The sequence below is a fragment of the Andrographis paniculata genome, unplaced genomic scaffold, assembly GCF_009805555.1.
Source record: "Andrographis paniculata isolate CXL003 unplaced genomic scaffold, ASM980555v1 Contig32END, whole genome shotgun sequence".
Lineage (NCBI taxonomy): Eukaryota > Viridiplantae > Streptophyta > Magnoliopsida > Lamiales > Acanthaceae > Andrographis > Andrographis paniculata.
The window spans coordinates 5,908,357-5,967,357 of NW_026137565.1; the positions used below are offsets into that span (position 1 = coordinate 5,908,357).

A 59,001-nucleotide genomic window follows, 5' to 3' on the forward strand; every position below is an offset into this window, starting at 1 on the left:
TTCTTCAACAATAGGAATAACAATATGTTTTTATAGATAAATTTCACTTTAAAATCTGCTAAACAATAAGTTGAGATTAATTCGATGTAAAAATAATGATTTTATTCCAAAGGCTGATGAATTGAAATTGAATTTATTCAAATCAATTAGTATACACTTTATACAATACAAATAATATTTTTTATTTTTTTATTTTTTTTTTTATTTTTGTTATATTTATGCCGTTTTGTTAAGAATTGCATTAAATTAAAAGATGAATACGATTAAAATTCGAAGACTGCTAGTGCTACCATAAAAGCCACAATTTTAAATTTTTTTTTTTTAAAGCTGCATTCATTTGTGTAGAAAAATTTTTGTGGTCCACTTATTATTATTATTTTATTTATTTTCATTAGCATTAAAATCGTGACAAATTTTACATTGGTAGCCAACTTTATACTAAAATTTGACCAGTGGCATTTGTGGATGCATATGTTTTAAGACAAATAAATTTTAGTTTGGCAGATTACATTTAATGTAACAATAATCGAACTTTGTAGGTCCGTTGGATTATAAATAAATAAATTTGAATGCTATGATTTGAAATCCTTAGTAACTAAAATTCATCATGGTTATAGAAAAATATTCGAAATGAAAGGGTATGAAAAGATTTGAAATTTGGATGTTGTTTGTATATGGTTTGAATTTTAGTTATTACATTATTTTGATGTAATATTTGATCAAATAAAATAATGTATAACTAAATTAAACTAAAGAGTTTCAAGGAATTATTTTAAATACCTTTAACTCAAGTCCCTCAAAAGCTTGTGTTTATTTATCTGATTTGTTTTTTTGTTTTACTATTTCAATTTTTTTTTTCTCTAAAAATATTAAATTAAATACTTATTTTTTATTTATTATATTACACTTAAATTAAATTTTATATTCAAAATATCACATCAATACATATTTATATCACATCAAATTATTATTTCAATTCAAAAATTTACTATTTAAAACCAAAACCAAAATCTCACTAGTAAAGACATCTAAGATTGTGGGCTGCTTCAAGGTTTTTATTATTCAATCATTCTTTATTATTTTTTTTTTCAAAAACATCAAATGTGCTTTTGGCAATTAGTTATTTGTTATTAGTTGATAGTGGATTCTATCAGTATTAGTTACTAAAATATTTGATAAAATAATTATTTAATATCCTATATATATATAAGAACATTTTATTTTGATTTTTTTGAAATTTAATGTTTGATTTAAGTTTATTTTTATGATATACTCCCTCCGTCTCATAAATATAGTTTTAACGGGGTTGGACACGAGATTTAAAGAATATTGATATTATATTGGTAATGGGTAAAAAGTATAGATAAAAGACTTTTTTGCCATTGTGAGTGTATTGGCAATTATGTAATAAAAATGAAAAAGTAGGGGTAGTTTTATGGTGTTATGATTATTTATGAAACTAAGACTATTATTTTGGGACGAACAAAAATGATAAACAAGACTATTGTATTGGGACGAATGGAGTATTTTATAAGATGTAATAATATATATATATATATTTTTATCAGAAATTGTGAGAGCTGAATAATATGGTTTGTATTTTAAACACAAACCAAGCACAACAAATTTTATTTTGAATCTTTATATATATTGTTTAATATTGATTAATTATTAATTTACTATATTTATAATTGGAAATAATTATATTTTAGTTTATATATTTTTAATATAAAAATTATATGATAACTAAAATATAGATTAAAAGTATAAGTATATTTTGCTTAACTTTTAATAAAATTATATGTTTACATATAAAATAGTTTATATAAAAGAATTAAAAATTTTGATTGTTGTGTTTCTATATATAAGTGTGTTTCTTAATTTTAGGGATTCTTCCGTGTTTATTTACATATATTTTTAAGGAAAAACCTCTCATATAATTAAAGAGTGCATTTCATGCATTTATTATGAAGATTACACAATTACGCACACATAAAATCATTTTTATTAGAATCCATATTGAGTTTTAATTAACTTTATGAAGTATTAACGCCCTTGGTCAAATAAATAAATTAATTAAATTAAAAGGCATGAAAATTTATATTATATTTCCATAACCATAATTGGTTTTAAATGTCCTCCTTAATTACATAAATTAATGCTATAAGATACAGCAATATCATTAATGATTAAACACATTTAACTCATTGCAATATATACAGCATAAATTTTAAGCAAATACCTAAACAATGGTATTTCGAAATCTATTTCTTACTATATATATATATATATAATAATAATAATATCAAAACATGCAATTTTCTTTACTATTCAAATAGTAATTTTATTTATTTATTTATTTTTTTATATTGCAACTTTTTTATTTCAAAACAAATTAAAATATAATATAAAGTCAAGAGTCAAAATGAAATAACTAATTTTTGACAATTAATGCTTAGGCTTTATCTTCCTCACACTTATTCAACCCAAATTTAATACAGTTGACTAACCAACCAGCCTACGTAATTAATAATTAATTACGTTCTAAATATGATAAAATCTGGCACTATTATATTCAGACCATTTCCATAAAATACACAAAACAATACATCATTTTTATTTTTATTAGTTTAAGAGAAATAAAAATAAAAATCTTCCAAAAATGCGATATTAATATTAATGACGAAAGCTCAAGGGGCGATTAACGAGTGATTGCATCGTTAATAATAAAAATAATAATTATAATAATAATAATAAAGTGATTAGAAGGAAGGAGCATTAATGAGAGAAATGTGAGGAAGGAAGGCAAAAGGTCGCGTGGGCATTAACTGACAGCTGTCCTTTAGTGGTGCAATTAATGCAATTGATAGAATCTTAATACATCCAACTCATCATCAATCCCTTCCAAGATTTCCATTCATTAATTGCAATATTACCAAATAAATGAAAATAAATCGGGCTTTAAATTCTTCATTATGCTCATTTAAACTGCTTTACCATTTTCATACTCAAAATTTTCCTCTGACCCTCACTATAAATTCCTCCACCCATATTCCCCTCCTCTGCTGTCCCCCTTTTATTTTCTCTCCGTAACTCTTCTTTCATAATTTCATTTTCTGGTTTGGAATTCTTCGCCGGGGATGGCTGCCGACGTTAGCTCATTGATCAGATTGATGAACGGTGGGGATGCGAAGGAGTCGGCGAAACCGACGGCTCCGATTACCCGGGATTTGTTGGGTGGGAGTTGCGGCCATGACGCTCAGGAGTTGGACCTCGATTTGCAGGTGCCCTGCGGCTGGGAGAAACGCCTCGATTTGAAGGTAGAATTGAGTTTTTGCAGTTCTGTTGTTGATGATTTGTTGACAACGTTTCGATGGTGGATTCCGGAGCGACGATAATTAATTTCTGGCTCTGATTTTATTTGGGGATTTTTTTATGGTCTTCATAAACCCTAATTTCAAAATTAGCTTCATAGATATGTTGTTATGAACCCTAATTTCTACCCAACGCCTGTGACTTTAGATCTTAACCGTTATTTCATTCATTCATTCATTCGTGTGTGGTATTCCCGATTGATTGCAGTCAGGGAAAGTTTATCTACAGAGATGCAATTCATCAAACTCATCATCCACTTCAGAACAGAGGCCACAGAGCAAAAACTCCACAGCCATTAAGCTCCAGGACCTCAATTTCCCTCCCATGGCGAAGCAGCAGCAGCAGCCTCTCACTCTCTTAGAACATCCCAGCCTAGACTTAAAACTGGATTCCCTATCCACTGCTGCATCGCCATCATCCTCGAATTACCAGAGCGTATGCACCCTCGATAAAGTCAAGTCTGCGCTCGCCAGGGCGGAGAAGGAGACTGGCAGGAAGCGCTCGAACTCAAGATCGCTGTCGATTTCCTGCTCGTCGCCTCGCTCAAATTCATCATCCTCGATCAAGGATAGCGAGATTGATCGTCATCTAGATGAGAATTCATTGGCCCCTGTCGCTGCCGGATGCCCCAGCTGCTTACTCTATGTTCTGATCCCAAAAAACGAGCCCCGATGCCCTCGTTGCAACCGCGACATCCCGTTGCCGGCGGCGGCGCCGCCGGAAAAGAAGCCTCGAATTGATCTAAACATATCCATTTGAATGGTTGGGGGTGGAGCCATCTTTAAGCCTCGCCATGTATTTTTTGTAAAGATAGGAAACAAGCTTTTCATATATGGTATAAAAAAAAATATATTGGTATATATATAATGATCTATATAAATATAAATATAAAGACAATTTAGATATAGTTGGATGTTCATTTTGGACCATTATCCCATCTCAGTAGCTGAAGCTAATATTGAAATGAATATTCGTATTTTCTTGAATAATTTTTAATTTTGGTTCTTGTATTTTCAATGTGGTGCTGAATGTTTGATTTTGAGGAAGTGAAATTTAAATGTGATCATTTGGAAAAATAGAACAAAATAAAATAATGGGGAAACAAAGGCAACAGGGACGTGTCACAAAAATAAATTTCATTTCATTCGTGCACCTAACAAATAGTAAATGTGACTTATTTCGTCCTGCCATCTTTGAATATGCATACCTACTTTAGGAGTGAGTTACACAACAAAGTTGTCTGCAGATTTTTATTTGAGTTATTGCATTCTGGAATAGTATAATTTGTTTTTATTTAAATATTATATTAAATATTATTGAATTTATTTTAATTACTATTTCAACCATTAAACTCACTTCCTAGATAATTGACCATTTGTTATTATATGCTACATTATTCCATACTATAAAATCTTGAATTGATACAATCATTTAACAACCTCCATATAATATTTTTCCACGTGACATTAAAGTCAAATTGCGTGCTATATCAATCATCATTGATTTCAATAAAATATTATATTAAAAAAAAAAACAAAATATATATATATATATACACACATGATAAATTATATACTATTATATACTCCGTCCGTCCCACATACTATGTCCATATTGCCGTTTCTGTTCGTCCCACATCCCATGTCATTTTTCTTTTATGGAAAATAATTACACACTTTAATTTTGTTTTAAATTTTTAAATTTATTTCTTTTTTATTTTAATTAAAAGAGTTAATTATCTTAATTTTAATTTATAATTAATTTATATTATAGAATAATTATTTTCACTAATACATTCTTAATTATTTACTAATTATATTTATTCTAAATTCACGTGTCTACAAGAACCCAAACATATGACGTGGGACGGAAGGATTACTATATTGAAACATTTGTAACTTTTTCATGGAATTATGGTCGAAATTAAATAAATAAGTGCTGACTCTGATGTTTATCCTTCTCGACACGAAAGACATTAAATGAGGAAGTTAGAAAGAAATTAAAAGCATTCAAATATCAATTTAAGTACCAATAATTTCAACTGAAAATAAATGCAATAATGGGAGCATTAACTAATAAGTAGTAATATTTTTTATACTCTTACACACTACCGATAATGTGAGAAAATATCTTTTTATTAATTATGATACTTTATTAAAATTTACAAATATTTATTTTGTTGATTGATAGTAAAAATTTTCTACAAGTATTTTATTGGATAAAAGAGCATCATACGTCTATTGAGATAAATGAACAATATATTTTAATTAAGCAATTTATTTGAAATTATTTAAATTATCCATGCATACAATAAATTTGAAAATTTGATAAAATGGCTGCATAAATTAAAAACATTCAGATAAACTAAATAAAACTACTTGTTAATTCAAAAGATAAAATCATCAAGACTGTGTTAAGTACAAATAAATAGAAAATGACAAAATATTTTTATTAATTTTATTTGTAGAGCAAATTATACAAATTTAATGATATTTTTAATATTAAAGCAAAAGACAAAAGATGTCCTTACGAGAAGGATGTATAATTTAAATTTAATTTTAATTTTTTATTATTTAAGACTTGAACCCCACGAACAAACACAACCTAATTTTCTTATATATTACCCTTTAATTTCACATGTTTAAATTCTCCTAGTGGAAAATACATTATTTAAAAAGTAAAAACAGAAAATGGTCTCTATAATAATAAATACATGTGAAATAACGTTTACCGGCTACCCAAATGCAATATTGAATTTTCAAATCTCATACTTCTCTATGACGTGTATATATATATATATATATTATAAACTTTATATAATATACCTTTAATGCAAAACTAGTGGATGTCTTCTATTAGCATATGAATTTGGAGTTATCTACGTGAACTTTAAATACATAATTTAATAAAATTAGTTACTAATGTCATTAGTAATATAATAATAGTAATTAAACTCTGTAAAAACAAAAAAAATAATAATTTTTATCAATATATTATTAATTATTTACTAATTATATTTCAATGATATTTATTTATCCATATATTATTGCACTACCAATAAATTTATAAGGGTAAAATAATCCATCAATAGATAATAACACAAACTAATATATAAATATTATTTATTTATTCCGTTATAGTTTGAAGTTGTATGTTTATATAATTGGAGCATATCTTATCATTTAGACCAATAATTTATTATTTTGTGATAGATATTATAAAATAATTCAAGTCTATTTTGTTTTTATCTTTTAATTGAATATTAATTAAATGTAACGATTTCAAATAAACAAGAAATACTGAATATAAAAGTAAATAATATATACATCAAAAAATAAAAATTAAAAACAAGTCTATTAACAACCAACGTTTCCATTGTAGTTAGATTAACTTAACGACAAGTTTTGAATAAATATATATTATAATTTAAATATGAAAAATGACAATTTAAAAATAACACAGTTTTTAAAAAATGGAAAAATATATTTTATTCCCAAATATGCCATAAAGTTAGATAACTTGCGTAAGGAGGGGGAAAGTTGAAAATGACAATGATACTAAAATAGAGTTTAGCAAAAGTTGAAGGGTTTCTTAGAAATGAGTGTATGCATGAGAGGAAGAGAAGCCTCATTGATGAGCTCCGAAAGTTGTATTTATATTTTGCATTTCTTTAATTATCTATATATTCTTCAATTTTTTTACTTATAAATTAAAATTAGTTTTTTTTTTTTAAAAAAAAAATCAGATATATTTAAAAAGACAGTATAACATTGCCAAAAGAAAATTTAAAAAAAATAATAATGAGAAAGTGAAATATATATATATATATATATTGGGTGTAAATAAATGCAAGTGTGGAGAATCCATAAATTGAAAACAGTATCTACCTAAACTTCTTAAATGGATTAATATTTATAGTTTCTTCAAGATGATAATAATGGTAGCATTTACTATACCTATTCATTTCTCTACCTAACTTGTATTAAATTCCACATAAATATTATATAGCTACTCATATAAATGAATCGATGTTATCATTATAGAAAAAGAAAATAAAAGAATTTCAAATAATATTATTCGACAATTATGTGTTTAAATTATATTGCGTGAACAAAAAAAAAAAAAAAAGAAAATCAAAGAAATGCTTATCAGCTTGATTTATATATGGGTTGATTTTCGTTTGTAGATAAAATAAATAAATAACACGTGTTCTTACATTTAAATTTTTAGGCGAGACAATCGTTTATATCTTCTAATATGATATTAGAGTTTTACTCAATAAACTTGTATAGTATATGAGAGTATGAGATGACAAGTCGCAACTTGATAAAAACTTTAAAATAAAATTTAAAATTAAGCATTGAAGGAGATGTGCATCATTGAACTAAATCCATTAAATGAGGTATGTATGCAAAATAATTAAATGATGGGTTTGTTAGTTGCCAATTTTTCTATTTATTTACAATTATTTTAGTTGCATCACACAACTATTAAAAGAACACTCATTAATGACCCAACTTATTAACCATCATCACACATATATATATATATATATTAATTCATGGGTTGCTTTCATTTATCTTTATTTTATATTTGTAGCAATGATAATTTTTTAAGTAATGAAATTGAAAGTAATAATCTGTATGAAAAATGAGAATTGAATATAAGGGTTTTGTTGGTTTTAACTTTATTTTTACTTTTCTTTATCATAGAATCTCATCGTTATTTATAAAAACTTAACAATTTTTCATACAAAACATCGTGAGTAATCGTTATTTTATCTAAAAACAAAATATAAACACAAGCCAAACAAACCCATGTTGCAAAAATAAAAAAAGAATGATATACAAAAAATTGAGATTGAAACACTAATGTATAGCTATGATTTGCTTACATGGGTTTCAATCATTTTCTTGAATTATTTTTTATTTTTTATTTTATAAACAATAGAGTAGGTGAATGATTTTGACATGCATACATTTACAAGTCCTGATACGTATATAATATATATATATATATACACACATCAAATGGCGTTATTGAATTATTTATGTGTCGATAGAAGATATAATTATGTATATGTTGAATTTATAGTTAGGGTTTCAAAATTAGTGTTTGGATGTTAAGTGGTGGTGACAACTTTGTTTGGATATGATGAAATTAGATTAACGTTAAAGAGTTAGTTGGGTAATCAATTAATTGATCCAATTAAATTTATTAATTTGTGACAGTAAAATTTGGAAATAATGTCCTAACAATAATGGGTTTTTGCTTAAATAAATCAGAATGTCGATGTTACCATGGTTTGAATTAAAGGCATCAATTTTGGGTAAAATTGAACCGCAAGGTATTCTTCTAAACATTAAAATTTAAGTCACGTGTGTATATATATATATATATATATTGTGTTGGGATTGGGTCAACTCAACACTAATATGATATTGTCCGCTTTGGGCGGAAGTCCGCACGGATTTGTTTTTGGATATCCTCCAAAAAAAAACCTCATACTAGTGGAGTTTGGACTTATAAGGTGTGTAATTTTCTTCGCAACGTCCAATGTGATATTGGGTTTGCACCCCAACATATTGTATATGTTTTTTTAGTTATTTTTTTTATTAATATTTTATAATGTGGAAACTCGCAACCGCAGCTATTCTTTTGTCGAAGGAATTGACATATAGTCGTTAAAATTACGTGATAAATAGTTCAATAAAACATGTGGTTGTACTTTTTTGTTCTAAAGAAAAGCTCTCTCTTTCTCTTCTTCTTCTTTTTCTTTTTTTTTTAATTTTTTTTTTCAATTCCATTAAATTATTGTCATCAACATTACAATTTTGATCGAAAACTAACTTTGGATGTGTTTGTTTGTGTATTTTATTCTTTTGGACTTTTTTTATTAAAAATATATTTTGATATAAAAGAAATAATTTACGTGTGAAAATGCAATAACAGAGACATATTTTATCATATGCATCATGGCTTTTAACTATTGGTATTATAATTTTATTGAATGAAATATTAAAATAATAAAAACAATAATATTGGGCCCATTCGTAATGAAGGATAACGTAGCTGGGCAATCTTTAAAAGCCAATTCTATCGGCCCATTTAAATTTAATTGGATCATGATTCATTATTCACGAGCCCAAAATTTTAAAAGCCTAAATATCTGTCCTTCACCTCAACCTGTAATAGTAATATTTAAAAATAAAGAAAACAATTTTTCTTTTTCCTTTTTTTTTTACAACATATATAAAGTGTAGCTGTCGTCGTTATTGTTCTCATTCATTGAATTTGTATCGCATCAATGGGTGATGAATTTCGACATTAATTTGTGCATTAATTCTCCAAATTAATTAATTAATAATAAAAATAATCACGAGGCCAAGATCTCCCCAACTGATTATAGCTGCTCCTCGTCAGATAAATACAAGTATTATAAATAAATAAATAAATATATATATATACATATACTTCTTTTTGATCATAATAATATTGCAATCATTTGGAAGATCACAACGAAAAGAAATCACCCATTAATATGCTCAACAGCTTGCACACACTTAACTTATTTTAGTTTCTTACATGTGACGCACACACTGACACACATATATGTATATATATAATTATTATTGATATTATTAAGTTTAGGGTAAATTTCACAAATTCATCAGTGATTTTATGAAATTGCATCAAATTTCTCGTACTTTTAAAATTGCGTTAAATTCTATTATAGTTTCATAAATTCTATATCTAATTCCTTCGGCGGTTCTTATTTAACGGTATTTGACCTAACTACGCCTAAATTGCGAATAAATTTTAAAATTTCAATTTCTAAATCTCTAAAATTACATATATATTTATTTTTCTTATATTTAGCCCCCCCAAAAAGTAAAAAATAAACTCTTAAAACCTGAGAAAAATAACTACTTTTGAATATATTTACAATTTTTGAAACTAAATATAAAGAAAATGAATATATTTATAATTTTAGGGGTTTAGAAATTAAGATTCTAAAATTTATCTGCAGTTTGAGAGCATTTAAGTCAAATATCGTTAAATAAGGAGCGTCGAGGGGGTTAGACGCAGAGTTATGAAACCATAGGGGAGTTTTATGCAATTTTAGAAGTATAAGAAATTTGGCGCAATTTCATGAAACCACATGTAAATTTTGTGCAATTTAACCTTAAGTTTATATATATATATATGCATATATATACATACATGCATAGCAAGGTTGCGTGGGAAAGAAGGTGAAATTAACATGCAGTCACATGACACCCCATTAATCCAATACTTTCTAATTAAAGTAAAGACCAGACCATTTACATTGCTTAAGCAAGTCTATTTATATATGTCAGTGGCTACATATAATACAAGCACAATACATGAACAAAAACACACATATTATAGTTTCAACAACATACAATATTACTGCAATAGTACATTATATATGTTAATATAATACAAATAAAACACATAAACTAACAACACATGCTATAGTTTCATACATCACACATAACAATTGATTTTAGCACATGACATATCAGTATACAACACATTTATTATTATTAAAAAACAGATCATACTGTTATTATAAACAATATATGTTGTGAATAATACTATTCACAAAAAGGTTAACTCTTTGCAATCTTTTATACAATAATTTTTGTTCGTACATATTCTTTTACTATTTCCAATCAAAGCGGACTTAATTGTCCCATATAAAATATCATATCGTATCGAAATATATAAAAGACAAAAAGAGAACACGAAGTCGTCCATTGGCGGATAATGTGAAAGCATGTGTGAATCGAGGAAACAAGAAGAGAGGTGTCGGGTCCGGTCCGGTCCGGTCCGGTCTAGGTTCGTTGTTAATAATTAATGAAGGAAGCTATTAGCTATAGCCATGTGCGTGGCTGCACCCTTCTTTCTCGGATCTAATTAATGAATGTCATTTCCTACTTAATTAATTAATTAATTAATTATCTTGACTTGTTCAAAAGTAGTGTCAGTCATCATTGGATGTATTGTTTATTCTTTTGCAATAATGACCAGCGATGGATGGACTTGCATGTGATGATTGATACCCGTTTTTAAAAAAAAATAAAATAATTCATGCAGGCGAATCGAGAGCCGACACGTGGCGTTATTATTATTATTTTTTAACTTATTTATTTATCTATTTTGTTGCTGTTTAATTAGCGGCTCATTAATTGGCAACCGTTGAAGAGCATAAACTTAGGAGAAGTCGTCAAACGGTTTAGTTTAGAGCAACGGTTATTAAAATATTATTAATATATAAATAAAATAAAATAAAAAGCTTGGCTTCAGCCCTAAGAACTAATCTAATTTCTTAATTCGATCTTCAATGATGAGTTGCGTGATTGTGTCAGATGAATAAATCATATAAACTGACCTCTAATTATTTAATTATATTTGCTCGGTGATATTTATAGTAAGTATTTTATATTGGTGTTTATAAATTGTACGTGAAAATGATTATATATTTTTATTCTATTTTGATAATTATATGCTGAAGGCAAGCCTCATTGCAATCATTGGCACAGTCAAGAAACAAATTATAACAATATATTTGAAAATAATTTATTTTTATAAATAATTCTAAGAACAAACTCTAAATAAATAGAAGCTTAATATACAGTGATATCCTTCTATTTATTTAGCAGGGAAAGAAATGAATTTGCATATGTATCCATAATCCATGCGGGGGGAAATCATCATTATATATAATTTTTTCCCAAATATGGAAAATAAAAGGAAATTACAGAATACCATACAATGTCGTACACATTGATTAATTATTAGTGATTAGAGGAGCAGATTTCCATTGAATAGAATGTAGTCGTTGTCAACTGCAAAAGCAATATCAATCGGAAAGTGACTTTATAAATATATATATATATATATATAATATTATATATGAATCACCAGTCAAATAAAAATATAAAATTGGCTAATTTTATTAAACTGGTTGTTTTTAGATCATATATAACACTTAATTCACTCAAGGGTGTGTTTGTTCGAGGGTTTGGATTTTAAGTTGGGATATGAATAGTAAAAATTTTGAATTTGAATAGTTATATGATGTGATATAAATAGATATTGACGTGATGTTTTGAATGTAAAATTGATTTTTAGTATGATATAAAAAATGAAAAATAAGTGTTTGATTTGATATTTTTGGGGGAAAAAAATATGATGAATAGTGAAAATCCAAACAAATTCTTCAAACAAACACACCATAACTTACTTTATCGAAATCGGTTTGTAAGCCATAGTGATAAACTATAAAACCTGGAGACGAGAAGGAGACTGTGATTTGAACTTATTACTTCAAAATCACAAATTTTCTCTTATGTGACAGGTCATCTTTTACTAGCAAAATTCTTTTAATACTGATTTTTATTTATTTATGTGCAATTCTGCCTTCCGTACGGATTCTTTTCAGTGATGAAAATGACTTTTTCAGGTACCGTTTTTCCAAGGGGCACAAGTAATCAATACATGGAAATTTCCTTCAATTCTGCAGCAAAATCAGCACAGAGATATGTTCAACAATTAGAAAAAAGATTATGTTACTTCCGATGCTGACCAGATACACAGAAAATTAATAATACGATTGCTGTCACTCACTTTCCAGATGATTTCTACCCATTATAATTTTCAAAGCTAACAAAGTCTTGCTTGCAAGTCCTGATGGTAAAACTAGGCCAATATTTTAATCACCGATGGCAATAGTTAAAGTTTCACAGAGACTATTATTTGGATCTAGAAGCAGAATGATTGTTGGAAGAGTTAAAAGCAGTAATTAAAGATTGTAGATATTATTTACCATACAAAGATGGGGGAACCTTGCAGTTACTTTGGCCAAAAATGGCTCCCCTCAATCATGCTTTGTATTATAAAGAATGAGGAAAATTTGGGAATATGCACAAGATATGCGTACCTGGAAGAGATATTTTTGTGACGGAACAGAGTTCGGTGAAAAGACAATTTCGCCCCTACATCATACCCCTGGGAAACGAATCCAAGGCTCCTCCGGCATCGCGGAATTTGTGTTGGCTGAGCTGTCTGTTGGTCTCCATGACTGTTGGCTTTCCGTTGCTCATCCGGATAATACCAATTCCGTGAGCTCCTTTTTTGGCGGAGGATGAACTACCTGACAGACTTACAGATTGCAGATATGGAATAACTTCATCAACAATTTCAATAATTCAAATCGTGTTTCGTGCTGAGAAGGAGATTGACATCAACATATTGGAGAAGAATTAGGGATGCAAATCGATGCGTGTGACGAACAGAGTAAGGAGAAATGGATCTGGACTGGAGAGTAAGAGTAGATTTAAAATACTGTAATCCTTAATTTCCGATCTCTGCAAATTCTACATCACCGTCGTCATCAGGCAAAAAACGCCTTCATCAGAACTCTACGCTTTTATACTTCTCTACTTTGTGCATCACAACGTATTTACAGCAGAGAAGCTAAAATAGTAGAAATGAAAACGAAAATTTTCCAAAAAAAAGGAAAAATTATACCAAAGAGCTAAACGCCATCATGTTTGTATTCCTCGCCCTAAATAATTATATATATTCTCGTCTTCGCCTGTTACAACTCATCGGATAAAGTGCTGAGTATTTCCTGCAGGTCTCGCGCCTCGCCGCCGACTCGCAGCGCCTCGAGCACGCGTTCGAAGAGGAAAACGTGGCAGGGGATCCGCAACACTCCTTTTTGCTCGTATCCGTACTCCTGCGCCGATTTATTGAGCAGCGTCACGAATATAGGATGATTCAACAACTCCGCGCTCACGACGAACCGCTCCATCTCCTCTCCAACGTACACTGGTAGATGACCTTCAGGAACTCCTCCGTCTCTCTTCCGATACGATTCCGCGCACCGCCCCGTCCTCCTCGTCTCGGATCTCAACAAGCAATACTGTGAAGAATCCGCAACTTTGGAAAATTTCCTCATCAATTTCTTCATTGCGTCGTTAAAATATCGAAATCGAAATCAAACTCAAAATGGAAATGCGAGAACTGATTCGGTTGTAGTGAGAGAATACAGAAAGGAAGACTTGAAGTTGGGCGAAACGAAAGGACCGATGCGTGGTATTTATACTGGTGGCAAAGGGCAACTGACCGGTACACAAGGGCGTACTTGACAGGTACAACCATACTCTAGTGTTGGACTATATTAAATACTATTTCTCTAATTATTCAGAAAGTGATTCAAATACAACTAAAAAAAAAAAAAAAAAACTTATATTTATTATTACTATTTTATTTTATTTGCGATTTTTTCCTCTATTAAAATAAATTAAATGAATACTTTAATTATTTAATAGATATATTTATTTATTACATAATGAAGTGTCTTTATACATCGGATAAGAATACATATATATCTTTTCCGCTCCTTTTTCCTTTTTTCAGGACACTATGGTGTTACTTTAATCAAAGCAGAAATATTCAATATAATAAATAAATATATATATATATTTATAATATCCAAATCAGAACAAATGCATATGTACATATAAATATATTTCTATAAAACGACAGCGTCTCTTCTAATTACGTGTTACTTTGCTATTGTACATTTGTGACTAACTTTTTTATATATCTTTCCAGCCATTGTCATTTCATAAAGACCCAAACCATATATAAGGTTAACTAATATAATGTTAAGAAGCCATTGTCGAGTCAAGATCACTGGTTCGGTTTTAAATTTAATTTTGTTTAATTGAAATCATATAAAAAAAATAAATAAAAATACACATTGAATATAAAAATAAAGGTCTAAAATAAAAATACCAACCTGGCCACGAACCGCATGATATATTTAGGTGTATTTTATATACGGAAAAAATGTGAACTGAGTTCAAAATTTTCTTAAATTAATAATATAATTAAATAGGTGAATATTCTGACAGTTAGGACTTAGGTCCATAGATTCTTTAATTTGTAGTATAATATTTTCTGCATACTATAAGTTCTAGACTTCAATAAAATAGCTGGATGGGTGTGTACTGTACTGTAGGTGTATTTATAGGCGTATATGACACCGACGCCAATTCAGTGCATCTTTTCGTACATTATAGGTATTTTGTACGTCATTATTACAACAGTGCACCGTGTAATAGCCAATAATATTAGTCTTGAATGAGGTTATAATAATAATTCTGGGGCGTACGGTGTAGAACATTCAAAAAATTGAATATATATATATATAATTGAATATTGGTATTAATTTTATAATAATGGATTCGAATCGTTTGCATACTTAGAAAATTTTTGTTCCCACCAATCAAATTTAAACACATTAATTTAACAGTGATAATTAATTTCTAATTATGAAGGTTGTACTCAATCGGTGCATTCCAATGTGATCATTTCAGATTATTTCAAGGACATATCTAGAAACAAAAAATTAAATATATAATTAAAAAATCTGCATATATATATATAAGGTCTAGCAAGAATATAGATAAAGACAGCTGGACAAAAAATAATTAAAACAAATGGTAATTTCGTGGCTCTAACATTATGTGAGAAGCAAAATATCTGAAGCTACAATTATAACAATTAAATTGATAGGTTCAGGAGTACTCAAAATTCAATCTGCCTATATATATATATATATATATATATATATAATATGCATGCATACATCCACCCCTATTCGACAGTTCATTTCCACCGGTTTATAATTTAAAAATTTAAATTATGTGTGTTTACTAGGTGATTTTTTTTTTTTTTTTACTTTTTAATTGTCTTTTAAAAATAATGAATTAGATATAATATTTATGGTAAAAAATAATGCTTCATTAGTAATTCGAATTTATACTCATTTTTTTAGATTGTCATAAAAAAATACATGTTTTTCTTTTAATAAAAACAATTTTATTTATTTATGGAGTATCTTTAGAGGAAAAATAATGACAAAAATATATATATATACTCACATTAAAATATATGTAACTAGAAGTTTGAGCATACATTTAAATTACATAGCATAGCATGAATTATCACACTTTCCAAATTTCAACACGTGTTGAGCTATTATTATTATTATTATTATTATTATTATTTTGGCCACCAAAATGCATGGTCAAGAGGAAGAAAATAGTATATTAAATAGTAAAACATCAACATTAGATATCAAAATTGATTAGTAGGCGTTGTATTTCAAATATCCCGTGTGGATATTTTGGAAAATCGTTGTTTACATGTATCGAATTAAATCGAATATTACGAAAGATTATTTGCTTGGATTGTTCAATCATAATTTTAACGGATTTCGGACTTAATTACTCAAGTGTCAATCAAACTTTACTAATAACTTTGATCTACCACTGTGACACTATCTGTGAATACCCTTTTTATTTTTAGCAATGGACAAAGTTGCTTGCTTTCCTTTTTTAGTATTTGTAGGTTGCAGGAAGACTGTCATAGTAACCGTGTTGCAAACTGAAATTGTGGGTTTGACTTTATCTTTTTGTCTAATCCATTAAATGTCCACAAGAGATAATTTGATATTTGAAGGATGGTCAAACTCATGCAGGAACATTGAAGAACACTTTATCCATTTCTATGCCAAGAGAAATTAATAAGAAAGGTGTTCTTACCAAGAAAACATTGGTTATAAAATAAAAAAGGATAAACTGTGTAGTGTGAGTTGGTGGGCAAAATTTTAGAGAGAAGATTATTGAGAGAAGCTCTCACCACTCATCCAATTCAACTCTTCAACATTTTGAATGTGTGTTCTACACTGATATCAACTGGAGAGATCGAAGGTGTTCGGAATTAATGGAGTTCCAACCGGAGGGAATGATCAAGCTCTGGACTTCTTTGCTGTGTGGTCGTTGTTAGTACGAGGTTGTAGCAATGAGAATCTTATGAGGTATTTTCCTGGGTTAGCCATGACTAGCATTATAGTAAATTGAGTTATGATTGTTTGTGTCCTTAATCAACACTGGTTAGTGAAATTCCTCATGGATTGGTGTCCTCGGATGTAGATTTGTTGGTAATCAAACCGGGTCAACAAACACCTTGCCTTATTGTTGTTTTATGTTCTGCATATTTTTCATTGTTAAAATGTTGTTATAACTGTGAACCGTCCACACTTAGGAAGTTAACCCTTTAAAGTGTTTGAATGTGTTTTGTTCGATAAATCATTTCTCCAACACAAAAAAATAAATATCTTGTCCGTCAGGGATGGTTTGGTGGTGTGGGGTTAGATTTGTGACCGTGAAGTCATGGATTTAAATCCCCGTCGGGTCTGGGTTCGGCCACGCAGTTGTGGCTATCGCTTTTAGCCAAGTCCATAGAAATTTGTGTTTAATTTTTTTTTTTCAAAAAATCTCATTGTAAATAGAGTTAGACGTAAATTATAAACAATATATATAAATATACATTTTATTTTTTTCGAGGTGGAAATTGAGTTTGTTATTTTCCTAACACACACAAAGTAAACACCGAAGCTACTTAGGTATTTGATATTTTCACTTAAATTTGTTATTAATGTGTTTCACATTTTAAATGTAGTAAACAAGCTTCTTTACTTTGTGCGGCTGTGCTTTCAATACTTCTTTCGTTTATGATGGTGTTTTTTTTTTCTTCATTAAAATAAACTACTATAACTTTAACATCTAAATTTTCGGATCAGTTTTTATGTTAATAGACTCAAATCGGCTTGTTGTTAATTTGATTAATAGAAATGTATACCATATGTTTACAATTTATGTTTTGACAATATATGACATAATTCTACGTAGCACAGTATATTATTATTTGAACAAATAAACATATTTATATAGTAAATACCCTTACAGTCTCATAAATTTTATACAAAATATCATATTTTAGTACCTAATTTTTTAATTTCAAAACATCATATTAAATGTTTTTTTTATTTTTTTTTACCTCGACAACAACATGTTGATATTTACAGGTAAAAACATGGCACCCATTTTTTTATAAATAAAGGGGATGGGTTATATTTGACTTTATACAATGAATCACTCACTGATATATATTTTCATGTAAGAAAACGAAATAAATAAATAAATAAAAATAACTACCGAATCTTAAAAGATACAATGTAACCGGGAGTTAGGCAAATAACATGGCTAAATAGTTAATGTACAATTAATTCACGTTATAGAATAGGTTATTTTTTCATGGCTAAAAAGTATGTACCAATACTTGCCTTATTTATTTATATATTATACAAATAAATAAAATGTAATTAACGGACCTACTTTACTTTCCTTGTACCTTTTTAGCAAAATACGTTTTACAACATATATTACCAGATATCACCACCAGCAGTGCCTGGCGGTGACGCTGTCCACGTGACAGACACCACTAACAGACAAATTTTTCTTCAGACACATAATAATAATAATAATACTTATGATGGTTAAAATGGACTAATTCCGTCACGTGCTACTTCACGTACTAACTGAACCCCTACAATGCACGGCTAAAACGCGAAATAAAATTAATTAAATGAGGAGATTCAATTAATTTGGTTGCTAATCCAGATTAAGCCAAAAAATTAGAGGCCTAGAATTAAGTAGGTGTAATTACAAAAAGGATTGGAGAGTGATTACAACCAGACATCCCACGATAAAATGCGACTTTCCTGGGACAAGTGCGACTATCAATGTTACTGTACGGCATTGTGTGGGAAAGTACCGCACCGTAACGAATTTCAGGCACATTAATTACAATGTTAAGTTGTACAGCCCGACACAAACGCTGACGTGGCAACTTTGCTTGCCTTGTTTGATCTTTCGGACAATTCTAACCGAATTGTTTGCGTTCCTGTCCACGTATACATATACACATATTTTTTATTTCCAGAACATATTTTCATTTAGGATTTTTTAAAATTTTTTTTAATTTTTAATAATATATGTGGTTAAGGATATGAATGAATTTTAATTTACAAAAGCAATGTTACGTATACGTACGTACGGGCTACGACACGGGTGGTAATTATTAACGGTAAGTGTTTCATTATGTACGGTGGACACGTGGCACGCGTTTAGTGGTGGGATTAAATATAGCGTAGGGTAGGCCCCGGTGGATGTTCTTTGAAAATTGAATGACCGCCAGTGCCGTGTCGTTTCCGTATCCGCCGTACGGTTGGATCGTACACTGATGCCACCGCCCCCCTTCCCCACCACTTAAATATTTTATTTTATTTTATTATTATTTTTTTTAAAAAAAAATATTTGGTCAAAGAAAATATTAAATTCAGTGACAAATTAAAAATAACTGGATGGGTTTTCTTACATTGTATTTTCCAATTCGAAAAAGTTGTGGTAGATTGGAAAAATGACATGGAACGTCCTTGTAGTAGTAAATAGTGCATGGTGGGCCTTCTGTTATTGCACAATATAATATGATATATATATATATATTTGTGTATGTATACGTAATGGTGTGAGTAAAAGATGGTCGGAAAGGAAAAAGGGATTTAAATTCGTTGGTTAAAGAGTGTCTAAATTGTGTGGTGTTTGCTTTAATTTGTATTGTGCAGACGTGCAAGATTTTGTTACGTGCGACATATCATACATCCATTGTTGTCTTTTCAATCAATCTTTGATTGAATATGGGTACATTTGTCGATTAGATATTAATCTTGATTCAAAAACGTGTATATGTATGTGTGTTTTTAATTTAATTCTGGGTTGGGATTTTGGGATTCATTTGGACAAATGCAAATCAAACGAGTCGTCGCATCATTGTAATAAATTGCATGGAGGAAAAGTTGGTGACCCTGAATTTATATTGAAGGTCCCGGGATGTCAACGCCAAGTATTTCCACGCGAATAATTACACGGGTGTGGATTATCCTGGTGCCGGGGTCCTGGAGTGGAGTAGGAAGTAGTATATATTGGTGCTTTAATTGGGCCTTCTTGCAGAGTCTAGTCATGTACCAATTTAGGCCCCCGCAATTAATAAACCTGTTGCTATCTTTGTTTCTTTTACCCTCTTTCTTTCGGGTGCTTTGACCAAAAGTTTTTTATTTTTTATTTTTATAAGTACAATAATAAAAATAAATAGTTGATGTACGGATACATTTGGTCGAGAATTTAGATTTTAAGTTGTGATTTAAATAGTAAATTTTTAATTAAAATAATAATATGATGTAATATAAATAATCATTAATACAATATTTTAAATATAAAATTAATTTTTATTATAATATAAAAAATAAATATTCTGAGTTTATGTTTCTGTAAAAAAAAATGATGAATAATGAAAATTCGGGAAAATCTCATAAAAAACACACCCTATATATGATTTGTAAAAAAATTGGATAAACACACACTAAAAAAAAAAACACTATTATTCTTCTAATACATTCCCTCAATCCAGTTACAAAGTATACATATTTTTTATTTGGAGTGTCCAATTACAAAGTAATCATTTCATTAAATATCTTTTTTTTTTTTTTTCACAAATAATCTTACTTTATATTACATCATTATTTTTATACAAAAAGTATCGATAAAAATATCATTACACTACTTTTACCTGCCTACTATAATTAAAATAGTATTGTATCTTAACTCCGCGCTAAAAATAAATATATACTTATTGTTTGGACGGAGGGAATACAAAAATTAAATATTCATACTGTCGTTTTTATTATTCAACTTTACTATTCCTAATAAATATATCTTAATTTTTCATTCAATATAGCATCAAATATTATTTTAATTTTAATTTTTATTATTTTCAAAAATTCAATGTTATCAAAATCTTAATATAACATGGCCTAAAATAATTTATATCAAATAAAATATTAGTATTTAAATTCAAAATTTTATGTAATATTCCCAAAAAAAATCCAAACCTGTATCATAACCCTAAATTAAGAAACACCACCTAATATTTTGAAGGAACTTAAATATTTTTTGTTTTTCATTCTTAAAATATATATTAAATAAAAAATATCGTATTACTTGTCTTGAATTAAAACACAGGGTTTCAACAGTACCCAATTAATCCATGCAAATGTAATATAGAATATGATATGTATTTTAATTTTAGCCATTTTATTTCACTGTTCGTAACGTGGGAATTACAGTATTGTTGCTTTAGAAATTCCACAAATAAAGCCAAGATTTATAGGCTTTTATTTTGTTCATATGTTGAAAATCACACTACATTTAAATTTAATCACTATTATATATATATATATATTTCAATCATTGAATTAGGCATAGTTTCAGGAACAATCAAGGACTTATATGACAGTATCAAATGTGTATACATGTCAATGTTTTTGTTTTTTTGTTTTTTTTTGTAGTCATATGATTCAATTCATAATATCCATTAAACATTGCTTGAACAATAAATATGATTTCCATATATGTATCTTGAATAGTTTGTTCAAAAAATTGAAATTGTAAAATTATGCATATGATAAAATTAATTAATTTTAGTATATAATCTTGACTAGAATTAAGGTCCAAATCCAGCCCTTTTTAAAAGGGTTGGGTGAGGTTAGGCAAATGATTGACTCGTGACTTGTTTCTTTCTTGTTCACTTAATGTGCCCAATGCTTTCTGGTTTCTTTACTTGAGTTTTTAAGTTTATATTTTACTCTAATTTATTAAACTTTGAAAAAAATTTAGTAAACAATGTATTTAAATACATTTATTTAAAAATATATTATGTTTAATATTTAAATAAATATATATATATATTAGTCTTGTCGAGGTGTCATGTCTAACAAAATTCATTTTCAAATGTCACAATCATAATGGTAGGGGAAATATTCGGCTGATATTTTTAGAAGCTTGTAGAATAGTTGATATGTCCCATTGGGGAGATCTATTTGTACATGAAAGATATTACAATAAATCTATGGACATATTTATATCTAAACTAAAAATGATAATATTTGTTTTTTTTTTATTGATTAAGTGAATTATTTTATTTTATTTTTATTTTTTAAGTAAAAATAATAATTTTGCTCTTAGTGATGGAGTAAATATATATATATATATATATATATAATTCAACTTCAAGTACTATTTAAATGATGGTGATGATGATTGTTATTATTACGAAGATAAACATGTACAATAGTGGAGTGTGTGTTATTGACTTAAAAAGAAATTCAATTTGAATATGTATGTATATATATATGGTGGGTTCGAAATGATCGATATGTATATATATATATATATATATATTTTGAGTGGTGGTCCTATTCACTTGATATGATATTCTCTATGTTGTGTGCCTGAATTTAAAAATGTGATTGAGATGTTAAAATGGGATGTAGTCTGTCTTATTCAAGATGGACTTCATAAAAAAATAAAATAAAATAAAAAAAAAAAAAGAAAAAAGATGGACTTCATAAAGTGGCTAATCGAATCAAATCGAATTTTACCGACATTTTTTCATTTGAGTATATTATGCAAGACTTGTTTGACTTTTCTAGCTAAAGATTATTGTATTCGACTCAAAAATTTACTCAGTATAAATAATTGTAAAACTCATGTCATAAAAAAATGGACTTCGAATCCTATAAAGTTATTTATTTTATTATGTACGTTTTGTGCCTCACAACATGCATACGCATAAGAACTGTCAAAATAGTTTGACGGAGCGGATTAATTCACAACTCACTATTATTATTAGCGAGTCAACTCGCAGCGAGGCGGGCTAAGATTTAAATAGTTCAATCCAATCAATCAGCAGGTGGCGAACCAAGTGGGCCAACCCACGGAGCTTTTAAAAAATATTAAAAATATTATTTTTATATAATTAATATAAAAATAATTATATTTTAGAATTTAAATAATAAATATTTAATGATAAATATCTCACATAAATTGATTCAAAATTTTAAATATCATTTGATTATTATCTTTTTTTTAAAGATTTTGTTAATAAAAAATATTTAAACAATCAATATGTATTATTTTTATAAATCTTTCAAGAAATTTTAGAAAATAAAAAGTAAACAACGATGAAAAATAAATAAAAGAATAAATAAAAAAATTAAAATAAAGAAAATAACATCACCAAAACAGTTATAAAATAGAGTGACATAGCACACAATATACATATATATTAGTTCACAATATACATATATATTAGTTAATTAGTTTAACAAAACAGGAAAGTTTTAATAAATTAATTATTTTGATTTAAATTAATATAAAATATATTTAGAAACTATCCTAAAATATAATATTTTATCAATTTTATATGTAGATATCTATTTATTTTTTATTAAAATTTATAATATTAGTATCAAAGAGTTATAATGACTTTTGTTGTAAGAGTTTTATATAGTTATATAGTAAGTACAATTACTAAAAATAAAATAAATATATTAATTTCAGATCCACTAAAATAATGAAATAGATAAATTTATTTAAAATATTAAAAATATACTAATATCATTATAATTATATTTATTTAGCTTGCGAGCTAACCCATTTTCAATTCGGTATGCATTTTAACATCCCTAAAACATTAAAACCCAATCACTTTAAAAGTGGAGCCGGGTGGACCAACCCATTTACTCAATCCATTTTGACAATTGTAATACACATACAATTTTAAAATAAACTATGTTATTATTATTATTATTACTCCCTCCGTCCCAAACACCGTACAATATTTGTGTTTGGTATGAAAATTTAGGTGGGGAAGATTAAGTATAGTAATTTGAGATAATTTGGATATTGAGTGATGTGATTGAAGAGAGAAATGATTATTTGTTTTTTGTATTTGAGTGATGTGATGGGATAAAGTGAAGTATATATTAATATATGTATAAAAATATTATTAATTATTTATAAATTTAGAAATGTTGCTTTGGGACAAACAAAAAAAAAAAATATTGCATGATGTTTGAGACGGACGGAGTATTATCTAATAACAGTTCTCTAGTTGATTAGAGATATCTGTTTGGGCCTTTGAACTATATCTGTTTAAATATATTGGGCTTTATTGGGCCAGTCCATTTATAAATGCTAATCTTTGTACAGTCCTGGGTTGCTGTCCGGGGAAAAAGCCTATGCCTACTGTTCTACAGATGCATATTTGTACATTATTTTTTTAACAAAAAGTGATGTGTTGAAAATTTTCATTGCCCTTACTGTTGTGGATAAAAACTCTGTAAAACCCTTCTGGTTTATCAATGGCGGAAGGATCAATACACTGAGTTAGAAGATACTGACTTGGGGCAGTTTTCCCAAGCAATTGTCGTTCTAAAAGCTATGGACACGGCAACTGTGCAATGCCGACTGACCTCACTCCATTCTCCCTCGGAAAGCGTATTTGCTCTTCGAGGAACAACAATTATCGTTTCTTTGTCCTACCGGAGGTACAGGCCCAAGCTCAAACTTTCCCGTCAGAAGAGGTTTATAATTTCAGCTTCTTCCTCCTCCTCGTCTTCTTCAAGTGGACCGGAGGGTTTATCTTGGGCGTGGCTTTCGCAGTCCTTTCGTCGCGGCTCTCAGCGGTTTCTGGAGAAATTGGGGCCGTCAGTGGAGAAAGAAACCGGGGTTGATATGGATAATGTTAGGGTTAGGATGGATGAGTTTTCGAGCTGGGCTCGAGATTCGGGCAGGAAGGCGCAGGAATCAGTGGAGCGAGTTAGATATGAGCTTCTGCCGCAGTTTGCCAATTGGAATAAATGGGAACTCTGGAAGGTATGAATTTTGCCGGGAACCGACATGATTGCCTTATGTTGCATCTAGAGCTTAATTCGCCGTCCCAGAATATACATAAATTTGTTTATATGTTTTGCAAATTTGCTTGCAGGATGTGAGGAATTGGGACTCCAAAAGATTAGGCGTTTTGGTGCTGTACATTTTTGTTTCGATTTTATCTTGTCAAAGTATATATAAAGCAGTCCGAGCTCCTATTATTGATCGTGAAAGGAGAGAATTGGCTGAGGCATACATGGATGCATTAATACCTGAGCCTACACCAATCAACGTGAGAAAGTAAGTATGATTCCCATTCGACTATTGATTGTTATTTGTTAATAATATCATATAATTCTGGAGGAAATGGTAGAGACTAGTAAAGCCATAGAGCCTTAATTCGACTGTTATGACAATTTTATGCTTTTTTGGTTAGCCTCAGATTATACAGAGTGTATGTATATATATATGTATATATATCTTCGTCGGCTCTTTTAAAAAGATATTGTGCTGATACCTTCTTCTCAAAATCTGCCCTCCATAATTTTTTAGATATAAACAAGGTATGTGGAGGAAGACGACTCCCAAAGGTCTGAAACTCAAAAGGTTTGTTGAGGGGCCAGATGGAACACTTATTCATGATAGTTCTTTTGTCGGAGAAAATGCATGGGAAGATGATGCTGATAAGACCCAAAATAGTGTAAAAGAAATGATAGAGCAAAACACACAATTGAAGAGTGAGGAGAAAAAGGTTCTCCAGAATGATTTGGGTCTATCAGGTTTGTATCTGTGCTATTGTTTTTTGCGGCACTGCTTATAATAAGGAATGATTGTTCTTGCTCTCTGCCTTAGCTTTTGGAGAATATTGTCACAGTAATTATGAAATGTTTGGCCAGCCACTCTTACTCCTACTATAAAATATATTCTTATTTCGATCTGCACAGTAAATTATCTTCCTGAAGCACAACACTTAAAACCCTTTCTTACAACAGATTTGCAATTATGTATTAATAAGATACAAATGTGCACATTTAGCATCTACTACTTCCTCTTTATAGTTGCTGATGGTTCCTACTTGGCTGCAAAAAAAACATAAGCATAAACATAAAGATCTCTTATAAAGCTCTCCACATATATATCTTTTGGATGTAACTCAAATCATCTTCAAGTAATTGAATTTTGTATTCAAAATGTAATAACTTGTAGTGAATTTTTTAATTAGTTGAAGAATTTCTGCAATGAAAACATGTCAACTGAGAATTACATACTTTAACAGAGTCCGAAGAGAACTTTGAAGTTTGATAATTGAAATGGTATAGAGCATAATTTTCAGCTTGATTCATACACTGATGCAACTACTAGTGAAAGGGCTAATGATGATCCCAAGCTGAGTGATTGAACCATAATTTGGTGGCGTGTTTTCAAGATGTTTCTCAAAGCCATATTTATTTCTAATGCATAAAACATCTAACAACTATATAAATTTACATATTTTGGAGGCACAAAAGAAGAATTTCGCACCTGTTAGCTGCACTTTCTTAGGCAGTTTTGGCGGGGATCTGGAGGCTGCAGAAAAGATCTTCACTTATTGATCTTGGTGTTTTTCATGTCTTTTTAATCTTGTTTCTTTGGCAGCTGATAATCAGAATACTGGAGGAACATGGCGTGAGAGACTTGCAGCATGGAAAGAAATTCTTCAAGAGGAGAAGTTAGCTGCAGAACTCAGCTCATTGAATTCCAAGTACGCTGTGGAATTTGACATGAAAGAAGTTGAGAATAGTCTTCGCAAGGATGTAGTAGAGAAGGCCAAAAATGCACAAGGAGTTAAGGGATTGTGGATCTCCAAAAGATGGTGGCGTTACCGGCCCAAACTTCCCTATACATATTTCCTTCAAAAACTTGATTCTTCTGAGGTATCTATCATTATTGAGTCCGTTCTTGCTTCCTATATGATTATTCATTACAATGAGTGTATATTTGTATGAATGTATGTGTGCTAGAATGATGATTGATAAAATTTAGGTCCTGGCTGGATTCACACTGCATGGACACATGGAATCTCCAGCACGGTTATGTTAAAGAAGCATTTATCTTTGATAATGTATTTGTATGATCTTATTGGGATCTACATAGATTCAGTAGTTGGGTCTATGATACATGGGTGTTCTGCAGTTGAAGCTTATCTTATTACTTTGATGATTTAGTCTTGCATTAGATAAATTGGTATCAGAGGCTCAAATAGGTTATTGTCAGTTAATTAGAATCTGAATGTTGTATGTAAATGTAATAAAATTATTACATAAATATTACAGATTTTCTCTATGTGCTATTTAAATAATATGCATATATTCATTTTCAGGTTGATGCAGTTGTTTTTACAGAGGATCTCAAGAGATTGTATGTTACCATGAAAGAAGGATTCCCTCTAGAATATATCGTGAGTCAAATGTCGTATTTGTGTTTTAACATTGGTTTTTCTTCTATATCTTGCCTCTTGCTTACTTAGTTTGTTACTTCTAGGTTGATATCCCCCTTGATCCTTATCTTTTTGAGGCCATATCGGTATCTGGAGTGGAAGTAGATCTTCTTCAGAAGCGTCAAATCCATTACTTTCTCAAAGTTGCATTTGCACTGTTGCCTGGGTTACTAATCTTATGGTTGATTAGGGAATCTGTGATGCTTCTTCATATAACAACCAACCGTTTACTTTATAAGAAATATAAACAGGTTTTGGACATGGCATATACCGAAAACTTCATTCTGGTATGTTTTCTTTTGTCCGTATTTAATTGATATCATTTTATCCAATTTGAGTAATATTTAATTCAGTGTTCATTTCACTCAGCCAGTTGGTGATGTTGGTGAAACAAAATCTATGTATAAAGATGTAGTATTAGGAGGAGATGTCTGGGATCTTCTGGATGAACTGATGATATATATGGGAAATCCCATGCGGTATTATGAAAAGGAGGTGAAGTTTGTCCGAGTAAGTTTATACTATCTTGACACTGAGTTGGGGATATTTATTCAAAGCATACTTTAAAATGGGAGTTACATAATATATTTAATCATGCAGGGTGTGCTTTTGTCTGGACCACCTGGAACAGGGAAGACACTCTTTGCCAGGACACTAGCAAAAGAAAGTGGTTTGCCTTTTGTTTTTGCTTCTGGCGCAGAGTTCACAGATAGTGAGAAAAGTGGGGCTGCAAGAATTAATGAGTTATTCTCAATTGCGAGGAGAAATGTAAGCTTAACATACTACCTATCTTCCTTCCATGCTTTATTGTGTGAGTTCAGTTATAAATTAAAAAGACTGAGAACCAGTTAGGATGAAAATTTAATGAAATGCTTGGTTAGTGAAAATCTTGGTGGCTAAATTTGATGTTGTTAACCTCTTGGATAGTTATGTAGGATGATTTGTTTCTTTGTTAATGAGAGAAATGATGACTGACAAGCTAGATAAGTCCCTCTCTGAAAATCCTAAAGAAATATCATAAATGGTTATTCTGAAATGAAATCCTGAAACACTAATATCAGAGTGATTTGTGGAATCTGCATTCAGTTGCTGAAGTACATCTTACTGTGTCTTCAATTGATTTACCAATGAATCCATCGAAGATGAGAGAATCACTGGGCACATATTAATGATAATATTGTGATTTAATGATCTTTGGTGGTATTTGAATCTACTTAAAACCTCACTCATAGTTTTGTAGATTTTAACATCACCCAACAGCAGCAAGCCATTTATTTGTACTACTGGAGAAGATCGAGTTCTTGCACGAGTACCCAGAAGCATCCACCTTTTGTTTGGATGCAGTGTTTGAACTTCTACATTTAGAGATCTGACTAATTAACACCCTTACCGAGCATAAGATACCTTAATAAAAATTTTTCCGTGTTTAACTGTCTGTTCATGTACATAAATGTCCAACATTTAATCTGTGGATTCTAGTGGAATTGTTTGTTACCTATATATTTTTGCTCTTCATATATATATATATATGTTTCAAATTTACTTCTTAGTATCCTCATATTTATGAGACCACTTAATCATTATAATACACGTAACCATACAAATGCTCCATAATCAAACAGCCAATGATAATAAAAATGCTTAAATAAGCAACCTTCTCCCCACTTTTTCCTTCAGAAAAAACAACCAAACATAAGCATAATATTTGTGAGCATTCACAAGCACTGAAGCACATGTTATGATGTAAATTATGGTATCTGCAAGAAGAAACGCATCACATATCTCTTCCTTCTGTAGGCTCCTGCTTTTGTCTTTGTGGATGAGATAGATGCAATTGCAGGAAGACATGCCAGAAAGGATCCACGAAGAAGAGCAACATTTGAAGCACTAATTGCTCAGCTGGATGGAGAGTACGTAAGATGTGAATGTATTCTTTATAGGACTTGAAAAGTTTCAAACCATTGCTTGAGGTGTAAATATGCCATATCTGACACAGGGCTAGTCCTTATAATTTTGTCTACAGAAGAATGAACTTTGATGCTTTGCACGATTCTAGGAAATTATTTTTTTTACTGAATGAAATATTCATGAGAACTATATGTTGAATGGTTTAATAGTTAGATGCTTATGCATTCTTTAATCTAGCGTTGCTCAACAGCTAAGACAAAAATGCAGTGTACTGATTTTGGTGGTGAAAACATAGGCGCTGAGAAAAAAAAGAGATAAAATGACTGAAGAACATTCTACTATTAGCTGTGCTATTTTTTCTAAGTTAGGAATTTTGGCTTGAATGATGCAACTCTTATGTTTTGGCAACAAATTATAATGGATTATCAATCGCACTGTTTGGACACTCGAATTGCAGTAACTGGCATTTGGCCTAGTTTACCTTGGAAAACACTAGAATTGAAAGGTTCAAATATATGCAACTAGATTTATGAAAATAAACCCTTGAAGTAAATTATATTTTATTCCAAAAAAAGAGGAACAGCTATTATGAAAATATATATAAATAATATGCACTTTTTGAGTAGTTAGTTTCTGTCACCCTACTGAATCTTCCAAGTAAATGCCTGGTTTTCTTTTTTGCAGTAAAGAAAGAACTGGTGTAGATAGATTCTCGCTGAGGCAAGCTGTTATTTTCATATGTGCTACTAATAGACCAGATGAATTGGACCTAGAATTTGTTCGCCCAGGACGTATTGATCGCCGTGTATATATTGGGTTACCTGATGCAGAGCAACGAACACAAATTTTTGGTGTTCATAGTGCTGGGAAGGAGCTAGCTGAGGATGTTAATTTCCAAGAGGTTGGGTTCGTTTTTTTATTCTCTCGTATGTTGTAGTCTTTTCTTGTTTTATTGACTTTGGTTTTCTGGACACACTTAAAATGATTTCTCTTCTTGCTACTTAGTTATAGTTCGCATGACACCGACAACTGGTCCTCACGTTTAGGTTGAAGGAGATGTCCTGGCGCATAAGTTAAGAATATGTTTGCTTAGTTTTGTTCTTTTTTTATTTCCATCTCCACAGGTAGTCTTCCGAACTGTTGGGTATTCTGGGGCAGATATCAGAAATTTAGTCAACGAAGCTGGAATAATGTCTGTAAGTTCTCTGTGCTTTGTTCAAGATAATTTATATTGATACCACTTTCTTGTGGGGGATTATGTAGTAGGGTATGGTTCTTTAAGTTTGTAAATGGTCTTGAAGAACTGAGATGCTGAAGTACTACCGTCTATTTTTTGAAAACCATAAATACTGGAGACATTGAACACTGGATAATAGGTGGTATTGACTCTGCGGGTGACATTATCTTGGAAAGTTGTTTATAAGGAGAGCTTTGTTTTGATATTTATGAAAGTTGCATGGGTAACATCATTTTACATGGAAATATTTGAACATAATTTCTAATTCAAAATAAATTGAATTATGTGTAGTATTATGCTTTTTTTGTCGACCATGCCTCTCATGTCCAATTTGCTCAATGATTTTCACTATATTTTTTGATTTGTAAGGCCTTCGCTGTGAGTATCTTCATAGTTATTGATACCTAAAAACAGGTCAGGAAAGGGCATTCAAAGATCTACCAACAAGATATCGTTGATGTATTGGACAAGCAGTTGCTTGAAGGAATGGGTGTGCTTCTTACCGAGGAAGAGCAGCAGAAAATTGAACAAAGTGTATGACATCTGTGACAAGTCATTTGTAAGAATTACCTACTTAAAGTATAACTTACTATCGTCGTTCTATAGATATCCTTGGAAAAGAAAAGGCTTCTGGCGGTGCATGAAGCAGGTCACATAGTGCTGGCTCATTTGTTCCCTCGATTTGATTGGCATGCATTTTCTCAGCTGTTGCCTGGTGGAAAGGTATGGCTTATTGTGAATTAATTTTATTTGGATGTTGAGTGAAATCCATTGGTTATGTGCTTGAGCAGGAAACTGCTGTTTCTGTCTTTTACCCTCGAGAGGACATGGTAGATCAAGGTTATACAACCTTTGGGTACTTGCAAATGCAAATGGTGGTTGCTCATGGAGGGCGATGCGCTGAACGTATTGTATTTGGAGATGACATTACCGATGGAGGAAGTGATGACCTTGAAAAGATTACTAAGGTAAAGATGAGGGAATTCTTATCTTGCCTCAAATATGGATGTTTACTCTGTATTGAAAGTTTAACCCAAGCAATGAACAATGCATTATTATCCAGACACTGCCCCCTCTGATCACTTATCCTACACCTCTTTCAGATTGCTCGAGAAATGGTAATAAGTCCTCAAAATCCAAGGTTGGGGCTCACTGCCTTGACCAAAAGAATTGGTCTGGCTGATCGCCCTGATAATCCAGATGGTGAACTAATAAGATACAGGGTACAGGGCACTTGATTTCAATAGAACTAGCTTTATAAGGTGCTGCTGACTGCTGTTTTGTTTTAATTGCTAATATTTAAGCAACTCATTTTGCTTCTTTGTTGTGATATTAGTGGGACGATCCCCAAGTGATTCCAGAAAACATGACACTTGAAGTTTCTGAGCTTTTCACCCGGGAGCTTACAAGGGTAACTTTTATCTGCTTTTATTATTCTAGTTTTTTTGCTCTATTTTCAGACAGGTTCATTCATCTTAACCGTTCGTGGGAGGGTGTACTCTATGACATTATTGCCTTACAAATCCTTTACTTAATCAAACTCTTTCCATTTATGCATTGTAGCCTCCGTTCTCTTTCAATTTACCAGCATCCACGAACCAGTGAGGATTATTATTCATGATTTAGTGGTATAAACCAATATGTCAATTTACATCAGAGGATAGGCCAGGTAGTATTGGGATTGCATGAAAAAGATGGAGCCAAGATAATAATATTAGAAATTAGAACTGCAGACAGAGGTGTACAGTTCTGGCTCGATCCAACATTAAACAAGAGAATAGGCTCATCATCTTATTTAATATTCTATCTGATATCAGGTTCTTAGGTTTATTGTATTTATTTACAAAGTTGATTTTGTCTTGAGACAGTACATTGAGGAGACTGAGGAGCTTGCCATGAAGGGACTGATGGACAACAGACATATATTAGACATGATTGCCGAAGAACTATTACAACATTCAAGGATTACGGGATTGGTAAAGAATATATATATATATATATATGCCTTTTTGCTAATGCCATGAAAGCTGACTAAATTAATTTAGAACGGTTTCACCATGCGGAAAATGTGTTGGTTTCCGCATAATGTTTTTGAGAGAAATAGTAACTGAGAGTGCCATCCCTTTTCTTAGAGCTCGCTTCCTTTTTTGTTGTGGAACAACAATACCTTGTTTTCAGCTTTAGGGAAATTACAAAAAAACACCCTCCTTGAGGTTTAAACTTAACCAATAACAGGACTGTCCCTTTTGCTTTAAAATTGTGTGGTTACATTACCTTCCGTTTGTTGTTCTTGAGTGTAGAATAATAATTGCCTGACAGTGAGTTCATTTCAAGAAACAGCTTGATGCTGTTTATTATTTGTTCTCAAACAACTTTTTGAGTAAGTGTAAACAAATCTTTTTGATGCTTCTTTTGTCCAGGAAGTGGAAGACAAAATGAGAGGATTATCACCAATTATGTTTGAAGATTTTGTGAAACCTTTCCAGATTAACATGGATGAGGTAAGCACTCTCGATCTACTTGCTGTCTAGTTGAACTATGCTGATGATGTTTCGGCTTCCCCAATAGCAGCTGCTAGATACAACATGCATATGAAATTTCTTGAACTGCGATGTTTTTGGCCCCCTCCCCTCTTTGTACCTGTGTTGTTCTGTTCTATAATTGGTCTGGCATCTAATTCCTAGTTCTTCTTGCCGAACAGGAGGGACCGTTGCCTCACAATGATCGAGTGCGATTTAAGCCATTGGATATCTATCCTGCACCACTACATAGGTAGATGATAGAATGGATCCTGCAATGGAGCTTGGAGCTTTAGATCACCCGGATGAATGCCAACTAAAATCAATCGACTATTTCAGTAGACGTCAAGAATGATTATCAATCGATCCATCCATGGGCAGCAATGCATCATGGATTCCTTATATCAGCATCTTGGCGGCTTAATTCAACACTACGTGGTGGTGGTGGGGATGGATATATGTCTTCCTCAACTTCATGTCCAACTCTATGCATTCATTGTTTATTACTCCATTAGTTAAGTTGTGGTCTCTTCTTATCACCATATATAGTGTTCAGTCATGTAGTAATATGTTTTTAATACTTAAGCTAATATTATATATGTATACATATTTACTATAAAAAAATTAGACAATACATGAAAGTACAATATACAATATAGACATAAATATATGGGAGAAATCAACATGGTTTTGGTTAGTGACGGAAATATAATATATGAATATAAATATAAATTGATTTAGTCGTTAATGTATGAAGTTTTGACGTGCGAGGGTGTTTTTTTTTTTTTGATCGAAAAAAAAAAGTTGTTTTGGTTAGAAAATGTTTTGGGGATTGGGTTTTTAAGATGTGTTTTGTTATAAGAATTTTAATAATTATATTGGATATAATAGTTAATTTGTAATAGGATAAATACAAATAATATATAATATATATTATTAATAATAAAAATATTATTTCCGCCTCGCTCTCCCTCCCGTCACCCCGCGGCCCCGCCCCACGATTTCTTTCTTTTCCTCTTCTCCTTCCCCGCTTCTATGTTGCGCCGTCGCCTATCTCCCAAACACGAAGTCTGCCGCCGCCCGCTGGAACATCTGGTAAGTTTTATTTCGAAGCTTCTTCCGCCGGTGGACGTTTCCGCCGCCGAACGGAGTGGAGGCTGTTTTGTTATGAAGAGTGTTGAAACATTATTTTAAATATTGATAGTTTTAATTATAATTACAGAGATTTTTTTTTTTTTTTTTACGCATATAATTATCACAATACATTATTATTATTATTATTATTATTATACAGAACTGAGTTTAATTAGTAGAAGTTTATTGTTGCTAGGGTTTATGTGTTTGAATTGAATTGAGTTGAGGATTCTCAGTCCGAGGTCGACTGATAATCATGGCGGAACCAATCCAAGTCGACGCAAGCTTCCCGTTATTTTCCAGGAAAAAGAAGAAAAAGGAATCCGCCCAAGTAATCACCGCCGATCAGAAACCTCCATTCTCGGAACATGCTGCCGCCGCCGCCTCAAAAGTACTCGAAAAGGAACTCAACCCCAATCCAACACCAGCCCACGTGACGTTCGCCGACCTCGGCCTTGCCGAGTGGTGCGTCAATACCTGCAAGGAGCTCGGGATGAAGAGGCCAACTCCCGTCCAGCACCACTGCATCCCCAAAATCCTTGCCGGACAGGACGTGATGGGTCTGGCTGAGACTGGAAGTGGCAAGACGGCGGCTTTTGCGCTTCCTATTCTCCACCGTCTCGCGGAAAATCCATTCGGTGTGTTCGCACTTGTTGTCACTCCGACTCGGGAACTGGCTTACCAGTTGGCCGAACAGTTTCGGGCCCTCGGCTCGGGCTTAGGATTGCGGTGCTCCGTGATTGTGGGTGGTATGGATATGATCAATCAGGCGCAGAGTTTGATGCAGAGGCCGCATGTGGTAATTGCGACTCCTGGAAGGATTAAGGTTCTTATTGAGGAGAATCCTGATATTCCTGCTGTTTTCTCCAATACCAAGGTTGGTTGTTTATTTTCTGAATTTTTCTTCATAGTTTCTGCTTCTGTAATTTCATGCCATTGATTGTGTATAACGTTGGAATTCTTGTGGTTTGTATCATATTTTATCTGAATAATATATTTTTGTTTCTTGGCTTTCTAATCATATGTTGTGAATCAATTTTAGGAGAAGACAGTGCTGATATTTTAATTGGGGATTAATCAGTTTTTACTGACATTGATCTTTTTTAGATTAAAAATGAAGGATATAGCTTTAGCTTCAAATTTATTCAGGTGGGAGAATTTGTTGTTTTCTATAGTGGTTCTGAGCTTCCATTCAGTGTTTCTATTACTTGTTCATATGCTTTTGCTCCTTTTTTTTTTTTTTAAATAATCTGACGAAGAGTCTTGCTGCAGTTTTTAGTCTTGGATGAAGCGGACAGAGTGTTGGGTGTTAACTTTGAAGCAGAATTAAGAGTTATTTTCCAGTGCTTGCCAAAGAATAGACAAACATTACTATTTTCTGCAACGATGACTAGCAATTTACAAGCATTGCTTGAACTTTCTGCAAATAAGGCATATTTCTATGCTGCATACGAAGGGTGTAAAACTGTGGAATCTCTGAGGCAGCAGTATGTCTTTGTACCCAAGTATGTGAAGGATGTGTATTTATTACACATATTAAACAAAAGGGAAACAATGGGAGTTCGATCTACAATTATTTTTGTTTCAACCTGCAGGTATAAATATATGTATATATTTTTGCTGTAAGAAGTGTGATAGCATCAATTGATTCATAACTTGTATCAAGTTTCTTATTTCTTGGAAATTAAAAAAATTGAGTGCTACTTTCAACTACTTGAATGCAAAGTGGATGTGTTATCTTCACTCTCTTGATTCTGAAATAGTATTTTTTTCGATGGGCACAGGGGATGTGAGCTTCTGAGTTTGTTGCTTGAACAGCTTGATTTAAATGTTGCCTCGTTGCACTCATACAAATCCCGGTCTTTGAGGCTTTCTGCGGTACATAAGTTCAAGTCCGGACAGGTCCCTGTTTTAATAGCAACTGATGTTGCCAATCGTGGTCTAGATATACCAACTGTGGATCTAGTAATAAATTATGACATCCCTAGGTAATTGGTGGTTACTGTGTGTGTTTTTTCAAGAAAGTAGATGCTGTTACTATATTCCAAAATACTCCAGAACTTGCTATTTATTATAGGTATCCGGAGGACTATATTCATCGTGTTGGACGAACTGCAAGAGCTGGAAGAGGAGGTCTTGCTGTTAGCCTTATTACCCAGGTACAATTTAAATTTCATTGAATTTTATTCCAATCGTGCTGGTAATTATAACTGGTTATGAAAAGATATCGACTCTATTATGAGGATACTGATGAGGTTATCTCGGAAAATTATTTGAAAGTTTCTTAAATATCTTATTGCCTTTTTTCCTTGTGGGGATGTACCTTAATCTGTGATCAATTCCAGTTGTTCTTGAATAAGTAAATGGAACATTGTTGATTTTTTAATCTAGGCTGATTCTTGGAGATATTTAGCCTTACCCTTGCATTAAAGTTGCTGTAAATAACACAATTCTTTCACAATTTATATCTAGTCGGATTGTGATAAATTTTGGCAAGGAATTCATTTGAATAAATTGGTTAGAGAATTTCAGGGTGATTGAGATTATGTTACTAGCAATTTGTGAATTGTGTTCTGTTCTTTTTGCATCATTCCTGGTATCAAATTTAGTGATCTGTCTAAACATTTTCCCTTGTTTTAATTGATGTGCTGATCCCCATATGCAGAATGACATTGAGCTTGTACACAAAATAGAAGCTGTTGTTGGAAAACAAATGGATAAGTTTGAGTGCAAGGAAAAGGAAGTTCTTGATGAGAACATCACACGGGTAAGAGTTGTTTGTTTGTTTCTATCTGATGGAAGCTTCAGGTTGTTCTCTTCAGGTTATGGTTCTTGAATAGAGCAGCTATATGAATTTTTATCAAAACTAAGAATGCCATTTGTGTTTTACGATAGATGGCTCCTTATTGTGTTGTCAGGTCACTAAGGCTAGACGTGTAGCAACTATGAGGATGGCTGATGATGGGTTTGAGGAGAAAGCCAAAGCAAGAAAAGCTCAGAAATTGAAGACGTTAGAAGAAAAAGGGCTATTGAAGAAGAAGAACAAGAACAAGAGTAAGAAACGGAAGAGAGAAAAATCTGCACAAGAATTTAAAAACTGAAGTGTGTTCTTCTAAAAGGAGACGAGACGAGACGAGAGGCTCACACTTTTGGGGATTATGATTTGTTGGTAGCATATATATATATATATATTATATATAATTTATTATTTTCCTTTTAGATGTTTTTTTTCACTCTTTTTGCATTGGGATGGGCAGCTATGGAGCTTGAAAAGCTTCTTGGAGAAAATTAAATGTATTCAAAATTGTCTTTGATGTATTTTGAACAGAACAGAGAATTTTTACACATACGAATAGATTACTTTATAGTCTCATCTTGCCTCATCTAATTTTGTCTTTAAATATCATATTTTCTATTTATTTTTAAGGATCTATTTGGTGTAGAGAATTCGATTTAGAAAAATATGAATAAATAAAAAAATTTAATTTGTTCAAATATGAGAATTCATAATTGAAAAATAAAGGAAGAGGAAGACGTGAACACGCAGTTACAATTACAAACACGAATAAAAAGAAAAGAGACAAATTAAAAAAAAAGTTAGAAACGTGTCGAAATGCATGAAGAAGGTTTGACAGGTGTCGCAACCACAGCCTGGACAAGCAGTATATACACAGACGCTAGCTCTTCAGACCACTGCATCGTCGTCGTTGTCATCAATGGAGAGGATCAATCGGTTGGGCAATGCAGCAGCGACAAGTGCCTGCCTTGTTTTCATGCTCCTGCTCTTACTGCCGCCGTTTCGTAAGTTGCTGCTTCTACTAATTCATTAATCAAATTAAATGATGGATTAACATATATGTGCACTGCAGTAGTACTGTGGGGAGATGATGGGATGTTAATGGTGGAAGGGAGGGACTGCGAATCAAAGAGCCATCGTTTCCATGGGCGATGTATGAGCAACAACAACTGCAAATTGGTGTGCCACAACGAGGGTTTCACCGGCGGCAAGTGCCATGGCATGCGCGGCCGTTGCTTCTGTACAAAACCCTGTTGATTAGTCGCCGGCGCCGGAGCTGACCAGCTGTAATATCATATATATATATATATATTATATTGTCATGTTTGTGCTCAAGCCTCGAGGATCTGTTGCTGATTATCAAAAATCTAAATTGTTGGTAGTGTTTGATTCATCAATGATGGAACAAATTATACTATCAATCGAAAATTATATTAATGAAAGTTAAAATAGATATACAAATGGAATCAGCCCTCGGTCACAGTGATATTTTTATGCACAAAGGATTCTCATTTGAGTTTGGGGATGAGCTTCAAGAATGGTCCCTCTTTTTTAAGAAAATAAAAATTTAATAGTAAATAAAGTTTCATATTAATAATTATTTAATTATATTTTAAATATCAAAATTAATTTTTTATTCGTTAAATAAGAATAAATATTTTAATTTAATAATTTTGATTGATAAAAAAAATAAAATATCATTAAATTCAAATGACTTCTAAGGAAACACGCTTTATGAAAGAAAAAATAATTGCAGAGCACCAAATTAAATCGAGATTGTCTGACAAATTTGAAAAACCTGCTGATAATTGCAAGGCAATCAAGTTTGAATATTTGATATTTTTGTTTTTTTTTTTAAAATTTTAATTTGAATTTGATATTAAAATAATATATAATAAAATATTATATAAGATTTTTTTTTTTTCTTTTAAAAGAAAAACGTAAAATTTTAACAGAAGAAAACAAACAACATACAAGTAAACACCACCCCACCAGCTATTGAGACCAATGACATCGGGCCAACATTTTTAGTCTACAGATTTTCAAAGATTTTTAGGTTTTTGAAATTTTAAAAATAATAGTATTTCATATAATATTCTATACTAATAAAATATATTTATTTTTTATAAAGTGCTTTTAAAAATTGAGTAGTTGTCATATTTTTCTTTCGTGTGACATGTCAAAAATTTAAAAATATTGAAAATCAGGCCTTAATCTATTCACATTCACATACACTAATCTTGCCTAATTCATAAGACAAAGTAATATATTTACAGGCACTATCCAGGCCATTCATTATATATTTATGATAGGTATATAATTTTCTTTTTAATATAAAATTTATTTAATATTTTATCCGTTCTTATTTTAAGTACACATTTTCTATTTTTATCTATAATAATTAATATTTTTATTTTAGATAAAATTTATTAAATTAAATAAGTTTAACAAATATAAATTTAATTTAATTAAATACTTAACATATCATTTAGGATAGATTCAAATTTCTTTTATTTATATTCTTTTCCTAAAAGGATAAATAATTTTTATCTGCATATTTCAAATTTTATATCTTTTATAAAATTATTTATTTTGATTATAAATAGATAAACGTATTTTTTTTTATTTTTATTATAGATTTTTATTCATATTCATATAATTTTTTAAATATTTAAATATATATTTTATTTTTTTAATATTATATATTAAATTTATTTTAAAATTACTAATACTATTAATTATATAAAAAATAAAAAATAATATCATAAAAATAACTCACTATTATTTATTTTAAAATTACTAATACTATTAATTAAATAAAAAATAAAAAAATAATATCATAATTCATTATTATTAACTAATTAAATATATCTAACAAAACAAATCTTTACATGTAATTTAAACAAAATAAAAAAAAATCAACACCACCAAGATAATTTTTAACAGCAATATATTTATAATTACTATACTCTTTTCTATCAACTCAAAATATTATTATTATATTTTTATTTATTTCATTCAAAAATATTATTTTATATTTCATTCAAAAGTAATTTTATATTAATATTAAAATATGATTAATTTTTAATTAAATTACAAATATATCATTAAAATAAAATTACTTTATACGAATAGAAATATCAAAATCTATATGTATGAACCCCGCGTGGGCGCTCCCTTGGAACAGAAAGGGCGCTGTCCACCAATAAACTCCTGCACAGAACTCCGTGCACATGTAGGCAGCAAAAAGACAATGATTCTTTTCGTTGTGCACGGAGCCGTTGCCCAGCCGGATATCACGAACGAGGATGTGCACGCGGGCACCGACGAACCCCGATATTTCGAGAAGTCAAATGAACATTATCGTTTAGAGGAAGGAGAAGTTGTAACAAGGTTTCTGTAGGTGAACCTGCCGAAGGATCATTATCGATGTCTGCCCCGGCAGACAACAACGAACTCGTGACCCAATGTACAAATGCTGCTCAGGCGCTCCATCGCGACGAACCCGCGTCATCGCGAGAAGTCGAATAAGCCTTGTCGTTTAGAGAAAGCAGAATTCGTAAAAGGAATTCTATAGATGAACATGTGAAAGGATCATTGTCGATTTCTGCCCCGGCAGACAACAGCGAACTCGTGACCCGACGTACGAATGCCGCTCAGGCCGTCCATCGTGACAGAGTGGGCGTCACGAGTCCCAAAAAACTCCTGCACGGATTTTTGTGCCCTTCTAGGCAGCAAAAATGGGATTCCCTGCGATCCACGTCACGGCTAGGAATTGCGAACGACGACCCCGTGAGCCGCTCACGGAGCCGTCGCCCAGACGAATTTTGCAAACGGGGTTTCGCGCACTGGCGCCGACGAACCCGCGTCATCGCGAGAAATCGAATAAGCCTTATCGTTTAGAGAAAACAGAATTCATAAAAGGAATTCTACAGGTGAACATGCGAAAGGATCATTGTCGATTTCTGCTCCGGCAGACAACAGCGAACTCGTGACCCGACGTACGAATGCCGCTCAGGCCGTCCATTGTGACAGACTGGGCGTCACGAGTCCCAAAAAACTCCAGCACGGATTTTTGTGCCCTTCTAGGCAGTAAAAATGGGATTCCCTGCGATCCACGTCACGGCTAGGAATTGCGAACGACGACCCCGTGAGCCGCTCACGGAGCCGTCGCCCAGACGAATTTTGCGAATGGGGGTTCGCGCACGGGCGCCGATGAACCCGCGTCATCGCGAGAAGACGAATAAGCCTTATCATTTAGAGAAAGGAGAATTCGTAAAAGGAATTCTATAGGTGAACCTGCGAAAGGATCATTTTCGATATATGCCCCGGAAGACAACAACGAACTCGTGACCCGACGTACGAATGCCGCTCAGGCCGTCCATCGTGACAGTGTGGGCGTCACGAGTCCCAAAAAACTCCTGCACGGATTTTTGTGCCCTTCTAGGCAGCAAAAATGGGATTCCCTGCGATCCACGTCACGGCTAAGAATTGCGAACGACGACCCCGTGAGCCGCTCACGAAGCCGTCGCCCAGACGAATTTTGCGAATGGGGTTTCGCGCACTGGCGCCGACGAACCCGCGTCATCGCGAGAAATCGAATAAGCCTTATCGTTTAGAGAAAACAGAATTCATAAAAGGAATTCTACAGGTGAACATGCGAAAGGATCATTGTCGATTTCTGCTCCGGCAGACAACAACGACCTCGTGACCCGACGTACGAATGCCGCTCAGGCCGTCCATTGTGACAGACTGGGCGTCACGAGTCCCAAAAAACTCCAGCACGGATTTTTGTGCCCTTCTAGGCAGTAAAAATGGGATTCCCTGCGATCCACGTCACGGCTAGGAATTGCGAATGACGACCCCGTGAGCCGCTCACGGAGTCGTCGCCCAGACGAATTTTGCGAACGGGGGTTCGCGCACGGGCGCCGACGAACCCGCGTCATTGCGGGAAGTCGAATAAGCCTTATCGTTTAGAGAAAGGTGAATCCGTAAAATGAATTCTATAGGTGAACCTGCGAAAGGATCATTGTCGATATCTGCCCCGGCAGACAACTGCAAAGTCCTGACCCGACGTACGAATGCCGCTCAGGCCGTCCATCGTCACAGAGTGGGCGCCACGAGTCCAGAAAAACTCCTGCACGGATTTTCATGCACTTGTAGGCAGCAAAAATGGGATTCCCTTCAATCCACGTCGCAGCGCGGAATCGCGAACGACGACCTCGTCAGCCGCTCACGGAGCCGTCGCCAAGACGAATTTTGCGAATGGGGGTTCGCGAATGGGCACCGACGGACCCACGTCATTGCGGGAAGTCGAATAAGCCTTATTGTTTCGAGAAAGGAGAATTCGTAAAATGAATTCTATAGGTGAACCTGCGAATGGATCATTGTCAATATCTGCCCCGGCAGACAACAGCGAAGTCCTGACCCGACGTACGAATGCCGCTCAGGACGTCCATCATGATAGAGTGGGCGCCACGAGTCCCAAAATACTCATGCAAAGATTTCTTTGCATATGCAGGCAGCAAAAATGGGATTCTCTGCAATCTACGTCCCAGCCAGGAATAGCGAACGACGACCCCGTCAGCCGCTCACGGAGCCGTCGTCCAGACGAATTTTGCAAACGGGGATTCGCGCACGGGCGCCGATGAACCCGCGTCATCACGGGAAGTCGAATAAGCCTTACTGTTTAGAAAAAGGAGAATTTGTAAAATGAATTCTATAGGTGAACCTGCGAAAGGATCATTGTCGATATCTGCCCCGGAAGACAACAGCGAAGTCCTGAACTGAGGTACGAATGCCGCACAAGCCGTCCATCGTGACAGAGGGGGCGCCACGAGTCCCAAAAAACTCCTGCACGGATTTCTTTGCACATGTAGGCAGAAAAAATGGGATTCCCTGCAATCCACGTCGCGGCCAGGAATCGCGAACGACGACCCGACCCCGTCAGCTGCTCACGGAGACGTCGCCCAGACGAATTTTGCGAAAGGGGGTTCGCGCACGGGCGCCGAAGAACCTGCATCATCGCGGGAAGTCAAATAAGCCTTATCGTTTAGAGAAAGGAGAATTTGTAATATGAATTCTATAGGTGAACGTGCGAATGGATCATTGTCGATATCTGCCCCGGCAGACAACTGCGAAGTCCTGACCCGACGTACGAATGCCGCTCAGGCCGTCCATCGTGACAGAGTGGGGGCCACGAGTCCAGAAAAACTCCTGCATGGATTTTCGTGCACTTGTAGGCAGCAAAAATGGGATTCCCTGCGATCCACGTCGTGGCCAGGAATCGCGAACGACGATCCCGTCAGCCGTTCATGGAGCCGTTGCTCAGACAAATTTTGCAAACAAGATTTCGCGCACGGGCGCCGACGAACCCGCATCATCTTGGAAAGTCGAATAAGCCTTATCGTTTGGAGAAAGAAGAATTCGTAAAATGAATTCTATAGGTGAACGTGCGAATGGATCATTGTCGATATCTACCCCGGCAGACGACAGCGAAGTCCTGACCCGACGTATGAATGCCGCTCAGGCCGTCCATCGTGACAGAGTGGGCGCCACGAGTCCCAAAAAACTCATGAACGGATTTCCTTGCACATGTAGGCAACAAAAATGGGATTTCCTGCAATCCACGTCGCAGCCAGGAATCGCGAACGACGGTCCCGTCAGCCGCTCACGGATCCGTCGCCAAGACGAATTTTGCCAACGGTGGTTCGCACACGGGCGCCGACGGACCCACGTCATCGCGAGAAGTCGAAGAAGCCTTATCATTTAGAGAAAGGAGAGTTCGTAAAATGAATTCTATAGGTGAACCTGCGAAAGAATCATTGTCGATCTCTGCCCGGCAGACAACAGCGAACTCCTGACCCGACATACGAATGCCACTCAGGCCGTCGATCAAGACTGAGTGGGCGCCACGCGTCCCAAAAAACTTCTACACGGATTTCTTTGCATATGTAGGCAACAAAAAAAGGGATTCCCTGCGATCCAGGTCGCGGCCAGAAATCGCGAACGACGACCCCGTAAGCCACTCACGGAGCCGTCGCCCAGACGAATTTTGCATACGGGGGTTCGCGCACGGGCGCCGACGGACCCGCGTCACCGCGAGAAGTCGAATAAGCCTTATCGTTTAGAGAAAGGAGAATTCGTAAAATGAATTCTATAGGTGAACCAGCGAAAGGATCATTGTCGATATCTGCCCCGGCAGACAACAGCGAACTCCTAACCCGACGTACGAAAGCCGCTCAGGCCGTCCATCGTGACAGAGTGGGCGCCAGGAGTCCCAAAATACTCCTACACGGATTTTTGTGCACTTCTAGGCAACAAAAATGGGATTCCCTGCAATACACGTCGCAGCCAGGAATCACGAACGACGACCCAAGTCAGCCGCCTACGGAGCCGTCGCACAGAAGAATTTCGCGAACGAAATTTCACGCACGGGCGCTGACGAACCATTGTCATCGCGGGAAGTCGAATAAGCCATATTGTTTAGAGAAAGGAGATTTCGTAAAATGAATTCTATAGGTAAACCTGCGAAAGGATCATTGTCGATATCTGCCCCGGCAGACAACATCGAACTCCTGACCCGACGTACGAATACCGCTCAGGCCGTCGATCGACACGTAGTGGGCGCCATGCGTCCCAAAAAACTTCTGCACGGATTTTTGTGCACTTGTAGGCAACAAAAATTGGATTCCCTGCGATCCACATCGCAGCCAGGAATCGCGAACGACGACCCCGTCAGACGCTCACGGAGCCGTCGCACAGACGAATTATGCGAACGAGGGTTCGCGTACGGGCGCCGACGAACCCGCGTCATCGCGGGAAGTCGAATAAGCCTTATCAATTAGAGAAAGGAGAATTCGTAAAACGAATTCTATAGGTGAACCTGCGAAAGGATCATTGTCGATATCTGCCCCGGCAGACAACAACGAACTCCTGAACCGACGTACGAATGCCGCTCAGGCCGTCCATCGTGACAAAGTAGGCGCTACGAGTCCCAAAAAACTCATGCACGGATTTTTGTGCACTTGTAGGCAACAAAAATGGGATTCCCTCGATCCACGTCGCAGCCAGGAATCGCGAACGACGACCCCGTCAGCCGCTCACGGAGCCTTCGCCCAGACGAATTTTGCGAATGGGGGTTCTCGCACGGGCGCCGACGAACCTGCGTCATCGCCCGAATAAGCCTTATCGTTTGGAGAAAGGAGAATTCATAAAATGAATTCTATAGGTGAACGTGCGAATGGATCATTGTCGATATCTACCCCGGCAGACAACAGCGAAGTTCTGACCCGACGTATGAATGCCGCTCAGGCCGTCCATCTTGACAGAGTGGGCGCGTCCCAAAAAACTCATGAACGGATTTCCTTGCACATGTAGGCAGCAAAAATGGGATTCCCTGCAATCCACGTCGCAGCCAGGATCGCGAACGACGACCCCGTCAGCCGCTCACGGATCCGTCGCCAAGACAAATTTTGCCAACGGGGGTTCGCACACGGGCGCCGACGGACCCACGTCATCGCGAGAAGTCGAAGAAGCCTTATCATTTAGAGAAAGGAGAATTCGTAAAATGAATTTTATAGGTTAACCTGCGAAAGGATAGTTTTCGATATCTGCTCCGGCAGAAAACAGCGAAGTTCTGACCCGACGTATGAATGTCGCTCAGGCCGTCCATTCTGACAGAGTGGGCGCCACGAGTCCCAGAAAACTCATGCACGGATTTCCTTGCACATGTAGGCAGCAAAAATGGGATTTGCTGCAATCCACGTCGCGGCCAGGAATCGCGAACGACGACCCCGTCACCCGCTCACGGAGCCGTCGCCAAGACGAATTTTTCGAACAGGGGTTCGCACACGAGCACCGACGGACCCGCGTCATCGCGAGAAGTCGAATAAGATTTATCATCACCTGCGAAAGGATCATTGTCGATATCTGCCCCAGTAGACAACAGCGAACTCCTTACCCGACGAACGAAAGCCGCTCAGGCCGTCCATCGTGAAAGAGTGGGTGCCACGAGTCTACAAAAACCCCTGCACGGATTTTCGAGCACTTGTAGGCAGCAAAAATGGGATTCTCTGCGATCCACGTCGCGGCCAGAAATCGCGAACGACGACCCGACCCCGTCAGCAGCTCACGGAGCCATCGCCCAGACGAATTCTATAGGTGAACCTGCGAAAGGAGAAAGGAGAGTTCGTAAAATGAATTCTATAGGAGAGTTCGCCCAGACGAATCCTTATCGTTTAGAGAAAGGAGAGTTCGTAAAATGAATTCTATAGGTGAACCTGCGAAAGAATCATTGTCGATATCTGCCCCGGCAGACAATAGCGAACTCCTGACCCGACGTACGAAACCCGCTCAGGCCGTCGATCGAGACTGAGTGGGCGCTATGCGTCCCAAAAAACTTCTGCACGGATTTCTTAGGACATGTAGGCAGCAAAAATGGGATTCCCTGCGATCCACGTCGTGGCCAGGAATCGCGAACGACGACCTCGTCAGCCGCTTACGGAGCCGTCGCCCAAACGAATTTTGCGAATGGGGGTTCGTGCACGGGCGCCGACGAATCCGCGTCATTGCGGGAAGTCGAATAAGCCTTATCGTTTAGAGAAAGGAGAATTTGTAAAATAAATTCTATAGGTGAACCTGCGAAAGAATCATTGTCGGTACCTGCCCTGCCAGACAACAGCGAACTCCTGACCCGACGTACGAATGCCGCTCAGGCCGTCCATCGTGACAGAGTGGGCGCCACGAGTCCCGAAAAACTCCTGCACGGATTTTTGTGCACTTGTAGGCAGCAAAAATGGGATTCCCTGCGATCCACGTCACGGCCAGGAATCGCGAATGACGACCCCGTCAGCCGCTCACGGAGCCGTCGCCCCGATGAATTTTGCGAACAGGGGTTCGCACACGGGTGCCGATGAACCCGCGTCATCGTGGGAAGTCGAATAAGCCTTATCGTTTAGAGAAAGGAGAATTCGTAAAATGAATTCTATAGGTGAACCTGCGAAAGGATCATTGTCGATATCTGCCCCGACAGACAACAGCGAATTCCTGACCCAATACGTATCTCGAAAAGGATGGAGTGAAGCGTTTGTGTATGATTTTTGCGTTCCTTAATGGCTAGATTTTCATGGATGAAATGAGCGGGATGACGATGGCGTGATAGCGAAAAATATATGTATAATTACGGGGGAGCTCAGAGAAATGTGCTTGATCGCATTTGCTTGCATAAGCCGATTCTCGACTCGGTTGGTACTCGACCTTAGGGGATTTACAACGAGGCTTCAGAGACACCCGGCAGAACATTATAAGCAAGAACTCACTGTCACTAGAAATTTCTGTGACACAATAGACCACCGCCTATGCCCCATGAATTATTCTTACAACCGTTCTGCTAGTGGCTCTACCCCTTTGATACATCTCTTTAATCGGGATCGAATTCAGAAAAACAACTAAGCAGGTCGACAAGGCTCCCACGTACTTAGCTACGTTGAACTACCCGAAATCTGTTTGTGATATGAAACAACGCTGAAATAGTTGATTTTTCTGTCGCCCTTCCGCACCTTGTCGAAATCCAACTTGAACAATTCAAATCGAACATGGAATTTTTGGGTGAAGGTAAGGTGGAGAAATATGATAGGAATTTTACTAGCTAAAATAATATGCAGTAATTAAAAAAGGGAGGAGAAAATCAGTTTACTTGCTCGCGACACAAAACCAAAAATCTCGTATTATTAAACTAGATAAGAATATGGGAGAAAATAAATGGAGAAAATGGAGTGTATGAAATGCATATTATTGTGTGTATATAGGTGTAATTAGAGGGGATATCTATAGGAAGAAAAACTTCTAGAAGCTTCGCGATTACAACCGCCTATAAATAATTACTTCTAAAAATAACTACTAACTATCGCTAAAAATAATTATAAATAACTACTTCTAAAAATAGCAACTAATATAACTACTAATAACTTACTAAAAACTACCTATTTTCTAGAAGGTTCTAGAATAAATATTACACAAAAATAGCAAAAAATTAGCTAAGTGATGATGCAGAAAATAAATATAGGAGCTGGGAGAGTGCAGGAATAAATGTAAGGTAACTGGAATAAATGCAGGAGCTGAGGGAGGTTGGGCGGATTTAATGCAGGTGGCTAGAGTAAATGCACCGCTGACCCAGCGGCAATAAATGCAGCTGCCGCTTGTTTTCCGTATAGCCGCCATCGTTCACTTTCATAAAGAGATTTCCGCTCCGCTCACATTTCCGTGCAACAGCCGCTCACGGAGTCCGCACCAGCCGCCATCGCTTTCCGCATTCATAAATGCAGTCGCCGCTTGCCTTCCGCGCTCGCGCACTCCTATGCAGCCACTGCGCACTTTTCGCCCCAGCCGTCGCTTGCCTTCCGCGCTCGCGCACTCCTATGCAGCCGCCGCTCACTTTTTCGCGCCAGCCGCCGTTTGTCTTCCACGCTTGCGCACTCCTATGCAACCGCCGTGCACTTTCTGCACTCGCTCACATTGTGCAGCTGCCGCTCTCTTTCCGCGCTAGCTTGCTTTCCGCACGGCTGCCGCCTGAATTTCGTGCAGCAGTTGACTTTGACTTTTCTGCGTTGACTCTTGACTTTTATTGACTTTCGCGCCGGTGACTGTTTTTTCGCTCCTGAAGCCATTTTTTCGCTTTTTAAAGTCAGTTTTGAACTCACGAACTAGTTTTCAAGCATTATTTCACATGTATAATAAATACCTTATAAATATTTATTTAAATAAATAATAAATAAAATTGATTTAACCAAAATTAAATATTTAAATAGCACATAAATAATGCTTAGAAATATAATTCAAAAAATACATCAATTAATTTAAATTATACACCAAAATAATTATAAATTACACCTAAAAACTAATAAATTAATATTATACACACAAGATGAGATAAATACAATTATTAGAGTAAACTAACATAAATATTACCAAAATTCGACATAAATAAATAATTAATTAAATAAATATAAGTTATAAAATATGAAAAAAATCTAGAGTTATTAACGACTCTATCCGCCGCGGACAGAGCCGTCGTCCAGCCGTATATCACGAACGATGATTACACACGGGAACCAACAAACCGGCGTCATCGCGAGAAGTCCAATGAGCCTTATCGTTTAGAGTAAGAAGAACTCGTATTCTGTAGGTGAACCTGCGAAATGATCATTTTCGATGTCTGCCCCAGCAGACAACAGCGAACTTGTGACCCGTCGTACGAATGTCGCTTAAGCGCTCCATCGAGACAGAGTAGGCGCCACGCGTACCAACAAACACTTGCACGGAACTCTTGCACATGTAGGCAGCAAAAACGGATTCCCTGCGATGCACGCCGTGGCTAGGAATTGCGAACATCTACCCTGTCCACCGCGCACGGAGCCGTCGTCCAGTCGTATATTGCGAACGAGGTAAAATTGTCCATAACTTCCCAGTGGTTTCAAAATTCAGTATAAAAACTCTCTATAGTTTAAAAAATGCATGACACCTCCTTATACTTTAAAAAATGTTGCATAAAATTCCACTATCATAAAATCTCCCTCGTGTGATGAGAAGATGATTTTCTATCTATATGTTTTGCATGTTGGAGATTTCATGCAATATTTTTTAAAGTATAAAGGAAATATTTTTTAAAGTATAAAGGAGCGTCATGCAATTTTTTAAAAGTAAAATAAGAATTTATACTTAGTTTCGAAAGCATAGAGAAGTTTCTTACCATATTTTTTAAAATATAAGGAAGCATTATGCAATTTTTATAATAAATGACTGATTTACATTGAGTTTCGAAATTGTTTAAACAATTTTACCAAAATAATATAAATATAATACATGATGCATATGCATATGCTATTTTATTTTATTTTTATCTTTTTAAATAAAAATAATTATTGTTATTTTATATAAAAATAAGTACTTGATTCTTATATATCTTTTTCTCAATAAAAATTTTGTCAACACTTACCCGATCATTGCAACATTTTGTGTATCGATTAATTTTTGCACAAAAGACAACTAATTCATTTGCAATTTTTTTTTTTTTTAACACTTTCTCTAGCTCACTCTTGGTCACGTTGTCGCTTTGAATGAATTTCCACAGAAATTCTGTCTAATGAATATTCTTGATATTTCTAGAAATACTTTACTACTGACTCACGTCTTTAATATATACGTACACATGGTATATTCTTAATTGCAATGCAAATTAAGCGAGAGGTGGTTCGTTGTGGGCAGATAATGTTTCCCCTTTTCGTGAGATTCTCTGATATAATGGAACGACGTGTCGCAATGCATGGAATAGATTTGCCAGGTGTCACAAAAAGCTGTTAGCTGTCCCCGACACCATCGTCACTGCACTGTTGCCCTGCCCCTCCACAGTATATATGTGTGTATATATACGTAGTACGCTCTACAGACGGGACGACGACTGCATCATCATCGTCATCAATGGAGAAGTTCAATCGGTTGTGCAATGCTAGCTGCTGCCTCGTTCTCGTGCTCCTGCTCTTGCCCACCTCTTGTAAGTTGCTGCTGCTTGTATACTACTATTATTCAGGAATCCATGATCATGAGGATTAATATATATATATATTAATTGATGGATCTGATCTGATCTGATGTTGAATTAATTGGTGCAGATGATGTTGGAATGATATTAATGGTGGAGGGGAGGGACTGTGAGTCACAGAGCCATCTTTTCCGGGGGCGATGCGTCAGCGACACCAACTGCGAATTGGTGTGCCACAACGAGGGTTTCCCCGGCGGCAAGTGCAATGGCATGCGCGGCCGTTGTTTCTGCACTAAACCCTGCTAGCTACCGGCGAATTCAATATTCATGAGCTCCATCATCAGCACTAGTACTTGAGATTATCGATTTCTTGTTGCCAGTGTTGTTTGAATTATATTTCAATAATGGAACAAATTATGAATTGTGTTTGGCGATTATATTCATAAATTATTTCTATCTCCTTCTGTATATTCTTAATTAATTGTACATGTGTTTAGAATCTCATGAAACCTTTTTCGTAGTTGTAGATATTTATCTCAAACTACAAAAAGTTGCGTTGTTTAATGTTATTCAATTAATAATTTGCCATCAATTTTACGGCTGAAGGCCGGCAGAAAAGATAAATTGAAATGCAGCCATTTCTATGTCAAATCAAATGCAAGAAGATAAAAACGGGTAAAGCAAATATATAAATGTAATTTTAATTCACATAAATTTACTTAAACGTGCACTTAACTATCCTTAATGATCAATTAACCCTTATTGGCAACCCTTCAACAATTTGCAATAAATTAACATGAAATACTCCAGTTAATAGCTAAGTGACATTTTCGGCCGTACATAATCTAACTAGAATTGAAATTGGGCCGAAAGGATACAGCTTGATTATCTATTAGATTTGGTTAGCTTGAGGGTTGGGCTTGGGCCTAATGCCAGCACATCAACCTGTATCGAGATATGGCCCAGATCAATACTGCGATCCACTTACTTGGGTGGAGCTGATCTAGGGTTCTTCATGATGACTCGCTTCTATCTGCTTAAAAATTGTTGAAGATAACTCTGGATTCTCATTGACTTGCTTTTTGCAGAAAATTGATTAATTATTTCTATCTCCCAACCATATCTTCAGTAGAGAATTTATTGAAGAACAAATGGTTACTACTATTTATCATCCAGTATTTGGCTAAGGTTGGTCAGATTTGATTTGATTATCCACAAGCTGCTGCTGCTAAGACAGTGTCTACTTTTATTAATTAATTGAATTCACCAAAACCATCTCTATCCCAAATTGGAAAATTTGCTTTTTTATCCCTACAGTAATCGCAGGGCTCTATAAAAGGGACTGAAACAAACGTTGTAAGATATGCAATAACGAAAAAAAAAAAAAAGATCACATAGAGAAAGATATCTGATCGATCAATTTGTTGAGATGGGTAAAGTGTTGGTGGGAGTGGTTCTTCTTCTTCTGCATCTTCTAATCACTCGTAAGCTTCGATCCAGTTCCTCCATCTTTTAATTAATTCATAATTTTCATATATAATATATATAGGCACACTAATTAATTAATTAACAGCATGATTTAATAATTTGGTGTGCGCAGAGAATATGGTTTTATGGCAGGCTGAAGCAACACTTTACAAATCGCCGAACTGTGGTAGAGGTGGCGGCGGCGGCGGCGGTGGTGGCGGTGGTGGAGGTGGAGGTGGAGGTGGAGGTGGTGGCGGCGGCGGCGGCGGTGGCGGTGGAGGTCGAGGTGGTGATACCCCCTGCCCTAAACCTCCATGCCCAACCCCTCCATCTCCGGCGCCACCCTGCCCTGAACCTCCCTGCAGCCCAGCGCCGCCTCCATCTCCGATGCCTCCCTGCCCTAAACCTCCGTGCAGCCCAGCACCTCCATGCCCAACGCCTCCATCTCCAAATAAAATGATATAGGGGAATCCTCAATGATAAATTCTAGCTAGGGTTCCATCAGTCTTGTGTTTGCATTAGAATATCATTAATAATTACCATGTAAGGTTTTGCTGAATTACTACAAAATGATTTGTTGTAGTATCAGTTATTTGGGATTGAATGAACAAATTTAATTACTATAATATATTTAAGACATTATATATATACATATATATATATATATATTCTAGACAACAATGTTGAATGTCTAACTTTAGATGGATCATAAACAAAAATAAGGGTTTGGTCCTAATTTTCGATGGATCAGGGCGAAACAAAAATAAAAACTTCCACTGCATATATAGTATAGTAAATTTAGGATCATGTGCTTTCAATCATACATAATAGTAAATTACATTTAACACATAGAACAAAAAAATTTACTATTTCACAATCGTGTTTTAATTCTAACAAACATTTTGCAATCTTTTTACCTTTTGAATCTCATAATATTCGGTACTCTTTCCACCATTGTTGTCGATCACTACAAAAAGGAGAAAGGGATATTTTGTTCATTGTTCAATTAGTCTCTCTTTTTTTTGTTTGTTTGTTTCTGTTTAGTCTAGAAAAGGATATGATCAGTCATATGATTAATTAAATAATTTAAGAAATTAAAGTTCAACCGACAATGGAGGAAATTATGAACTAAACAGTCTTGTCCAAAGAATAATTTTGGAATTAATGAAATTTGCATTCATCATTAATTTAACTAAATATAATTTATAAAATTTTAAAATTATATAAAAGCTAGTAGAAAAATACATTTATTAATAGCATATCCTTTTTGGATAATTTTGATAATTTTAAAATATTTTCAACTCTACCATATTCAAGTATTTTTTTTCCCTCAATAACTAATTCTATCAAAATTCATTCATATATAAAAATCAATTTGTTCATACTTTAGTTTTTCCTCTATTTTTACTTTTGATTTCTAATTATTTTGTAAACTAATTCAAAAGGGCCTTAGTCATTTGCAGGTCATTTTTATCTACTTCAAATATTTAAGTTTCTTTACGACAAAGTCTAAGTGCAATACAATATATATATACACTTTTTTTGTGTTTAATGTCTTTATAAAATTATGTCACTTAAATAAATTTGCTATTAATAATTAATTATAAGTTATTAACCTTGTTGTCATTACAATATAATTATTCAAGATAAAGATAAAAAAAAAAAAAAAAAATCCAATTTCCTTTTAAGGGACCGCTCTTCTAATTTTGATCATTTGTTATCGGAAAAAATTGGAATTTTTTTTCCCTTAAAAAATGGATTGGAGATATTCTACTTTTACTTATATTTACAAAACATTATGGAATATTATATTAATTTTTAAACACAATCACACCCGCTACATAATGCGGAGTGGAAAACTAATAGTATTGTCCCGATAACTTGGTGATGTAAAGATGAACTCGTGTTTAAACCCCTTCTCGCCAAAACAAAATTTGAAGATAAATCTGAGTTATTGTGAATATATTGAAATTTAAAATGATCTGTTTTTTTTTTTTTTTTTTGTAGAAAACTAATTGATCAATTATTTCATCTCCCAAACATATTTTTAGTGAAAAATTTATTGAAGAAACAAATGAATAATACTATTTTGAGTAGTTGGATTTCAGTTCATTCTGGAGGCGGAGGTGGCGGCGGCGGCGGCGGAGGTGGAGGTGAAGGTGGTGATACCCCCTGCCCTAAACCTCCGTGCAGCCCAGCGCCTCCATCTCCGGCTCCTCCCTGCCCTGAACCTCCGTGCAGCCCGACGCCGCCATCTCCGGCGCCTCCGTGCAGCTCTCCGTCGTGCAAATAAGAGTATTCGGCGGTGAAATAAATTCTAGGGTTTCTGAACGAGTACTCTTTTCATCAGCAGCAGTTGTTTTGTTTGCATTTGAATATTATTATTACCATGTAAGGTTCCTTCGTATTACTACAAGATCATGTATTGTAGTATTTGTTTGGGCCAGAATGAGCAAATCCAATAACTAATTAAAATTAATCTTCATGATAAATTTATGCTTATATATATATATATATATTATTCAAATTGTTTCAAATTATTCCCATCAGTTAATTACTATAAAATTATAAATAAATAATTTATATCTTGTAGTGGAAGAATAAATTAATCAACATCCGAGCATGCAGCTGTTAATTAATTGAATGATCACAAATACATCACGATAGCAAAAGAATTAATGAATATATATATATATATATTTAAAAACATAAATCCAATAATCGGAAATATTGCGCTCAAAGCAGATTTTAGGAAATGTTTGTTTGGTTTTTTACATACAAGAATTCTTGATTTATTTGGTTTGATTATTTAGCATTTTATTATATTGTCGATGTACACCTATTAATATTGTTATGATATTTCATTCTTTAATTATGGCTAATTCTTGTATTGGATTTAATTTGTCGGCTCTGGTGTCCAAGAATATACATCGTATTTTGCTTCAAAACCTGATAATATATCTAATTTGAATTTTTCACGGGTATACTCTAATTTATAATTCTATTTTTATTATTTTTATAACATTAACAGAAAATATTTCATATGTATTACATTTGTATATTATATCAAGCCTAAAGAGCATATTACATTTAAATGTTGTTGATGATGCGCAATAAATAAAGAGCATATTATTTTTCTTTTCTTTTTTTTTTTGGGAGGGGGGTTAAAAATTGGTGAAATTATACCCATATTTTGTATTTGTAGTAAATATTTATGTTTATTAGGTAGTTGTTTCAGGTTCCCAAAATATAAAAAAATAATAAATAAATATTTATATTTATACTCTCGAAGGGATGACCTCGTCATGTGAAAATAGTCTCATCACCATAAGATTATAGGTTCAAATTCGACACTACAAAGTCTTATCTGCTACACATGATTTGTCTAGTATGATTTTCTTTAGTAAAATAAATAAAGATTGTGTTTATAATGTGTATGTTTGTGCAAAGTTGTTCAATTAATTTCCATGGCTCGTGGATGGCGTTAACATAAGTTTTGATGAATTTCGAAGTGACTATGGTGCGGTTCTGATAAAATTAAATTCTTTTGTATATAAAATAATTTGAATCTTACATATATGACCAATTATTTTATTTAGGTTGTTTCATTTAAATGATATCTGTTATTAATTAAAATGATAACATGGAGTGTTGGAAATGATTGCTATTCTATATATATATGTATGATAAATCGTATTTTATCCTTTTTATTTTTTTTGACATATATAGCACTAAATTCAATCCTACTCACGTTAAGTAAGGCCTAAATAATCGAGATGTTGCTCTTCCATTAATTATATAATATGCTCATACTAAATATTTTATAACATTATCAATAAGATGTTGTTCAACGACACTTAAATATTATATTGATATATATATCAGATACTTGTAATTGGTTCATAATAATTATAATTGAACTTTTACAGTAAATGTGCAAGATATTGAAATGGAAATCATCAATTTAAAATATTAAGTGTGTGAAATAATATATACACTTTTTATTTATTATTACATATATAGCTTCATCTCCCAACAATATTTTCAGTAGAATATTTATTGAAGAAACAAATAGATACCATTTTCAGTAGTTGGATTTGATTCTGTAATTTTGAAAACCGTCAATGGCTAAGGTTGTCAGATTTGATCATCCACTGTATACTTTTATTAATTATCGAATTCACCAAAACTTATCTCCATCCCAAGTTGGACATTTGCTTTTTTATCCCCACAGTAATTCTTGGGCTCTATAAAAGGGACCAAAACAGACGTTGTAGAATATCCAATAACAAAAAATCACATAGAGAAAGATTGATATCCGATCAATTTGTTGAGATATGGCTAAAATGGTGGTGGGAGCTGTGCTTCTTCTGTTGCATCTTCTAATCACACGTAAGCTTCGATCCAGTTCGTCAATCTTTTAATTAATTAATTAACTACATGATATATAATTTGGTGCGTGCAGAGAATATGGTTTTATGGCAGGCTGAAGCAAGGGTTTGCAAATCGCCGGGCAAGGACTGTCCAAATGGTGGCGGCGGTGGTGGAGGAGGTGGCGGTGGCGGTGGTGGTGGAGGAGGAGGTGGCGGCGGCGGCGGCGGAGGTGCTAGTGGTCACGGTGGAGGCAGCGGTGCAGGTGGAGGTGAAGGTGGTGATACCCCCTGCCCTAAACCTCCGTGCAGCCCAGCGCCTCCATCTCCGGCGCCTCCCTGCCCTGAACCTCCGTGCAGCCCGACGCGTCCATCTCCGGCGCCTCCGTGCAGCTCTCCCTCATGCAAATAAGGATATTATTCGGCGGCCAAATAAAATGACATTAGGGACTCCTGATCATTGATAAATTCTAGCTAGCTAGGGTTCCTATCTTTTCACCAGCACCAATTAAGGTTTTGTTTGCATTTGAATATTAATTGTGATGATTATGTAAGGTTCCCTGGAATTACTACAAGACGATGTATTGTAGTATTTGTTTGGGGCTGAATCAATAAATCCAATTACTAATTATGATCATCATCCTTATAAAATATCCCTATATATATATTGGTCGATCTTATTCAAATTGTTCCGACCAGTTCTTGATCAGCTAATATCTATTCACTGCACTGTAATCATGATTATATTGAGCTGATCAGTTAGATTTTCATGTCAGTGGCAATTGCTGATTGTCGATTTATTGGATGCTGTTAATCTTCACTTTCTGAGGGAGTCAACGACAAAGCAAAAAGAGACCCCTAAATATATAAAAATAATATATTTTTTTTATAATATAATATAAATAGAATAATTTTTTTTAACATTTTTAGATGTAAAAATAATATTTAAAAAATTTTAAAATTTTAATATTGACCTTATCATTATAATTATAATCTTACACTAGCACCAATTTACATCATTTTAAATTAAAATTTTATCAAATAAATTCTATAAATAAAATATATACATATATAATATAAATATATGAAAATAAATGGAGAAAATATTATTAATGGATGTAATAAAATTACTATTGAAACAAAATGTATGATATCGACAAATTTATAGTCAGAACAAGAAGGGATATAAATATATGACTCATAATTGGAAAGCATTTTGTTCTATTGAGTAGACATTTTCAATTATTGGATCTAGTTTCTTAAAACAAATTTCTTTTCTTTTTCTTTTTTAATATATTAATTAATTAAATTCATATACTACTATCTTGATCATATGTGTATGATTGTTGAATTAACATCACTCTTGATCTCACAACTCAAATTCACATATATTCAGCACACCGTAGCCAATAAATCGACAATCAGCAACCCTCACAAACATTATAAAAATAAAATAAAATCTCAACTGATCAGCTCCATAGATTTACGACTACAGTGCCAGTGCATTGAATATATATATCTATGTATATATATATATATATATATAAATAAGCATATATTTATCATGAAGATTAATTTTAATTAGTAATTGGATTTGCTCATTCAGGCCCAAACAAATACTACAATACATGACCTTGTAGTAATACGAAGGAACCTTACATAGTAATAATAATATTCAAATGCAAACAAAACAACTGCTGCTGATGAAAAGAGTACTCGTTCAGAAACCCTAGAATTTATTTCACCGCCGAATACTCTTATTTGCACGACGGAGAGCTGCACGGAGGCGCCGGAGATGGCGGCCTCGGGCTGCACGGAGGTTCAGGGCAGGGAGGCGTCGGAGATGGAGGCGCTGGGCTGCATGGAGGTTTAGGGCAGGGGGTATCACCACCTTCACCCCCACCTCCGCCGCCGCCGCCACCTCCGCCTCCACCACCACCGCCGCCACCGCCTCCGCCCCCACCGCCTCCAACGCTGGCACAGTCCTTGCCCGGCGATTTGCAAAGTCTTGCTTCAGCCTGCCGTAAAACCATATTCTCTGCACACACCAAATTGTATATCATGTAGTTAATTAATTAATTAAAAGATTGACGAACTGGATCGAAGCTTACGGGAGATTAGAAGATGCAGCAGAAGAAGAACCACTCCCACCAACACTTTACCCATCTCAACAAATTGATCGATCAGATATTTTTCTCTCTGTGATTTTTTGCTATTGCATGTCCTACAACTTCTGATTTGGTGTCCCTTTTATAGAGCTCCATAATAACTGTAGGGATAAAAATGTATATGTCCGATATGGGATGGAAATGAGTTTTGGTGGTGAATTCAATTAATGGAAGTATACAGACACTGGATATGATCAAATCTGACAGCCTTACCCATTGACGGTTTTCAAAATTACAGAATGAACTGAAATCCAACCACTCAAAATAGTATTATTCATTTGTTTCTTCAATAAC

At 34.1% G+C, this 59,001-nt stretch overlaps 7 protein-coding genes across 7 annotated transcripts; 6 read left to right on the forward strand and 1 right to left on the reverse strand.

Moving 5' to 3' along the window:
• Positions 1–2,999: 2,999 nt before the first annotated feature.
• Positions 3,000–4,385, forward strand: LOC127248163 (uncharacterized). The gene is made up of 2 exons (XM_051270394.1): positions 3,000–3,320; positions 3,583–4,385. The coding sequence occupies exons 1-2, from the start codon at positions 3,141–3,143 to the stop codon at positions 4,132–4,134; spliced, it is 732 nt and encodes a 243-aa protein (XP_051126351.1). The 5' UTR covers positions 3,000–3,140; the 3' UTR covers positions 4,135–4,385.
• A 9,351-nt stretch (positions 4,386–13,736) lies between these two features.
• On the reverse strand, positions 13,737–14,496 carry LOC127247178 (auxin-responsive protein SAUR71-like). The gene has a single exon (XM_051268917.1). It carries the CDS (start codon positions 14,378–14,380, stop codon positions 14,006–14,008), a length of 375 nt encoding a protein of 124 aa, XP_051124874.1. The 5' UTR covers positions 14,381–14,496; the 3' UTR covers positions 13,737–14,005.
• Positions 14,497–24,519: 10,023 nt separating this feature from the next.
• On the forward strand, positions 24,520–33,793 carry LOC127247282 (ATP-dependent zinc metalloprotease FTSH 12, chloroplastic). Its single transcript, XM_051269074.1, has 19 exons — positions 24,520–25,097; positions 25,210–25,394; positions 25,647–25,873; positions 26,730–27,007; positions 27,454–27,531; positions 27,615–27,857; positions 27,940–28,080; positions 28,171–28,338; positions 29,368–29,480; positions 30,163–30,379; positions 30,603–30,674; positions 31,130–31,249; positions 31,322–31,438; positions 31,507–31,683; positions 31,819–31,938; positions 32,052–32,126; positions 32,584–32,691; positions 33,136–33,216; positions 33,417–33,793. The coding sequence occupies exons 1-19, from the start codon at positions 24,663–24,665 to the stop codon at positions 33,489–33,491; spliced, it is 3,030 nt and encodes a 1,009-aa protein (XP_051125031.1). The 5' UTR covers positions 24,520–24,662; the 3' UTR covers positions 33,492–33,793.
• Positions 33,794–34,175: 382 nt separating this feature from the next.
• LOC127247283 (DEAD-box ATP-dependent RNA helicase 36) lies at positions 34,176–37,739 on the forward strand. Its single transcript, XM_051269075.1, has 7 exons — positions 34,176–34,329; positions 34,565–35,245; positions 35,641–35,963; positions 36,153–36,356; positions 36,446–36,527; positions 37,034–37,135; positions 37,287–37,739. The coding sequence occupies exons 2-7, from the start codon at positions 34,625–34,627 to the stop codon at positions 37,467–37,469; spliced, it is 1,515 nt and encodes a 504-aa protein (XP_051125032.1). The 5' UTR covers positions 34,176–34,329; positions 34,565–34,624; the 3' UTR covers positions 37,470–37,739.
• A 298-nt stretch (positions 37,740–38,037) lies between these two features.
• On the forward strand, positions 38,038–38,653 carry LOC127247284 (defensin Ec-AMP-D1-like). The gene is made up of 2 exons (XM_051269076.1): positions 38,038–38,169; positions 38,238–38,653. The coding sequence occupies exons 1-2, from the start codon at positions 38,085–38,087 to the stop codon at positions 38,420–38,422; spliced, it is 270 nt and encodes an 89-aa protein (XP_051125033.1). The 5' UTR covers positions 38,038–38,084; the 3' UTR covers positions 38,423–38,653.
• Positions 38,654–50,581: 11,928 nt separating this feature from the next.
• On the forward strand, positions 50,582–51,160 carry LOC127247842 (defensin Ec-AMP-D1-like). Its single transcript, XM_051269885.1, has 2 exons — positions 50,582–50,714; positions 50,833–51,160. Exons 1-2 carry the CDS (start codon positions 50,642–50,644, stop codon positions 51,006–51,008), a joined length of 249 nt encoding a protein of 82 aa, XP_051125842.1. The 5' UTR covers positions 50,582–50,641; the 3' UTR covers positions 51,009–51,160.
• A 590-nt stretch (positions 51,161–51,750) lies between these two features.
• On the forward strand, positions 51,751–52,844 carry LOC127247931 (uncharacterized). The gene is made up of 2 exons (XM_051270023.1): positions 51,751–52,186; positions 52,303–52,844. Exons 1-2 carry the CDS (start codon positions 52,132–52,134, stop codon positions 52,632–52,634), a joined length of 387 nt encoding a protein of 128 aa, XP_051125980.1. The 5' UTR covers positions 51,751–52,131; the 3' UTR covers positions 52,635–52,844.
• The last annotated feature ends 6,157 nt before the right edge of the window (positions 52,845–59,001 follow it).

Excerpts from the sequence above, each read along its gene's own strand:
- LOC127248163 (XM_051270394.1), top strand. The coding sequence starts at position 3,141 with ATGGCTGCCGACGTTAGCTCATTGATCAGATTGATGAACGGTGGGGAT. Across the intron at positions 3,321-3,582 it reads AGAAACGCCTCGATTTGAAG|TCAGGGAAAGTTTATCTACA; the intron begins GTAGAATTGAGT and ends GATTGATTGCAG.
- LOC127247178 (XM_051268917.1), bottom strand. The coding sequence starts at position 14,380 with ATGAAGAAATTGATGAGGAAATTTTCCAAAGTTGCGGATTCTTCACAG.
- LOC127247282 (XM_051269074.1), top strand. The coding sequence starts at position 24,663 with ATGGACACGGCAACTGTGCAATGCCGACTGACCTCACTCCATTCTCCC. Across the intron at positions 28,081-28,170 it reads AGGAGGTGAAGTTTGTCCGA|GGTGTGCTTTTGTCTGGACC; the intron begins GTAAGTTTATAC and ends TTAATCATGCAG. Across the intron at positions 31,684-31,818 it reads ACCTTGAAAAGATTACTAAG|ATTGCTCGAGAAATGGTAAT; the intron begins GTAAAGATGAGG and ends CACCTCTTTCAG.
- LOC127247283 (XM_051269075.1), top strand. The coding sequence starts at position 34,625 with ATGGCGGAACCAATCCAAGTCGACGCAAGCTTCCCGTTATTTTCCAGG. Across the intron at positions 35,964-36,152 it reads ATTTTTGTTTCAACCTGCAG|GGGATGTGAGCTTCTGAGTT; the intron begins GTATAAATATAT and ends CGATGGGCACAG. Across the intron at positions 36,357-36,445 it reads ATAAATTATGACATCCCTAG|GTATCCGGAGGACTATATTC; the intron begins GTAATTGGTGGT and ends TATTTATTATAG.
- LOC127247284 (XM_051269076.1), top strand. The coding sequence starts at position 38,085 with ATGGAGAGGATCAATCGGTTGGGCAATGCAGCAGCGACAAGTGCCTGC. Across the intron at positions 38,170-38,237 it reads GCTCTTACTGCCGCCGTTTC|TAGTACTGTGGGGAGATGAT; the intron begins GTAAGTTGCTGC and ends TGTGCACTGCAG.
- LOC127247842 (XM_051269885.1), top strand. The coding sequence starts at position 50,642 with ATGGAGAAGTTCAATCGGTTGTGCAATGCTAGCTGCTGCCTCGTTCTC. Across the intron at positions 50,715-50,832 it reads CCTGCTCTTGCCCACCTCTT|ATGATGTTGGAATGATATTA; the intron begins GTAAGTTGCTGC and ends TAATTGGTGCAG.
- LOC127247931 (XM_051270023.1), top strand. The coding sequence starts at position 52,132 with ATGGGTAAAGTGTTGGTGGGAGTGGTTCTTCTTCTTCTGCATCTTCTA. Across the intron at positions 52,187-52,302 it reads TCTGCATCTTCTAATCACTC|AGAATATGGTTTTATGGCAG; the intron begins GTAAGCTTCGAT and ends TGGTGTGCGCAG.